Source organism: Diceros bicornis, chromosome 28 (assembly GCF_020826845.1).
Source record: "Diceros bicornis minor isolate mBicDic1 chromosome 28, mDicBic1.mat.cur, whole genome shotgun sequence".
Lineage (NCBI taxonomy): Eukaryota > Metazoa > Chordata > Mammalia > Perissodactyla > Rhinocerotidae > Diceros > Diceros bicornis.
Genome location: NC_080767.1, coordinates 6491409 through 6562956, shown reverse-complemented (window position 1 = coordinate 6562956; position 71548 = coordinate 6491409). Strand labels below are relative to the sequence as shown.

At 46.5% G+C, this 71548-nt stretch overlaps 2 protein-coding genes across 4 annotated transcripts; one reads left to right on the top strand and one right to left on the bottom strand.

Annotated features, from left to right (window-relative positions):
* Window positions 1-21458: 21458 nt before the first annotated feature.
* On the top strand, window positions 21459-31696 carry GRHPR (glyoxylate and hydroxypyruvate reductase). Its single transcript, XM_058523573.1, has 9 exons — window positions 21459-21586; window positions 23283-23413; window positions 23829-23901; window positions 24430-24546; window positions 25846-25934; window positions 27107-27211; window positions 27896-28031; window positions 29427-29557; window positions 31358-31696. Exons 1-9 carry the CDS (start codon window positions 21504-21506, stop codon window positions 31477-31479), a joined length of 987 nt encoding a protein of 328 aa, XP_058379556.1. The 5' UTR covers window positions 21459-21503; the 3' UTR covers window positions 31480-31696.
* Window positions 31697-32237: 541 nt separating this feature from the next.
* On the bottom strand, window positions 32238-62284 carry ZBTB5 (zinc finger and BTB domain containing 5). Of its 3 annotated transcripts, none has more exons than XM_058523569.1 (2): window positions 62202-62284; window positions 32238-37266 (listed from the first exon to the last, which is right to left on the bottom strand). In XM_058523569.1, exon 2 carries the CDS (start codon window positions 37260-37262, stop codon window positions 35229-35231), a length of 2034 nt encoding a protein of 677 aa, XP_058379552.1. In that variant the 5' UTR covers window positions 37263-37266; window positions 62202-62284; the 3' UTR covers window positions 32238-35228. The 3 variants fall into 3 exon arrangements, with proteins under 3 accessions (XP_058379552.1, XP_058379553.1, XP_058379554.1); XM_058523570.1 differs by lacking the exon at window positions 62202-62284 and adding an exon at window positions 61498-62096; XM_058523571.1 differs by lacking the exon at window positions 62202-62284 and adding an exon at window positions 60875-61491.
* Between the last annotated feature and the right edge of the window lie 9264 nt (window positions 62285-71548).

Below are 71548 nucleotides of genomic sequence, written 5' to 3'. Positions count from 1 at the left end.
TATAGTAAGTGTAAAAAGCAGATTGCAAATTGGTATATGTAGAGAATGACCCCATTTATGTAAGTAAACATGTGACTATAAGTGCATATTTGAAAGCATGTGCACCAAAATCCTATCAATGTTTATCTCTGGGAAGTAGAATGATGGGTGACTTTCTTTTTCTATTATTTGTATTTTACCACAATGGAAAAAAATTAATTTGAAGAGAAAATCTAGATGACCTTGGGTATGGTGATGCCGTCTCAGATACAACACCAAAGACAGGATCCATAAAAGAAATAATTGATAAGTTAGACTTCATTAAAATTAAAAACTTCTGCTCTGCAAAACACAATATCAAAAGAGTCAGAAGACCAGCCACAGATTGGGAGAAAATATTTGCAAAAGACACATCTGATAAAGGAGTGCTATCCAAAATATACAAAGAACTCTTCAAACGCAACAATAAGAAAGCAAACTACCCCGTTAAAAAATGGGCCAAAGACCTTAACAGACACCTCACCAAAGAAGATATACAGATGGCAAATAAGCATATGAAAAGATGCTCCACATCATATGTCATCAGGGAAATGCAAATTAAAACAACTATGTGATGCCACTACACACCTGTTAGAATGGCCAAAATCCAGAACACTGACAACTCCAAATGCTGGGGAGGATGCGGAGCAACAGGAACTCTCATTCACTGCTGGTGGGAATGCAAAATGGTACAGCCACTTTGGAAGACAGTTTGGCCGTTTCTTAGAAAACTATTTACCACAGGATCCAGTAATTGTGTTCCTTGGTATCAAAGGAGTTGAAAACTTATGTCCACACAAAAACCCACACATGGATGTTTATAGCAGCTTTATTCATAGTTGCCCAAACTTGGAAGCAACTAAGATGTCTTTCAGTAGGTGGATGGATAAACAAACTGTGGTCCATCCAGACAACGGATCATTATTCAGCACTAAGAAGAAATGAGCTATCAAGCCGTGAAAAGACATGGAGGAAGCTTTAATGCATATTACTAAGTTAAAGAAGCCAAGCTGAAAAGGCTCCATACTGTATGATCCCAACTATCTGACATTCTGGAAGAGGCAACACTATGGAGACAGTAAAAAGATCAGTGGTTGCAGAGCTGGGATGGCAAGAAGAGATGAATAGGTGGAGCACAGAGGATTTTTAGGGCAGTGAAAACACTTTGTGTGATGTTATAATGATGGATACATGTCATTACACAGTTGTCCAAACCCACAGAATGTATAACACCAAGAGTGAACCCTAAGGTTAACTATGGACTTTGGGTGATAATGATGTGTCAATATAGGTTCATCCTTGGGTAAAAATGTACCATACTGGTGAGTGATGTTGATAATGGGGGAGGCTATGCACGTGTGGGGGCAGGGGGTACATGGGAAATCTCTGTTCCCTCCTCTCAATTTCGTTGTAAACCTAAAACTGCTCTAAAAAAATAAAGTCTTAAGAAAATTAATTTGAAAAAGAAGTGAAAGTAAAGCTTGTTAAAGCACTACTCTTGCAAAAGGATACAGGTAGTTTTCAGGATGAATATTGACAAAGTTTCACGTAACAGTTAATTCCTATGTTATTTAATCTTTTCCAGAACTTATAAAAAAACTAAAATTTTTCCAATTAATTTTACATATTTAGAATCTAACTCCAATACCAAGACTTGGTTAAAAAAAAAAAAAAAAAAAAAGAGGGGCCGGCCCCGTGGCTTAGTGGTTAAGCGCTCGCGCTCCGCTACTGGCAGCCTGGGTTCGGATCCCGGGCAGGCACCGACCCACTGCTTCTCTGGTCATGCTGAGGCCGCATCCCACATACAGCAACTAGAAGGATGTGCAACTATGACGTACAACTATCTACTGGGGCTTTGGGGAAAAAAAGGAAAAAGGAGGAAGATTGGCAACAGATGTTAGCTCAGGGCCAATCTTCTTCTTCAAAAAAAAAAAAAGCATGGGATAAAGTATATTTATATTAAATCAAGAGCCAACATTTCATACTCAATGATAAAACGCTAAACTCTAGTCTAGGGGGATTCAGATTCGAGCGAGAATTAAGACAAGGCTATCGTTAGGTATGGGCAATGCTAGCTGCTATAATAAGCAAAACTCCAAATCTCAACGGCTCAGTAACAGTTTATCACCCATTCACCCAAAGAAGAGCGAGGATTCCCGCTCAGTAGGCACTTCCCACGTGACCATTCAGAGACCTCAGCTTCTGCCTCTGCCTCTGCCATCACCTAGACCCTCTGCTAGCTCCTCCAGCAGCAGACGGAAGGAAGAGAGGATAGGATCCTATGGGAGGTGTTATGGGCCCAGCAGGAAAGCCGCATACGTCACTTCCACCCGTAATCTAACGGCTAGAACTCAGTCATACGGCCACACCTAACTGCAAGGTGGGCTGGGAAGAGTGGTCCAGCTTTGCGCCCAGGAGCAGAAGGAAACAGGCGACAATATGGCATATCTTTGAGAGTGCTCTTCCGTTGTCGCCGAGACTTTTTTACAAGTCGCTGACACATCCTGCACATTTTGATGTGTGGACGCGGGTAATGACTGCCACCTGAGCACCAGTGATTACAAACACACCCCAAGTTCAGAGATTTAACATGTGAAAACTTAGACTCAACGGAATACTGTATATGAATACCAGATGAAATTATAAGAAATGCTGTATTTGTAGAAGCCCATGGACGAGTGAGGACTTTCCAGGCAGGATCCCACAGGCAAAAAGCATAAAAGATAGACTTAACTACATACGATGAAAAATCCCTTATATCAAAAAAGAAAATTAAAAGCAGAAGGACCCACGTGGGGGGAATATTTGTAACATGTGTGATAGACAAAAATTAGTAGGCTTACTATTTTAAGAACCCTTACAAATCAACAGTGAAAAAGTCGAACACCCAAAATAAAAATGGACAAAGAACTGTAACAGGAGATTAATCAAAGGAGAACAAAAAAATGGTTAAATATGTAAACTGTGTAAAATCTTTTGGTAGCCAAAGAAATGCAAATGAAAACCACAATATGATACCTTTTATTTTTAATCATCAAACTGGCAGAGATCTGAAAATTGATAATGATGTTTGCAAAGATGGGAAATTAGAGACGATGACATTTCTGGAAGAGGTGAGACTGGGCACCATTTACCCCTGTGGATAAGACCTTAAAAACATGCATGCCTGTTGACCCAGCAACCCCACTTCTGGAATTTGTCCTAAGGAAACAGATGAAGAGATAGTCAAGATATACATACGAGGCTGCTAATCACAGGGCTGTTTTAATTTTTATCAAAGTTATACAAGCACATAATTTTAAAAGTTGAAAAATTCTATATGGTTTATTATGAAAATCATCAATTCTCTGAAGTCCCACCTATTCACCCCCTCCACCTTACTCCTCTTTCTCAGTCCCAGAAATATTGCTTTCAATCCTTCCAGTATTTACCATATTTTCTCTAAATAACGTGCTTATTTTGCTACTTCTTGATTTTTCAGGTTTGGGCATTATCTAACGATTTCTCATCATGGGACGAGAGGATTTAACTCTCTCACCAACCCCTACTCCCCACAAAACACTTACACATACTCCACTCCCTCCCACTCCCACACACAAACATATGCCCCCTGGTCATCAGCCTCCCCATATAGTTATTTGTCATTCTGATTAGATCAATATTCATTATTTGCCTTATTTTGACTGTAAATCTATTGTCAAATGATCTGTGTAGGATACTATCATTTTCCTTTCCCGCACAATATTTTGTTTTCCCTGGAGTTAATAATTGTCTTGTTTTTATCATTGGCTTAGTTTGCTAATTTTTATCACCAATTTAACCACCAACTCTCTTTCAGAATTTTGAACACATTATGCCATTGTGTTCTGTCTTCCACTGATGCTATTTTAAAAATTCAATGCCATTCTAAGCCATGATCCTTTGTATACAATCAACTTTTTCTCTGCAAATTTGTAGGATCTTTTCTCTGTCCACTCCACCCCATATTAACCCTAATTCTGAGATACTTGGCAGCCTGGTTCCAGGGCCTCTTCATGGTTCTGCGGTATAACTTAGGCTTGATTTTCAAGTTTGGGATTTGGCTTTCTTAGGCCTATTAAGTCCATTTACTTTCCAACTTCCAAAATGCTGTTGCTGATGACTCCTCTGTTATTCTCCACCTTACGAGTTTTTCGTTTTTTAATCAGATCACTATAGTTTGGAGAGAAAGCAACATTGCACCAAGGTTAGGCCTTTGGAGTCCTGCTTCCTGTGGAGGGTCTCCATTAGACTCTCCCCCCATTGGGTCCTGGGCTTCCACATCTGTCCCCCTCATCCCACAGTTCTCTCAAAACAGCTGTTGTTCAGCTCAGTTCAGCTGGGAGGCAAATATCCTCAGGGCAAACTAATGACCTAAGTGTCCAATCTAAGAAATTTTGAAAAATATGCAATAAACCCCAAAACCATGTAAGGAAAGAGATGTCAAACACAAAATGGAAATAAATGAAATAGAAAACAAAAATGAAATGGAGAAAACCAAGAGTTGAGTCTTTGAAAAGACAAAAATAGGGCCGGCCCCGTGGCTTAGCAGTTGAGTGCATGCGCTCCGCTGCCGGCGGCCCGGGTTCGGATCACGGGCGCGCACCGACGTACTGCTTCTCCGGCCATGCTGAGGCCACGTCCCACATGCAGCAACTAGAAAGATGTGCAGCTATGACATACAACTATCTACAGGGGCTTTGGGGGAAAAATTTTTTTTAATTTTTAAAAAAATTAAAAAAAAAGACAAAAATAGACAAATCTCTGGGAAAATTGATTAAGGGGAAAAAAAAGAGAAAAGATACAAATATTTTACATCAGAAATGAAAAAAGTGACATAACCAGAATTAAAACTGAGGTTTAAAAGATAAGATGAAGACAGCCAAATATCTCAAGATTTTATCTTTTCATGTGGCTATATTTGCAAATAAAAGATTATTGAGAAAAAAAGATAATAAGAGAATGCTGTCAACAACTTTATGCCAACAAATTTGAAGTCTTAGTAAAAATAAATTCCTACCAAAACTGGAAAAAAAAGAAGATATTCTGAATAGTCCTAAGACTATTAAAGAAATTGAAGCAATAATTGAAAATTTTCCCACAAAGAAAACTCAAGGCCCCAATGGTTTTATAGGTGAATTCCACCAACGTTTCAAGAAATAGATAATCCCAATCTTATATAAATTCTCCCAGGAGATAGAAAAATCAGGACAACTCTCAAATTCATTCTTTGAGGCCAGTATAATTTTAATACAAAATTAGAAAAGTATAGCATGAGAAAGAAAATTACAAGCCCATTTAACGCATGAATCTAGATGTAATAATCCTGAGTAATGTGTTATTAAAATAATCCAACTGTGTGTAAAAAAGATAATGTACCATAACCAAGTTGAGTTTATCCCAGGAATACAAAGATGGCTTAATATTTAAAAATCTCTAAAGGTAATTTACCACACTAATAGACTTAACAAGAAAAACCATATGATCATCTAAGTAGATGGAGAAAAGGCATTTGATAAAAGTATATACTTATTGATGACAAACCTCTAAGCAGATTGGAAATAGAAGGGAATTTCCTTAACCTGATAAAGGGTATCTATAAAAAAAAAAAACTCTAAAGGAAATATTACTTGATATGTAAACAATAGAAACATTTCCTTTAAAATCAGGAAAAGGATGCCCACTATTACCGTTTTTATTCAACATTGTACTTTTGAATTTATTTTTCTTAAATAAATTAACACATTTAATGGCAGAAGTTCTCAAATAAATTAATAAAATAAAAAAATAAATTAATGGCATACATTTGAAAAGAAAGAGATAAACTGTCATTATTTGCAGATGATATGATTGTCTATTTAGAAAACCCACAGGAATCTACAGACCAATCAGTTAGCAAGTTTACTGGATATAAAATCACAGGCAAAAGGCAGTAAAATTCTTAGTCGTTAAAGAAAAAACACCAATGGTAAATAAACTTATGAAAATATGCTCAACCTTAGTAGTTATCCGGGAAATTCATCTTTAAACAAAGATATAGCATTTTATACTTATCAGATTAGCAAGTATTTTTAAAAATCTGACAGCACCAAGGGTTGGAGAAGAGCTGGACTAACTAGAACCCCCATACGCAGCTGGTGGGAGAGGCATTGGTGCGAGCCTCGGGGAGCCATTGGTACCATCCAGGTAAGTTTAAGCCAAAGATGCCCTGGGACCAGCAAATCTATACCAGGGTGCAAGCCCCAGAAAATCTCTTCTGAGTGTGCACAAAGAGACATTTACAAGGATGCTTATGACAATATTGTTTACAATGACCAAAAAAAAAGAAATCTTAAATGTTTATTGACAAGGGAATGAATAAAGATGATGCACTCATAAAAAAGAAAAATATAATATTGAGTAAATAAGCAAGATATAGAAGGATATAGTCCTACTTAAAATTGCATCATTCCACCCCCACCTCTCTGACTTTCTTTATTTTTCCCCTTTGACCACTCACATTCTAATATATTACATAATTCATTTATAATTCTTAAATTTTGCTTATTGCTTGACTCACCAATGGGAATGTACACACTACAAGAACATTGATCTTGTCTGTTTTGTTTATCGATGTTCCCAGGGGTTAGAATGGTGCCTGACATACAATAGGCACTCAATAAACATTTGTTGAATGAATTTGTTGAATGAATACAAGACAGTATGAAACCACGTATTGAAAGTTTAAAAGCATGCAAAACAATACTACTTCACGTTGATGGATGAACACCCCATTCGGGCTCCGGTTACCTCTGTGACAGCCGTGGGGCACAGCATCAGGAAGGGGCACCCAGGAGCCTTCAAGCGGCGGTGTAAGGTTTTATCTCCTAAGCTGGACAGTGGAGATTCGAGTGTTGTTATATTGTTACCAACAAGTTCTGCATGATGGAAAAATTTCACATTACAACTTTTTTTAACGATAGGAACAACATGCACCTGTGCAGCTATTGGAGTGTCTAAGGGTTTTCCCACACCATCTTGTGGGTCAAGTGTGCAGAAGGGGCTTCCTACAAGCTCAGCTCAGAGCAGGGTGGGGCTTGGGGCTGGGGGTTCTTCCAAATCTCCGGAGGGGGGATTCCCAGCCTGAGAGAGGAAGGGGCCCTCCAGGGCCACCCTCCTGGATGAGACGGGGACGGGGAGTGAGAAGGGGCTTGTCTTACACTGTCCTCCCCCATGAGCTGGGGGCTGCCCCAGCAAAGGGGGTCTCGCTTGCCCTCCCCCAGGCCCTGGTGAATGGGAGAAGAAAGAATGACCCTGTTTTGTCTATCGCAAAAGGCTGCCGTGAGGATCAAATGGGAGGGAAAAGTCGCCCTGATTGTGGAGACCAGAGTCGCAATGCAGTTTCACATTTTCTCCTTTGATGTGAAATGTTTGAACACAAACATAGTCCATGTTGTCACAGAGTCTTCAAAATGGTCGTTTTCACTCGCTGAAGAACAGCAATGATGTGAGCATAATTTACTAAATCACCCCATTGTTACAGATTGTGTTTGCCATTTTCCTCGACTATAAACAACACTGTAATTAACATCTTCATGTGCTTAAATTTGTCCTTTGCTTTTCTGAATTATTTCACTAGGATAAATTCCAGAGGAAACAACTGGTCACAGTATCTGAACGGCTCCCATGGCTCTCCATACGTTCTGTCAAACTGCTTTCTCTCAGAGGGCTGGCCCTGGTAACATCCGGGTGTGTGTAGCGTGCACTCCTGCACTCGAATCAGCAAAATTTGCCGAATTCAAGACTAATCCTGACAAAAGACAGGAGGAGATATTTAAGTTTTCACCAGTTTAAAAAACATCCTACTTGGTAACATTGTAGATCCATTTGACAGTTCACTTAACTGGACAGCTTTGAAATTATTTTTTTCTTGACATACACTTTAAAAGTTGGGAGAGGGTCCAGCCCAGTGGCGTAGTGGTTAAGTTCATGTGCTCCACTTCGGGAGCCCGGGTTCATGGGTTCCAATCCCAGACCCACACACAGCTCAAACCATGCTTGAGCCACATACAAAATACGGGAAGATGGGCACAGATGTTAGCTCAGCGACAACCTTCCTCCAGCAAAAAGAGGAGGCTTGGCAACAGATGTTGCCTCCCAGCCAATCTTCCTCACCAAAAAAAAAAAAAAAGTTGGGAGAATTCAGACAAAATGAGACTTTATTAATATTTAACATTTGATGAAATATTTATGTTGCATATTTTATTTTTTTATTTTTTCAATGTGTTTTTTTTGTGTGTGTGTGAGGAAGATCAGCCCTGAGCTAGCATCCGTGCTAATCCCCCTCTTTTTGCTGAGGAAGACCGGCCCTGAGCTAACATCTATTGCCAATCCTCCGCCTTTTTTTCCCACAAAGCCCCAGTAGATAGTTGTATGTCATAGTTGCACATTCTTCTAGTTGCTGTATGTGGGACGCGGCCTCAGCATGGCCGGAGAAGCGGTGCGGCGGTGCGCGCCCGGGATGCGAACCCCGGGCCGCCAGCAGCGGAGCCCGAGCACTTAACCGCTAAGCCACAGGGCCAGCCCTATGTTGCATATTCTAAATGTTCACAAAATGCTACCACACTGTGCTAGTTTCACCACACCATCTCCACTATTGGGCACTATTATTTTAATTGTTTTTTTCCCTACACAAACAGGTCTTCTTCTAACTACCGGGTTTGCAGCTCCCGGCCTGTGAACTCCATTTGTAAGGTGGGGAAGGAGGAGACAATGTAATATATGTGCCTCTCTTGGAACCAGCTAATAATTATAAGCTCCGTTTACTAAGGATTTACTTTCTGCCAGGCACTATCTCAGGCATTTTTCTTGTGGTCTCTCTTTAATCTTTGACTCTGTTAGACAGGTACAGTTTTCCCACTTTACAGATGAGGAAACTGAGGCACAGGTCCCAGGGGTATATCACTATGGATGTAGCAGGTAGAATCAGAGAACAAAGACAGCACTGACGTCCCGGCTCTGTCCCCATCTCTGGCTCATCATTCAACCCCTCCGGGCCTGTCTCTGCCCAGGGGAGGCTGAGGACCAGGGATGGGCACCGTCATGCAGGTGCTTCACACAGCAGGAGAGTCACGATCTGGGGGCTCAGCAGAGAACACACAGGCCACACCGGTCCCCCCAGCAGCGGGGTGGCACGTTCTGTGGTCACAGCATTTTCATCACGCACTCAGGAGCCCGGAACTCAGGCTGGTCTTTTCCTTCATTCTCCAAACACTGTTTGAGCACTGACTGAATGCAGCAGGGCTGGCCTTGGGGCCAAGAAGCCCTCTCCATCCACCCTGTGACACCAGCCGTGTCACTTCTGTGGCCTCTGACCGCAGTTTCCTCATCTGTAAGATGGGGATAATAATGACTGCCTCAGCGGGTTGTTGTGTGGCTCAAATAAGGAGAAAGGCGTGCTTGAGGCCCCTGAGAGGCCCTGTAAGCGTGAGCTGAAGCAGGCTCTCCAGGTGTCCTCCGGCTATGACTCAGGTGCCTGACAGGGAGCTCGGCCTGACGCGGAATCCCAAAACAGAACCGGAGGGGGAAAGTGTCAGGCTGGGAGGGGGTCGCAAGAAGGGTTGGGAAGGGTTCTGGGCGGGCTCCCTGGAAGAGGTGGTGTTTGCCCCAAAGGAAAACCAGTACTATTGAGTGGTCAGCTGCCGCCTGCAGCTGGAAAGGCCACTTAGACCCCGGACAGAAGACTTCCCGCAGGAGGTAACATCAGCTCACCCCACGCACCCACAGGCGGCGCCCAGAACATCTTGGGGAGCTCTGCCCACCTCCTGTCAGTGACAGACGCGTTCATTCACTCATTTGATAAGTGTGTATTGAGCGTCTGCTGTAGCCCAGGTGTTGCTCCCAGTGCTGGAGACGTGTCAGTGAACAAAACAAACCCCTGCTCTCGGAGCTCACATTCTGGGGGAGAATAGAGGAAAACTAGACAATAAACAAAAAACCAGGACATTTCAGGCTGGTGGTGAGTGCTAACGGGATAAATACAGCCACGTGAGAGGAGTAGAGAATGAGGGGGTGCAATCAGGGCGGTCCGTGAAGGGCTGACTTCTGGGTGAGAGCTGGAGGAAATGAGAAGAGTGTTCCAGGCAGAGGGAACAGCAGTGCAGGAGCCCTGAGTGCTAGGCAGAGTATAAGGCAGCAGGGACCCCAGGGAGGCAGGAGAAGGGAGAGAGTGGGGTCAGAGGGCATTGTGTGGGTGTGATGGGCCCTGATGGGACTCGGCGTTTCCCCTAGGGAGATGGGAGCCCTGTGAGAGCTTCTCAGGGAGCGAGGAGCATGGCTCTGGCTGTCTGTGAGAGGAGACGGGGGCAGGGCAGGGCGAAAAGAGGGAGACAGCCAGGAGGCCACTCAGAGGGCATGGTGCCTGGACCAGGGTGGCGGCGGTGGAGGGAGAGGAAGAGCCAGATTCTGGGTGTCATCAAGGTAGGGCCCAGAGGATGTCTCCATGAGCTACACTCTGCCCCAAGCCCTCCTGGGGCTGCAGGACCACACGGCTCCCTGTGTCCTCACCAGACACCACCTGGAGCCTCCTCGTTCTGCAGGTGACTGTGGAAATAAGACCTTAATAAAGAAAACCTCCTGAAATAAAACCAAATGGAGTCCCTGTAAGAAAGCTCCGCCCAGGGCGCTGCTCCCTCAGTGGAGGCAGGGATTAGAGAGATTTGCAGGGCTGCCTCAACTCCCAGTTCAGACGCTTTCCATAAATTAATTAGAGAGGCAAAGCCGGAGAGGGAGGCCCATGGGAAGCTCCTGGGGCAGCTCTTCCTTCTTCCCGGACAGCTGGGCTGCTGCCCACCATGCCCTGGGGCTCTGTGTAGCTGCTGGCCTCCTGATTTCTGCCTGAAGTTTGCTGCTCTCAGCCTGCAGGTTAAGCATCTTCATCACCAAGAGAGGACCTGGGAGAAAACCGGGGCTTTGGTCTTTCTCCTGCGGGCAATGGCGAGCCATGGAAGGTGGCAGGCAGGGAGGGGCAGGACCAGGTTTGCTTTTCGGAAGGACCTTCTGGCAACTCCAGGAGACTGGATTGCACAAGGTGAGGCTAGAGGCCAGGAGGTCCAGGCAGAGGCTCAAGGGAGGGGAGGAGAGTGAATTGTGGCTCCCAGACCCCATGCCCACCTCACCCAGGGCCCCGAGCTCCTGTTGGTGCAGCCTCTTGGGGCCCAGGTCAGGCCGCTGACTCATTTCTGTATGGTTTTAGCTGAATAAGCCAGTGGTACCTGTCACCTGAGCTGTTTGTCCCTCCTCATCACACTTCAGGGTTTTGGCCCCAAAGCTGCAGATGAGAAAGGGATTTCCGGAGGTGGTTTGTGGGACTTTTGCTGAAAGAGTTGAGTGAACTTCACCCATGGCCTGCAGGGTGCTGCCCCATCCCCTGAGCTCCATGCTCCTCCTTGGCCTGCTCTCTGTCAGGGCTGGGGCCCAGGCCCTCACCCAGGCAGGAATGGCAGCTCGGCCTTCCAGGAATGTGCCTGAGCTTCTCCCTCGGGCCGGCTCAAACCCTTTTCCTCAGCAGAACCTGCCCGTCTCACACGCAGGGCCACACCTCCTCCTCCAGGAAGCTGTGCTGGGCCCAGATCTCCCTGGAAGGTGCTGACTGACGGAGTGTGGGGAGGCCGGAAGCCCAGCTCCCTCGCCCGGCTCTGGACAACGCTGAGATGTGTCTACACTCCAGAGGCCCCCGCGGGTCAGGCTGGAGCCATCCTCCGCAGGACGTGGCCAGCAGTGGGCCGTTCATCTTCCTCCCCGCTCGTGCCTCCGCTCCTCTCCGGCTCGATCTGGGCGCACTTCCTGGGTAAATCGCCCGCACACGAGTCCTCGGCTAGGAGCCTGCTTCCGGGGAACCGACAGCACACAGCGGCAATGCTTTTGCTCCTGCTCCAGGAGGCCGTCCTCCCGGGCAGCTCCTCCCAGAGCCGAGCGCTCCTCCTGCAGGGAGCCCACCCCGCGGGAACGGCCCCGCCGCAGGCCCCGCGGCTCCCGGGAGGCGGCGCCCGGCCTCGGCCCCGGCCTGCTGCGCCCACGTCCAGTGTGCGCTCGGGCTTGCACTGCGCCGACCTCGCGGCCTCCCCGGGCCTGCGCGGGTCCATCTGCACAGCCGAGTGCGGGCTCCGGCCCGCGCGAGCGCTGCCGCTCTGCTCCCACCCCCGCCCCTCTGCCATAGCTGAGCTCGTCCAGAAAAGAGGGCCGGGCCGGTTTAAGATGAACAGTTGTTCCCCGCTCACGGAATCGAATATTCTGGCCCGCCGTTACGGCTCATTACTAAATCCCAGCCATGCCCTGAGAAAGATTAAGGAAGGGCTCTGTTAAAACTCCCCAGCAGAGAGAGCGCGCTCCCGCGCCAGGGAGCCCCGGCGATCTGACTCGGGTCATCCTCTCCGGCCTCTCCGCCCAAGCACATTCCGGGTGTTCGCACGCAAGAGGCCTGTGCAGGTCACTGCTCTGCCCGGAGTCTGCTGGTGAGCCGGGCAGGTCACTGTCCCCTCCTAACCCTCAGTTTTCCCATTTGAAAAATGGGGGGGGTGTCTGCCCTCGCAGGGCTCACTGACTCACAGAGAACATGTTCACTGAGTGTCCACCCCAGCTGGGTGCTGGGGCCTCACAAGAGGCCTGGACCCTACCCTGTCTTGCCCCGGGGGTGCTCCTGGTTCATGGGGAAGATGGGCAGGTAAGGGGAGTGGTGAGGGTCAGAGGGAGACATGGTGTGTGTATGGTAGGGCCACCTCAGCACAAACCCACAGGCTTGCAGTCAGCCTCCCAGCCCAGGCGGGGTGGCGGGTGGGTGGGGGTCCTGGGCGGAGGCAGATGCTCCAGCAGGTGCCTTGAGGCCGGTGGTGAATCAACACCTGGGGATGTGGCCTAACCAGCCAGTGGGGCCAGCTGGGCTTGGATCAGGGGCAGTCACCAGTGTTGTGGTCAAATGCTTTGGTGTCCCTCTGACCTGGGTTTGAGGCCTAGCTCAAACTTGGTGAATTTGGGCAAGTCCCCTGCCTCTCGGAGCTCAGTCTTCTCCAGGAATCCTAACAGCGCCTGCTCTCAGGACCGTGTGGTGGTGACGATCACAGAGTTTGAAGCCCAACATAGAGCTGGGCTCAGTCTGGGTGAAGGTGGCTCCCCCAGGCCCCCGAGTCCCCCGGACTGGGGCCCTCTGCTCCCCAGAAGAGCAGGCTGAGGGGCTGAGGACGGGGCAGGTGGCTTCCTCTGCCAGTGCAGGGCTGCAGTGGATCCGAGGCCATCCAGGTCTGCTGTCGAGCCGGGAGAGCTGGGTGGCCTCCCGTCCCTCCCTCTGCCTGGTGAGTCCAGCCTCCAGAAAGCCTGTGGGGCAGGTCCTGCTAAGCCTCCCTCCTTCCTTGCGGACGTCCTGGCCCCCCAGCCTATGGCTCCACACATTCCCCCCATCCCTGGGGACACACCTCACTGGGAACTGAAACTCAAACACATTTCCCAGGGGCCTGGGCTGGCCAAGGGGCCCAGCTGGGCCCTCTGCTACCGTCTGTGGGCAGGGCTCAGCACTCTGTGGGTAACATCAGCTTCCAGCTGTCAGATGGGAGCCCAGGCAGGGGCCAGGTGGAAAGCCACACTGAGCCTGGCTTGCTGTGCATCATCAGGGAAGTTCTTTCCCCTCTCTGGGCCTCAGTGTCCATATCTGTATAATGGCAAGTAAGAGATCTCTGAGGTCCCTTTATAAGTCTTTATAGCCATTGTACTCTGTGGCCCAGAGAGGTGAAGGGAGACCAGACTAGAACCCAGGGTCCTGCTGCCCAGGCCGGGCATGAGGGGGAGCAGAGGGAGGCACCCGGGTCACGTGCTGTCAGGCCCTGAGACAGTGAGGAGGAGCCAAGAGCTCAGGGCTCCGGTGTCCTGAACCCCAGACCCTAGCTTCCTGCATATGCCCCACCTCCAAGCACAAACCAGGGGCAGGAACTCCCATCAGGGAGGAGAAAATCAGTCAGATGATCTGGATTCAAATCCAGTTCTGCCTCTGACCAGCTGTGTGACCTTGGGCAAGTCACTTCACCCATCTGTGGCTGAGTTTCCTCATCTGTAAAATGGGGGTCCCAGAATCGACACCAGCCTTTGTGTGGATTAAACAAACTCCTGTGCGTGTGAAGGCACAGACAGACACCCACTAAGTGGGAGTTCCCCTTCCTTGGGACCGCCTCCCCTCCTCCTATGTCATTGGGGCCTCATGGTCCACTGCCCATCTCAGCTGCTTCTACTTCTCTTCCCTTTTAACGCATGCCCGTGCTTTCCAGCCTCTAGGCCTTTGCTCATGCTGTTCATTGTGTCAGGAATGCCTTTTCTCCCTCCCTCATTCCCACCATTCCTAATCTCATTGCCTTCATTGTTCAGCTCAAATGCCGCCTCCTCCAGGAAGGCTCTCCTCCAAGGAGCTCTGTGCCAGCAGACAGGAACACAGACCATAGGGGCACCAGAAGGAGCAGCTCCATGCGCGCAGGGGCCTCCTCTACCTTCTGCCTGGATCAGACTCAAAACGCATGTGGAGCATTTTTCTCCCCCACCCCGCAGTACACAACAGTGCCCACTAGGTGGTGACAGAATGATAGAGTCCTGGTGGAGCTCAGCACTAAGCGAGGTTGACCAGGCCCCACCTGCATCATGCATTCATTTCTGCAACAAGCATTTACTGAGCACCCGCCACGTGCCACGTGCAAGACTGCAGGACAACACTTGTCAACAAAGCAACAGGTCCCTGCTCTCAAGGAGCTTACGTCCTAGTGAGGAGTGGGGAGACGGGGGAGACACCAAAAACAAATAAGGAAATAAATAAAGCAAGAAAACCCTGGGACAGAGGGGAAGGCTGCACAGAAAATGCCGGGGCTCGCTTGCGCCCAGACCTCTGAGCGAGCGTTTCTTCAGGAAACAGCGGGATCAGTAATCAGAGTCACTTAGGATCTCAGAGACTGGAGGAGCTGGAAGACTCTGTGGCCCAGCAGCAGCAGCACCGCTGGGGAGCTGGCAGGAAAGGCAGATTCTCCCCCAAGTCTACTGAATCAGAATCTGCATCTTTGCAAGACCCCCAGGTAATTCGTGAGACGGTAAGCGAGATGCTGTGCTCCGATCCGGAGGTCTAGGGGTGACTCACCCCCAGGGGCCAAATCTAGCCACCTATTTTCGTGTGACTCCCAGGCTGAGAGTGAGTCTTGCCCAGGAAAAGAAATCTAAAGAGTAATATTTTATGACACATGAAAATTATATGTCCATTCACATTCCAGTGTCCATCGGTAAAGTCGTATTGGAACACAGCCACGCCCATCCGCCGCGTATTGTCTGTGGCTGCTTTTGCACTGTGATGGCAGGGGGAGGAGCTGCAACAGACAACACAGCCCGCAAAGCTCAACATATTGACTCTCTGGCCCTTTGCAGGAAAAGTCTGCCGATCCCTGCCCCAGTCCATCCTCCTCGAATGAGGAGTCAGGGCTCTGAGAGGGGCAGTGTCTTGTCAAGGCCTCACAAGAGGCCCTGCTTATATTTCTGTGTGCCACTCGGGCCCTGTGTTCACAGCCTCTGGTTTGAGCAGTTAAATTGGCTTTGCCTTTTTCTGTGTTTGGAGCAATAGCCTGTTTGAAAGGTTTGTGTCTAAGATTTATGGTGTAATCAAGACATTTCAACAAAATTTCTATTTCAGATGAAGCTAGTTTGGAGCCCAGAATGAGATGTGGGTACCTGCTAGAACTGAGTTCCTCTTACTAGAGTGAACATGACTGATATTTGGGCTTTTCCTGAGAAGGGGGGACCCTGGGCTCCTGAAGGGAGGAGAGGGCTTCAGGGGGTCAGTGCAGGGAGCAGGGAGGAGTCTTTCCTGCCCCTAGCCCCCACAAAGTGAGGAGTTCCTGCACCCTGGGGGTGCTCTGAGGCTCTGGGCTGGGCCAGCAGTTGAGCACCTATCTCAAGTCACCAAGTACCTCCCTGCTGTGCCTTCACTGGAGTTTGGAGGCCTTGGTGCTGGCAGGGGTGTGGGCACCGACAGAGGGCAGCAGAGAACACAGTGGTCAAGGCCTGGGCTCTGGCTGGGGATGCAGCTCAGAGCACCTCTCCCCTGCTAGGCCCCATCCATGGTACCACTGTCCTCATGCTTGAAAGCAAACTCCTCAGCCTGCCCCAGGCTGGCCCAGGCCTCCAGGCCCAGCCCCACCCCTACATGTGCCAGCTTCTCAGCCAAGCAGAACAGCTTGCAGCTCCCCATCTGGGCTGCTGCTTTCCACCCCAGGACCTTTGCTCCTGCTATAGCCAGCTGCTGACTACAGTGCTCTCCCTCTGCCTCCCGACTGCCTCTCCAAATCCTCCCCATGACTCCGGGCTCGGTTCAAGCCTGCTCCTACAGGAAGCCTTCTCTGGCCTCCACCGGTAGTTACTCGGGCTCCTCGCAGCACCTGAACCTGGAACCGTTCTCGGGATCAGGAACGCTGCTGCTCTCTCTTTCCCCCTGTTGGGCGGAGAGCAGAGGAGGCAGCACAACCACAGTTATTCGTGCTTGGATTTAAATATCTGCTCAGCCACTTAACTAGCTGTGAGACCTTGGGCAAGTTTCTTAACCTTTCTGAGCCTCAGTTTTCTCGTCTGCACCGTGGGGACGATAACAGCAGCCACCGCAGAGGGTTGGTGTAAGATTCCGTGAGATAACACCTGAAAGGGCAGCACAGACAGTGACACCCAGTGAGCGTTCGCCCTAACAGCACACTGGAATAATATTACTATTACTAACCATCTGTCGAATGCACAGCTGGGTAGCACACTATACTGAATCCAAGATTTGACCAGCATTTGTGGGCCCCTGCACTGTGCACAGTCCTGGTGCCCTCCCTGCCTCCCAGCCTGCAGCTGTCCTCTGGCTGTCTGATCTTCAAGTGTCTCTGGGCCACCCGCCCGGCTGAGTCACTCTATGCCTGAGCAGGTATGGGAGAGGGTAGGGTACAAGGTGAGTCCTGGGGCGCTGCAGTGTGACCCCACCCAGAGGACCAAGGCTGGACTCTAGCCAGGGCTGAGGGGACAGTGGTAAGGTGAGGGAGGCAGTCCCCCAGGATGGCTGCTCAGGGCTCAGGGGGGTTACTCGCTTGGCTCAGGCCCTCAAGGTTCCAGATTCCAGAAGTAGGAAGTGGGCACAAGTCTGAGAGATCCAGCAGAAGCCAGATGACCAGAACAGATGCCGGGCCGAGCAGACCCCTCAGCGAGGCCGACTTAGGCCAAGAGCCCTGAGCACTCGGCACCTCCCGACCAAGGGCAGGAGGGGTCCAGGGCCTGGGCCAGGGCCAGGGGCTGCAGGGCCAGTGCCACAGCTGTGGGAGTGAAGCCAGTGGGGACAGGGAGACGGGCAGTACCCGACATGGACATGGATGTGGCTTGGACCCATTTTCTCCCCTGGGCCAAAGGGGTGAGGATGAAAGTCCACGCCATCTGTCTACGTTCCCCCAAGTCCCCGCCCCAGGCTCAGCACACACTGACCACCAGGACGGCAAGCGGTTGCCCCCGTTCTGCGATTCGGAGACCCAGGATCAGACAGAAGAAGTGCTTTGCCCGATACCACCTGGCCAGCTGTGGCCGAGGCAGATCTTCCAAGCCAGGCTTGTTCTCACAAAGCCTCAGAAACGACACAAGCCATGGCACCTACTTCTCTGCTTCTTTATTTCTTTCTTTATTTTTTTTGTGAGGAAGATCAGCCCTGTGCTAACATCCACCAATCCTCCTCTTTTTTTGCTGAGGAAGACTGGGTCTGGGCTAACATCTGTGCCCATCTTCCTCCACTTTATATGGGACGCCGCCACAGCATGGCTTGCCAAGTGGTGTGTCGGTGCGCACCCGGGATCCGAACTGGCGAACCCCGGGCCGCCGCAGCAGAACGCGCGCACTTAACCGCTTGCGACACCTGGCCGGCCCCCTACTTCTCTGCTTCTGAAGGGCCCTCAGATGTGTCCTCACCTCTACTGATGTACCATCACTGCATGACAAGTGACCACAGACTTAGTGGCTTACAACAACACCCCTTTACTATCTCACATACGACTAGACAGCGCCACAGAACACGACAGAATATGAAGTTTAGAAACAGACCCTAGCAGACCCAGATTTAGTATATGAATGATAGGGATAGAATTTCAAATCAGTGGGAAAAAGATGGATTATTTCATAAAAGGTGTTGAACAACTTGCTAGTTCTCTGAAAAAAAAAATGTGGATTAAAATTTCAGTAAAAATTTAAACCATAAAAGTAGAAGGCCTAGAAAGCATGAGATATATATTTTTAAAAATTAAACCCAATGTGAAAAAGACCTTTTTCTGTGCGGCAATTTTAAAGCACGGCCCCCAAATTCTTTCATACTTTTCCCATCAAGAGGTGGGGTCTCCGTCCCCTCTTGGGCTCCGGACTCTGTGACTGTGTGACTGACAGAACATGGCAGCAGTGATGCAGTGCCACGGCCAGGCTCAGGCCTTAGCAGACGGAGAGCTTCCCCTCTCCGTCCCTTGGCACGGCTCAGGCTGTGAGGGAGTCCGGGCCACCTGCCGAGGTCCCGCGTAGACCGTCAGGCCAGCAGCCCAGCCCAGGGCCTGGATGCCAGTCAGCATCCACGACCAGACCCACGAGCAAGGAAGCCTTCTGCCGACTCCAGCACAGCCACTGTGTGACCCCACGGCGTGAAAGAGCCTGACCGAGGACGTCTAGCTGAGCCCAACCAACCTCAGAACCATCACAGGTGATGAGAAAATGATTGCTGTTGCCTTGAGCCACTGTGTTTGGGGATAATTCATTACGTGGCAATAGACACACTACGATACGCCGTGTGTGACAAACCTAGAGGCCATAAGAATAAAAAAATTCTGCATTAAAAATAATTAAGAAAATCATAAGACAATAAAGTGGGGGAAAGACCGTATTTGCAACTCATATTACAGACAAAGGGCTAATTTCCTTATTGTACAAACAGTTCCTACAAATCACTAAAACAAAAATACCATAGACTGGGTGGCTACCCCGTCTATGGTATTTTTGTCTTACCAGTCCAAAGGGACTAAGACACCCTCCCTACTCCCACGAGGCTTGCCTGGTGGTTAAGAGCTTGGGTCTGGAGGCAGGGTGCCAAGCTCTGCCCCTTAGTAGCTGTGTGACCTTAAGCAAACGACTTCGCCATCCGTGCCCTCAGCTTCCTCATCTGTGCAGTGGGGAGAGTAACAGCCCGTGCCTTCCAGGGTGTTGAGATGTTTAAATTAGTGAGTTGCCACGTACAGTGCTGAGGACAGTGCCTGGAACATGTAAAGAGCTCCATAAATCTTGGCTACTTGTTTGATGATTGGCTTTACCCAGTGAAACCCAGGCCAGGCCTCTGACCCCCAGTTGGGGTCCTTCCTCTCCCTCTCACTTCACTGGGTCCCTCCTCCTGGGCCCTCAGCTGGCTCCCCGCGCTGGCTCATGCCCACCACCCAGTAGCACTTACTGAGCGCTGGCTGGGTGCTCTGCCTTGGGGGAGGGGGCCCACTGATGTGTCATGCCCCCTCCGGCCCCTGGTGGACGGGCTTGCCCAGTGTCTTCTGTCCTGGTGTTAGAGAGGAGCTGGGCTCAAGTGTCACCACTGATTAACAGAGGATGGAACCACAGGGCCGTGCTGTCCCCAGAGGGCCTGGCCTGGGGACAGAAAAACACCTCATTGTGTCAATGTTTGAGGTATTTCAGAAATGTCCCTGAGGTGGCCTGGCAGTGCAGGTAACAGTCTGTGGGTAAGACACTTATGAATGTGTTACTTAGAGGGAGATGGCAGGGTGCAACACTGGCCAGGGATCCAGGTGACCTCAGGGGCCAGCTCTGGCCTTTCTGGCGACTTGCTGTGTGACCCCAAGCTGGAGATGTCACCTCTCTGTACCTGACCCTGTCTCCTATCTGGGCCCTGAGGGGGCAGAATGGATTCAGATAAAATCAGCCAAGAAGAGACCACCAGGCAGGATTTTTGCTCTCTGGGGGCTCCAAGGCCTGGGAGCAAGTACTTGAACAGCCTCAGGCAGAGATGAAGCCAGCAGAGCTGAGGGGCAGGCTGGGGCCCTACCACTCATCCTGAGTCTGGCTTCATCATCTGCCTCTCTGCCCGACTGCTGGCCCTGGGTACCGGAGTGTGGGTTTCCTGGGACGTGTTACTATTGGTCGAGCACCCATTCCATGTGTTACATGCTATAAGCACTATACAGAGTTCATCCTCTCAACAAGCCAGGAGGCAGGTTCTACTATTATCCCCATTTTACAGATGAGGAAACTGAGGCACACAGAAGTTTAATGACTTCTTGTTAGGTGGCGGAGCTAAGATGTAAACCCAGACAGCCTGGGTCCAGAGCCCAAGCCCCTCAGCCCTCTCCTTCACGGCCTGGGTGCTGGACGAACAGCTGACATGACCCACGGCCCAGGCAAATGTTGCTTGTTTAACAATCACAATAACCCTCAGAGGTAAGTGTTCAGAACCCCCTTTTGTGGCTGAAGACACTGAGGCTTAGGAAGATGTGAACTGGCCAAGACCACACAGCTTGTAAGCGGCAGAGCCCAGACTCAGACCCAGGTCCATCTGACTGCAAACCCGGGCTCTGCCATGACCCCCATGGCCCCAGCACCTTGGCCCTGGCCCTCTGCATCACCGGCCTCCGGTCAGTCAGCAGGTGTCCAGCAAGCTGGCTGGCTCACAACTAAATACCCCCCCACCCCCATAACTGTGAGCTTCGTGAGGGGAATTGCACCAAGTATTCAAGAGGTCGTTCCCAGATTCAGACTGTCCTGGTCCGGCCTCCTGATTGTGCACAATAGGCCAGGCCCAGAGCCCAGTCTGTGTGACCAAGGGCCCCCGTCTGGAACAGTGTGACCATGATGGAACAGACCTAGCAAAGATGATCAGGGCATTCACACCCTGGGAATGGGGATGGTCCTGACTGCACGCCCCCTCTCCCAACACAGACACACTCTGACAGCTGTAGGCACCCTGACAGACATCTACACACGCTCACACAGGAACCCCCACCCCAGGCCCCCTTCCCCTCCCCAACCCCAGACAGGTCTGCCAGTCTCAGAGCCTCTGGGGCAGTGGGTGCTCAGAGGGAGTCCCTGGGGGCCAAGGGCCAAGGCATGAGCCTGGCGGCATCACCCCCAGAACCAGTCTCAGTTCCATTAAGGCTTGATCACACACCCATAGCTGCACAAGGCGCTCAAACCCGGAGCCCCACGGTTACACCCCACACACAGACACACCGACACTGCCACTGTCGGAACACGCGCAGTCACCGCACAGCTACAACGCCACACGCCCCCATTCGAGGCCCACCCGCCCTCTCCAGCCCCGCCCCACCCGCCCCCGCCCCTCCGAGGCCACGCCCTTCCGAGGCCACGTCCCCACGTCGCGTCCCGCTTCCGGCCGGCAGGGTCCGGGTCAATGTCCTGCGGCTGCAGGTTGGATGAGACCAGTGCGACTCATGAAGGTGTTTGTCACCCGCAGGATCCCCCCGGAGGGCAGGGCCGCGCTCGCCCGGGCCGCAGAGTAAGAGCCTGGCGCCCCGCACCGCTGCGCGCGCCGAGTCCCCTCCGGGCGCGCGGCTTGGGGTGGTGTCAGGGAAGGGGCTGCGGAGCCCCCGGATCCCGGGCACCCCCGTACTCGGGGTGACTCAGCGTCTCCAGGCGCGCCTTTGGGGGCGCCTGGGGCTGTCTCCGGAGGCCCCAGCTATTTTCGGTGGGGAGGACGGGGCAGTCCCAGGGGCCAGAGAGCCGAGATCCTGCGCTCGGGCCTTGGCTGGACTTTCCAGCCCGTGCCCGGCCGGAACGGTCCTTGAGTTTTGGGGAAGCCTAGAGAAAGTTCTCTGGGGCCCAGCTTTCTCCAGGCCGGTTGCGGTGACGCTGGGACCTGCAACTCCCGTGGTACTTGCGGTGGGGGTGGGGGAGACGGCTGGAGCCCTTGCCGGTCGTGGGCCTGGGGAGACAGGAGACCGCCTATGACGCAAGGGCCAGACTGTTAATCCTTGACTCTCCTGAGGTCACTTTTGGCAGGGTCAGGGACCTTGGCAGCCATTGGCCTGGTCCCTTTGGACAGTTGGCAGGGGCGTTTCATGACCCTTATTAAGTTGAACCCTGCGTGCCAGCCTTGCCAGGTGCTTCATGTACATAAACTCTTTTTAATCCTTGCAACACTGTGAAGTCGGCACTATGGCTCCCATTTTACAGATGAGAAAACGGAGAGGTTACACAGCTTTGCCTGTGGCAGAGCTGGGATTTGAACTCAGCTCGTCTGACTGCAGTCTGAACCCTGCAGGTCTGCACAGCCAGTGTCAGGCAGGGAGAAGGTGGAACCTAGCGTCAGAGACCAGTGCCAGGGGAAAAGGAGATTTGTTTATTTCCTTCAATGGGACAAAACCTTTGCTGAGGACCTGTTGTGTACCAAGTGTTGAGGGGAGAGAGGGGAAGCAGAAACAAGGGCAGTAATGGCAGCAGCTCACACTGCTGTAGCACTCGGTGTGACGCTCACAGAAGGGAGGACTAAAGGTAGCCTGTGCCTGGGCTGTAGGCAGTGCTGCAGCAGGGTGTTCCCGGAGGTGCCAGCAGCCTCCCTGTGTCTTGCACGTGAAGATGCTCCATACGTGTTGGCTGCACTGAATGCAGTGGCAGTGGCAGGGGCTGGGAGGCTGGGCTGCACCACGGGGAGGCATGCCCAGGGCGCCCCAAAACTCCCCTGTGTTGAATGGCTTCGATCTTGTCCTTCCTGGCAAAGTCCAAGTACAAGAGTTTTCCGTTTCATGCAACAGGACATGGAATCCAAGCCCCATCTGATATGGGAACTGCCCCCCGCCCCCCCCACTGGCTTTCCTAACAGTTGGCCACCCCGAGCCAGGGAGCTCACCACCCGTGAGGCCTCCTATGAGGATGGGAAAGCTCTTCCTCGCATTGAGCTGAGAGTGTCCCTGTGCCTTTCTCCTTACAGTTAAAGCTCTTGTCAGCCCTTGTCGGCTCTCTGTGCTCTGTGACAGCCCTTCACCCTTCGGCCACCCACTCAGGACAGTTCTAAGGTCACCCATGCCTGACCCTGACTCCCCTCAGCCAGCCCCAGGCAGCCTGAGGCCAGAGCAAGCAGAAGGCACTGGTTCCCACTCTGGGAGAGGGCTGTGGATGTGGCCTGGAGGACTCTGGGGGCCCGCGGGCATCCGTGGGGCTCCCCTGCTTCTGAGTGGTCTTTCCTTTGCCTTCAGCTGTGAGGTAGAGGAGTGGGATTCGGACGAGCCTATCCCCGACAAGGAGCTGGAGCGAGGCATGACCGGGGCCCACGGCCTGCTGTGCCTCCTCTCTGACCGCGTGGACAAGAGGCTCCTGGACGCTGCAGGTATGTGCACTGGGCAGGTCCGGGGAGGATTCCGAGGGTGTCTGTGGGGCATGTCAGCCTGCTGCTGCTGGCTCCCCAAGCGGGTCTGCAGTGATCGCTCTGCGTTCTGAGGGTATTCGTTGCAGTACTAGGCCAGAGGGAGCAGTTGTGTGCAGCTCCATCTGGCACCCACACTGCCCCCCTCTCCTGGCTCTGAATCCCTGGAGAGAGGCCCTAAGAGGACAAAGACCAGGGCGTGGAGGCAGCCGAGTGCGGGGGAGAGCACCCGAGGCCCTGGACTTTTGTCCGGCCAGCCCTGCCGTAGCCTTGCTTTGTGACCTCGAGCAAGGCCCTGCCCCTCTGAGCCTGTCTGCAGCACGCGAGGGCTTTGGATCCCATGAGGAAAGATACAAACGATGCTTTTTCTGCACAACAGGAGCCAATCTCAAAGTCATCAGCACACTGTCTGTGGGCGTCGACCACTTGGCTTTGGATGAAATCAAGAAGCGGTAAGTGTAGCTTGGGCTCCAGAAGGGGGCCTGGAGTGAGTGGTGACCACCGGAGAGGGAGGAAGGGAGCTGAGTATTTATTTGTTTTCAGTTCATATCCCTCGACCATTCAGTGAAAATGCGAGGTGGCCGATGATAAAATCTGCCCATGTGTGCACTGGTCAGGAACAGTGGTAACACCTGTCCAGGTAGCAGCCTTTGACAGTCTGTATCTTTTTTGACCTCCACGGCAACCCCTTGAAGTGGAAAAGGCAAGTATTATTTCCCTCTTTAGATATGGAAATTCAGAAAGATTAAGTGGTTGCCCCGGTTTTTGGACCCTGATCTTCCATCTTAATATCCTTCCCAAAGGGGGAGGTAATCGAAATGGGAGTGAGGGCTGGCTGTTCCTAAGTGCTCATTCACGGCTCTGAGCTTCCTGGCAGGCAGTGCAAAGAGGGAGCCGAGCAGCCTCATGGAAATGTCCCAGCAGTAGAGATTGGTGAAGGTGCTTGAGGCCCATGTTTCCACCAGACGTTTGATTCGTAGCGGGATCCGTGTGGGCTACACCCCAGATGTCCTCACAGACGCCACGGCGGAACTCGCTGTCTCCCTGCTGCTCAGCACCTGTCGCCGGTTGCCAGAGGCCATCGAGGAAGTGAAGAAGTGAGTGAGTGAACACCTGGTGGGAAAGTCGGCTCTGCTCAGCAGCTGGTTCCTGAGCACCCAGTGTCACCCTGGCCCAGATGTGACCCCTGTCCCCAGATGTGCCCCATCTAGTGAGGGGGGACAGACAGCGAAAATACTACCGTACAAGGCAGAGCTGAAATAAACAGGGCCTGAAGGGGACTTGTGAGAGAAGAGGATAAGGGAGGGACACGGAGATTCGGCCTGTTGGTGAGGAGGTGGGGGGAGGAGTGTGAGGAGGGAGGGAGGAGGTAGCAGGTGGGCATCCTCTTGAGTCGTCAGAGGGCCAGGTCCACCATCCCTCACTCACCACGCGAAAATCCAAAAGCTCTGAAAACTGAAGGGCGTTTCATAAATCTTTTGGTAGCAAAACTTGACTGGAACTAACAAGAGGCTATTTATGGTTTTATTTCTCCCAGTCAGGGCGAGTATTTGTATGTTTTGCTGCAGATATACCATGTGTCTGGTATAGGGTGCCGCCCCCAACGCTGCTGAGGGTGTTATACAGAATACAGCATATGCGCCATCTTTCTAAAATCTGAACATTTTTAAAACCTGTCCTGAGGGTTTCACATCAGGGATTTGGGTCTGTGCATCCAGAGTTGGGGAGGGTATTCCGGGCGCAGGGACCGGCCTGAGTGAAGGCAAGGAGGCTTGTAAATGCAGCCCCTGGGAGGACATGGAGCAGGAGCATGGGCTCCGGGGCGGGAGTAGCAGGGTGGCAGCGGGGGGCTGTTAGACACAGTGCTGAATGTCTGCCCACCCTCCCGTCCAGGGAGTCGGCACCCTCGCTGGAGGTGGCTCAAGCCAGCCTCCCTTCCCTTGTACACCCAGGGCACTGGGGTGGTGTGGGGGTGGGGAAGTTGTGGCTTTACTTTTTGTTGCTTCTTTGGAGCACTGAGAACACTGGTTTTGGAATCTCAGATCCCAAGTTTGCAACCTGCTGCTCCCAACTCTGCCCTGGCTGCATGACCTCAGACAGGTCACTCTTTCTGGTCTCAGTTTCCCCATCTGTAAAATGGGATGAGAATGGCTAAGGCCCCTTCCAGCCATCAGATTCTGTGTCCTCAGTGGCTTTAAAGGAAGAGTCGTTCCTGCTGCTTATCCGTAGCGCCGTTGGCTGTGGGTGTGATTCAGGCCGCTCTCAGTCCTTTGACTTGGAGGGCAGGGTCTACCCCTCAGAACACAGCCCCTGCCTGGGGGTGCTGGCTTTGTGCAGTGGGCCCTTGTCATTGCCCACGGCCAGGACCTCTCACCCGCCGCTCTCCCTCCCCACAGCGGCGGCTGGACCTCATGGAATCCCATGTGGATGTGTGGCTACGGCCTCTCGCAGAGCACCGTTGGCATCATCGGGCTGGGGCGCATAGGTGAGGCGTCAGCTTCCTGCCTGCCACCCCAGCTCTCGTGGCTTGGTTCGAGTCTCCGGCACCACGTGTCTGGACACTGCCAATCCCTTGTGGAAAAGGTTGCCATAACTGCGTGTTATAGGTGCACTTTGTGTGCAGTGGGGAGATGCCTGACAAGAAGACACAGCTTCATAAAACACAGGCAAAAAGACCCCCAGGGTTCCCTAAGAACTCACTAGGTGACACAAGCAAGAGTAAGAGCTGGGGTTCCTTATGACTGCAGCTCCGTACAGAACAGATGAAAGCGATAGTGGCTGGGTCGGGGCCTTTAGGAGGGGTTTACTGTGGAGAGCCCACGCTCCCCCAGGCCTGGGTTCCAGAAGGCATTTGACTCATAAAGCCTTAATTCAGGAACCAGAGGGTCCAGTGGGCAGAACTTACCTGCGATTCTGCAGATGAGGCAGAGCTATTTTTTCCCAGCACCCCTCTTTGGAGAAGTCTGGCATAAAGGCTTGAGCTCAGCCAGGCGGCTGTCAGTGGCTGGCTGGCCTCCTGCCTGGTGGAGAAGTGAGGGTGAGGATGGAGAGTGTGGATGATTTGTCCGGCCAGCCAGCAGCCCTGTCTCTCACACTAGAGAGTTGCCTGCAGGAGCCCACCAGCTCTGGGGCATGTTCTGAGTCTGAAAACCCAAATGCCCAAGCCTGTCTCAGCAGCAGTAGCTGTGAAAAGGTCTTACAGATTTGGGGCAAGTTGGCAGTTTGGCAGTGCCACTAAGACGTCAAATGAAGTCAAGGGCTGCATTAACAGAAGCAGAGGATCCAGAAGGAGGGAGGGACTGTTTGGTCAGACGTCTCCTGGGATGCCAGGTCCAGTTCTCAGGGAAGTTTAGTGAATGGCCCTCAAGATGGCTGGGACCACATGAGGACAGCATAAGCCAGTCACAGCCACAGAGGAGCTGTAGTACTGCCTCCAGATCTCTGAAGGGCTGTTACATGGACCCCTGAGGTCAGTGTGGGTTGGCTGGTGGCTGGTTACACTGGGGCAGGACCGGTCAATGTCAGGACTGTGCTAATGAAAGGATCTGCTCACCCCGCACCCCCCACGAGGGGCCTCCTGTCCCTGGAGCTGGTGGGTGCCACCCTTGCCCTCTGAGAGGTTGGGAACAAGCCATGACTCTGACTCCTTGTCTCCAGGCCAGGCCATTGCTCGGCGTCTGAAACCATTCGGTGTCCAGAGATTTTTATACACAGGGCGCCAGCCCAGGCCTCAGGAAGCAGCAGAATTCCAGGCAGAGTTTGGTGAGTAAAACCTTGATTTCCAGAGGAGGCCCATGTGTGCTCAGTTCGAGGATTCTCCCTATTTTGTGTAATGGCAGCATTTGCAGGCAGAATGCAGGAACCCCAGGTGTGTCCAGGGCCTGCGGTGTCCCGTAGGTGTTATCTAATCTACCTGCTCCTGGACACAGAGGCCCACTCAGGGAGCACAGGGCAGAGCAGCGGGGATGGTGACAGATGTAAGGAATTGCTGGGGGCTTACACTCACAGTTTCCTCCATAAACTGGGAGCACTGCCCCCCGGCCTTGTGTCCAGGTGGATCCAGCCCCCTGGCAGGTGCGCAGCTTGGTGAGCAGAGGGCAGGCTGGGTTTCAGGCATTCCTCACCACCTTGGCACAATGGGCCCTGAAGTTGGTGAAAGCCAGAATGTCCCAGATCCCACTGTGTGACCTTGAACAAGCTCCTGCCCCTCTGGCCTCAATTTCTCCATCTGTTAGACCAGCGGGCTGGGCGGATGATGATACGCCAGGATCCCACGAGTAGCTGTCAACTTTGTACAATTATCGGAGTTGTCCAGGCAGAGATGAGGTCTTAAGGAAGCATTTTGGGAGTTTCCATTATGGGAGGGGGAAAGAAGGGTTTGGTCGCCTACACTCTTGCTGTCCCTAACCTGGGACTCAGCATCTGATGGAACCTGCCCTCCCCCAGTGTCCATGCCCCAGCTGGCCGTCGAGTCTGATTTCGTCGTTGTGTCCTGCTCCCTAACGCCAGCAACCAAGGGGCTCTGCAACAAGGACTTCTTCCAGCAGATGAAGACAACGGCCGTGTTTGTCAACATCAGCAGGTATCCTGGGGCCGCCCGACATCCTTGGGTCACCAGGCAAGCTTCGAGAGGGGCTGTCCCTGCTGCCGTGATCTGAGGTTTTTCTTCTCCATGGGTTGTCGATGAGACCTCAGGCTAAGCTTGCTACTCTCTGTAAACCAGTCAACCAGCCAACTCAGAAATTCAATAAAGGCCCCAGAGAGCCCCCCAGGCTGGGAGGAAGGAAGAGCTGCAGAGCAGGCCTGGCCTGTCTTGTTTCCCGCAGTACCCAGCCTTGCTTAGGGCCGGGCACATGGCAGCGTTGGTTCGGGGAGTGAAGGCCTGAGAGCAGCGAGTTACCGGCTCGCCTCAGGCAGCCGCGTTCCTCTATACCACAAGGGGTTGGACTTCGCGATCTTAACTGCCCTTAGGAGGCCAACCTTCTATTGTGCTGAGCCTGGGTCTGCCTGAGTCAGGAACAGCTTGAACCTTTGTGCTCCTGGAAAGACAGACCCAAAATCCAGTTGTCTTGGTTCATCAGAATGTCCTCAGGGTGCCTTCAGGCCACTGGGCGTGTTATGGGGGCAGACTTTCCTTCTCTGCCACTCCAGCCCCTTCCTAGCTGGTGCCCTTTTTCCTGCCTAAATCAGGTTGGAGGCCAGTAACGATGAGGGAAGGGGTTGGATGAGTTCACCCCTAGTGCTCTCCATCCCAGAGGTGCCTGAATTACTGATGTTTAGCTACAAAGGAGGTGCCCTGGAGGAGGAGTGAAACATGCAAGAGCCCAGGGCTCACGCTGACGGCCACAGCATCATAGCTTCCATTGGCTGAGCACCTGCATGCACCCAGGACTGTGCAGTGTTATTATGGCACGAGTAGTACTTAGTGTACAATATGAATTCTAGCACATCAGCTCTTTACTGCAATGGGTCAGTCACAGGCAGGAAGGCTGCTCATTCAGGTGGATGTAGTTAGTGCATCCTGTGTGGTTGGGCAGCTGCCTGATGGCATGCTGCAGTGGGTCTCAGCGGGTGATCTGGGGACACACCACATCAGAAACACCTGGATGGAGCCCTACAGACTTCTGGGCCCTGTTCATGTGGTAGTGCATGACAGTAAGCTTTAATCCTCCCAGCCCTCCTAGCAGCTAGGTGGTATTCTCTCTGTCTTACAGAGGAGGAGCTTGAGACAGAGAATTTGAGACACTTGCCCAAAGTCACACAGCTAGAAAGTGGCAGGGCTGGGTTTCTCTGATTATAAGACCTGTGTATTACTATACTTACTTACTATAAATAAGTATACGATAAGACTTACTACTTTAAAATTCAGTGGCAAGTGCTAAGTTGGTGGGAAAGTTCATTCTGTGGGTTGTTATGCCCTAAAGGCGGCCTGGGTGGAGGGAGCTTCGGGGTACCCACATCACTACTGTCGTTCCAGGGGAGACGTGGTAAACCAGGATGACCTGTACCAGGCCTTGGCCAGCGGTCGGATTGCAGCTGCTGGACTGGATGTGACGACCCCGGAACCACTGCCTACAGACCACCCTCTCCTGACCCTGAAGAACTGTGGTGAGAACTGTACTTTTCCAATGCAGAGTCACGTAGGACCACAGTGGTTAGAGGTGGTCTGGAGGGGCTGGGTATGAAGCTGCCATGAGCAGTCGCGAACACAAAGGGACACCCAGGGACCATAAATATTTGTGCTACTAGTGACACTGGTATGTAACACCGTGAGGGGGGGCCTCCTGAGCATGTCCCTAAAGGAGTGAATGTATTGTATTGTTTAAAGAGAGTGGGTTGACTGTGTGTCTTATATCCATAGCTAGTCATGGGTAAGACCCGTTATTATAAATTACCATTATCAGTTCAAGTGTGAGAAATTAGCAGTGTAATTACACCACCAAAATCTGTAACTTGTGCCAGTTATTAAGCACAAGTTGTTTCAGCTCCAAACCCACCCTCGTGTATTCTGCGTTGTGACACAGGGGCTGGGAGTCTGCACACCCCATTTCTGCTGGGCCTGTCAGCGTGATGCTGGAGGCAGCAGGCCCCAGCTCCCTGCTGCCTGTCTGTGCCTGTGAGCGGCACGCAGCTGCCCTTCTTCCCCGAGCAGCAGCAGTTCCTTTTGTAGCAGCTGGTGAAGCCAGTTTGCAGTTTTCGCAGCACGTGGTTCACCATCGTGCCTCCTCAGAGACACAGGCCATGGCCAGTCAGTGCCCCAGCCTCAGAGGTCTGAGCTGTAGTTCCGAAGGGGCCCTCCCTTTCATCTTCTAAGTTTTAACAATCCCCTCTTTTCCCTGGGTACCCCCAGCCCTAGGGAAGTAGATGTTGCTGGCAGTCACTGTCTCTGATACCTTAGTTCAGGGTTCTCAAACTTTCACGTTCATCAGTCACCTGGAGGGACTGGTCACACGCAGGATGCTGGCCGCCGAGGGCTTCTGCTTCAGGAGGTCTAGGTGGGGCCTGAGAGTGTGTGCTACCGTGCTCCCACGGCGATGCTGCCGGGCCTGGGACCACACTTGGAGAACCACAGCTTAGTCTTCTCTTTTTAGCCTCCTCAGTTACCTAGTTAACAGTTCTTTACATTACATTCTCTCTATGCAGGTAGCCGCTGTGGTTTGTCTTGACTGATACATAACTGTGAGTGCTAAGGGCCTTAGGTTGTCTGGGCCAGTCCATGTCCTTTATTTACATTCTGGAACGGAAACCCAAAGAGAAGGTCCCCAGCTGCCTTTCCCACCATGAACACTCCCATTATTGTAGCCCTGGGAAATGCTACTGCCCCCAGCCCCACTCCAGGCTGAAAGGAACATTGGCTGTGATGACAGCCAGGAGAACTGTCCCATCCCCCAAGCCCTGGGAGTTGAGCTCAGTGCCCCGGGTACTGCTTTCAAAAGGTGCTCTTTGGGGACAAGTGACCTCACTGGCCCTGCAGTGGGCCAGAGGCGGCTGTGCTGTCCAGCGTTTCGTCTGGTCATTCCTGTAGATCAGAAGCCCTGAGACATTGCTTTCAGGGTGCAGGGTATGGATGAGCAGTTCCATTGGCACCTGGTTTCACCCTCCAATAACTGAAGGGCTGGGTCTACACAGGCTCCAAGACCCCTTGTAGCCCGACATTGTGTTTAGGATGCATACTCCTTGTCACCCTTGCGTCTGGGTTTCAGTAGCCTGGAGTCCCTTTACTCTGTTACTCTGACCCTGAGCCCTGGAGGAGTGGAGTGTTTAGAGACAGTAGGAGGTAAGGCAAATCAAGGAATATTGAGGCTGGTTCTCTTTGTTCTTCTTACTGCTAACCCAAGCCATGAAGAAAGGGCCTGGTTGAAGGCTCTTGAACCACCTCTTAGCTGCCTTTCTTCGTATCCTTTCCAGTGATCCTACCCCACATTGGAAGTGCCACTCACAGAACCCGAAACACCATGTCCTTGTTGGCAGCTAACAACTTGCTGGCTGGCCTGAGAGGGGAGCCGATGCCCAGTGAACTCAAGCTGTAGCCAGATAGGAGACACCGAGGGCCAGGAGGCAAACAGTGCCCCAGGAACTGTCGGACATGCCCAGGCTTGGTCTGGACCCTCAGGATGGAGCCAAGGAAAAGTCTGATCTGTACTGATTCTGCGGAGGGAAGACTGGTGCTGATAGATGTGTTTGCCGCTTTGTGGTCGGAAACTTCTGAGCCAGAAGTGTGTAATTCTATTAAATAATTCTCTGAGAGATTGTCTCGATTCATAACTGAGAGAAGCTAATGACAAGAGCATCTGCTTACCTTTTCTAAATCAGGGCCCCTAGCAGATTCTGCTTCTCACCCCAGTCCTCATCCCCCAGCATTTTAATTACAGAACTTGTCCAAACCACCTGATCCTTCATCCTCTGCTCAGATCCCTTCACGTGTCCATCACTGAGGATGGGACAACCATAGCCCACTTGTGACCATGGCACTTGAATCTGTTACCTAGGTCATTGGGGCAAATTAAATATACACAACAAAGAGAACTAAGTAAGGTCAAGAATAATTGGAGGTAGGTGGGTTTCTTCATTTTTATCTTAAAATGAGTATCAGCACCTTCACACGTGGCTCCCTTTGTCCATCTGCTCTTCCATCCCCACCCCCGAGGGGGATGCCCTTTTTCTGGTCACCACCTCACTCACTCCTCCCCAAGGCCAGGCCACCAGCATTGCCAAAGCCCTGCTCCTGCCGGAGGAATCAGGTTCCAGCTCTTCCCCACCAGCCAAGCCAAGCTGGTGAGTGGAGTTTTCAACCTGGGAGGCAGGTAAGGGAGCAGCAGAAAGCACAAGATTAAGCAGACCCTCTAAGAGTAAAACTGGGTAGACTGAGAACAAAACTTGACACTTGTCCACGGCTCCAAGACAGACAGAGCAGGCAAGGCAGAGGGACTAAATTGAGGGGAACAACCAGTAATTGTTATTAATTGACAGCACTAGGACATCTTCTAGGAGGCTTGGTTAAAAAAATACTGGTCTTGGGGCCGGCCCAGTGGCTTAGTGATTAAGTTTGTGTGCTCCGCTTGGGCAGCCTGGGGTCCACAGGTTTGGATCCCAGGTGTAGACCTACACTGCTCATCAGCCATGCTGTGGCAGCAACCCACATACAAAATAGAGGAAGACTGGCACAGAGGTTAGCTCAGGGCGAATCTTCCTCACAAAAAAAAAAAAGGACTGGTCAAATCAGGGTTAGCAGAGAAAGCAATACTACTTCCTTTTTTTGTTTCAAACCTTAACAACCTAAGCAAAGAAAAAAACACGTTTAGATCGAGGTATGTATGTGACAAATTTTTTATTTCAAAATCTCAAATTTCGAGATGCTGATAGCACCACTGACATGGGTGCCTGATAGAACTTTATGATTTGATCACCAGAAATGATTATGCCAGGCTATAATTAAGGCTAACCAATCAAAATCCAGGTACTCAATAGCAGTTATAATTCAGGTAGAAACGATGGATCCTAGGAACCCTGGGACTGGTTTTCCAGGGAACCTCTGAATTACTTTTTAAGTGCTCCAGCATGTATGAGGACATTGGCCTGCAAGCTCGCTTCTCACATGTAGAAACTGATTGACTAAGAGGTAGATGAGAGATTCCAGATTCCATCTAGCAGTGGAGAGGCAGGGCTCCAGCCGCTGTGTCAGAGACAGGCCCCAGAACCAAGTCCATTCAAGCCCGAGCTGAGGTGAGGGGCAGCCCCCTGGCACCCTTCCTCCAGATGGAAGGGGAGGAGGGCTGCCACTGCTCTTCTTGGTGTCACTGGTTCCTCTCCCAGGCCCAGGCAGAGCCTCTCTTGTTCTCTGTGCTGACACACCTGCCTCCCAAGATTAACCTCCTCACAACACACTGGTGGTCACATCACGTAGAGGGATGGGTGCAGAGCTTCCTCGCATCAAGTCAGAACACGACTGCTGACAATGAGCCACACATACAACTGGACTTCCCAGGTGAGCCCATATCCTCCAACAGTCTCTTTCCTCGTCTGCTGGAAAGGAGGGGCATCACAGAGGTTTCCCTTTGGCTTTCCTCCCTGGGAATCAGTTCACAGGAGATGCTAAGCCCAACTATGAACATTATGAGTTTATCCACAGACAGATGTGTAACTGCACACACTAGGTTAAGAGAAAACACACACTAATGTTTATTTTAGGCTATACATACTTAGCTTTCTAAACACAAGAACTGAAGGACTTCTCTCAATTATGCACAATGGTTTGGTGTCTCTAAAAAAGCTGTATAAAAAATGAACTCATGTTCATGCATGAATTAAACTGACTTCATGAGCTCTGCAGAGACACATGAACCTGTGCTATTCCCCTGGAAGCACATCAGCCAGGGCTCAGCCTAACACAAGCACCACCAACAGCCCTGATGGCACAGGGTCAGAAGGCCGCAAGGCAGGAGGGGCTGAGGAAGTGAGGTGGTGGGGCCCAGAGAGGCCCTGGGCCATGACCCACATGTCTCCTGGAACAGTCTCAGATGCTACTTGGTGACTCCTGTGCTCTGGGCTGCCCAACCCTCTTACAGAGTCTGGAAAAGGTTTACCCACAAACACTGTGACATTTGGATTGCAAACAATTTCAAACGTTCAGTATTGGGTCGGGGCAACAACTACAAAAGTGCAGGGTCTATATTTTTAAACTATAGTATATACAGTAATAAAACCCATAGTGGACGGGCAGCTGACATCATTTTTGGTTAGTTTATAACTGAAAACAGTCATCTAGGCGTGGGAAAGAGGCCATATGGGGCATGAGAGTGTGAAGAAGCAAAGCAGAGAACAGGCCTGTCACCGGGTGGGGTGTGCCAGGCTGGACTGGCCCCTGAAGTCTGGATGGAGCAAAGGGTAAGTGCACCATGAAAGATCCCACAAAACAAGACTCCACGTCATCAGAACAAAGACAAACACTAGCTCTTTTCTGACTTCCAAACATGGAACTGTAACATGTAATCCAAGTTGGTTAAAATACTGCTAAAACAGCACATACAGAAACAATATCTTACTCATCACTCCCTACAAGAACATGTGCCATTTACAACTTTGTTTTTAAAACCAGGAAAAACTGTTAAAACATCTATCCAACAGTGATAGATATTTTCAAAAGTATATACACCTAATAGTCCAGAGAATGCTTGCTCTGGACCCAGTGTCAGCACCATCAAAGTGCAGTGTCTGTGACTGCAAATCAGACAAAAATAAAAAATACAGTACTTTCTGAGGCCTAGGACTACCTTGTGATACACTTTAAAGCATTTGTGGCAGACAGGCGTGTCCTCAAGGGCCTTCCTCTTAGACAGGCACAAAGTCGCCACTGGTTACACATAAGTGCATTTTGCATCACTGTACAGGTATACAATATTCCCGTCAAAGGGTAGAGGAAATGTAATTAAATGCTTCACAAAGTTTTAAAAAAACTGCTAAAAAAATTTTTCTGCACTTCCATGTTTAATTTTTAAATGTGCCACTTCTAACATCATCAATTACAAACTACTTTCTGACTGCATTGCTCAACCCTGGCAAGAACCTGACTTCAGGGATGGCATCCTCTGAAGTGTGCATTTCACTCAGAAACGCAGCAGCACAAGCGCTACACACACTAGTTCTCCACTTCTTATCATGGGAATCTGCAAAGAGCCACCGGGCAGCCTGAAGCTTCAAACTCAACTGCATTAACCACCAACCAAAAGAGATTTTAGTTATGGTCCTACACCTGGCGTTGGCCTTATCTCAAGAGGTCGAGTCAGAGCAAAGTGCTGGGAAGATTGCTGCTCTGCCAGCGCAGGCAGGTCGTCTTCGAGTGTTTGTACAGGTGGCTGGACTGACTGAACCTCTTGCCGCACTTGAGGCAGGCATAGGGTTTTTCACCTGTGTGAACACGGATGTGTTTCTTACAATCCGTCAAGGTCAGGAAAGTCTTGCAGCAGATTTTGCAGGCGTACTTGCGAGCTCCCTCCACAACCAAGACGTTGTGCTCTGACAAGGCCTTCTTACACTTTGACAGGACGTCAGCAGATGCCCTGGTCAACTGCGGAGGGCCAGGCTGGGAAGGATGGCCATTTTCAAATGAAGACGTGGCCCCATTCATCATTAGCTGGGAGCTGGCAGGGTTTTCTGGGATCTGTGAGCTCCTGACGGAAGTTACAACGGGCATTTTGGGAGCTATGCGGCGGTAGTATGGAAAGTTACTGCCTCCTCCTCTTGGGGAGCCCATCATTACCCTGGAGAAGGAGGAGTGGAGGCCCAAACCAGACCTGGAAAAATCCATCCCAAACTGTTCTCCTCCTTGGTAGCCTGAAGTCTGCACACATGGCAGGCCCATCACTTCCTGCATCGGCCTAACAAAGTGGGAGTCTGCAGGCTCACTAAATGGGTTCTCCACGTGAGAGCCAGGGGCCGAGGAGGGCCCGCCTGCAGGCCCAGCCTCTGGACTCAACAAATAAGGGGCCTCCCCCTCTAGCCGGCAGTCACTAGTGGTGTTTGGGATATTATCATCATTGTTCTGATTTGCATTAAAGTTACTTCCTCTGCTCTTGTTAAGAAAATTTGAAATGCTAAAAGTGGACTTATGTTCTAGATTATTTGTGACTTCCAAAATATGGATGTCACCTACCCTGTCAGTGCTAGACTGGGGATCTGAAAAACTCCGATCACTGCTTTCAGGGCTGAGATCTATCTTCTCGGCACTGACCACAACTCCTTCCACTTCCACAGATTCGCTGCCTTCTGCTTGTGAGGTCACATCGCTCACTTCATCCTGAGGCTCAGGAGAGCTCAGGGGCTCAGATTTAACCACCACTCTCATGTGCTCCTTCTCACCGAGGCCAACCTCAGGATTTTCACACTGAAAACCACTTTTCTCAGTTGCGGCCTCCTGCTCAAAACTAGTCTCAACCTGAGTTGCGCGAGAGGCCATGGACAACTGTGCCATGTTGCTGGCACTGTTGTCAGACTGGCTGGGCACCTGGGCATCTTCTTGAGCACCAAAAGACTGGTCAAACATGATGGCACTGTCTTCCTGGTTGTCGGTCATTCCATCGGCCTTAGGGTTATCCACAATTTTCAGAGAATCTGGTGAAAAGAACTCCTCCCGAGAATGAACCCCTGATGGCCCGTTCTCTGGCGTAACATCAGCAATGGCAGACTCATCCATGGCAGGTCGGAGGCGCTGTCTGGCCCGCTCCTCTGCAGACTGCTTGCGCTTATGAAGGCGTCTCATGGGGAAGGGCGTCCGCTGGTCCAGGTTCCCGCGCATTGATGAGCTCATGGGGGCTGGCTGCTCCTCACCGCTCTGGCTGGAATTGAGGGCTGAGCTCACGATGCTTAGTCCCAGCTGCTGCAGCATAAAGGAGCGCTGCATGCGGGCACTCTGCTCCTGAACACGCTCACTGGGGGGAGACATGGGCAGCGTCCTTGTCGTTAAGTAATGTTTACATGCCTTAACAACAGAGTTCAAATGCAGGTGAGAGGCTGCCAATAAGACATCCATAACATTGCTCTCCCCCAGCATGAGGGTGGAGGTATACATCATGTCAATCAGTGCAGCAAAGGCCTCTGCTGTCACTACCTCACTATCCAGCTGGATCATGTTCATGGTCTGATCTCCCTCTGCCACTGAGAACAGGGCTCGGAAATGCGTGCTGCATGCTGCCAGTACGGAGCGATGGGCTTTAAAATGCCTATTCCCCACTACAATGACACAATCACAGAGCTGGCCATGAAGTCTCTGGTAGTTCAGTTGCTGGAAGATCTGCTCAAAGTGTCCAGGAAAATCCATGATCCTATGGGAAAAATAAGGAAAGAAAGTGTTAAGACTCAGAAAAGCTTAAGTCGAAGTTGGAGCACAGAGGATGTGATGAAAAGAGAGGCATGTTTGGCGAAGCTTGGACCTTTTGAAGCTTGTGATGTCTCTGATGATGAGCACACAGACTAAAAACCTGTCAAATAAGGAGCAAATGCCAATTCAGCTAACAGCCCTGGAAGCATGCACACATGTGGGATCAGCTACTGGCTGTTTACAGCCTCCCCTTCACTCTTCATATGACCCACTTTTAACACTTAGGGCCTGTGTTACAAAAGACCAACATGTGTGTGGGTGATGGATATCTACCCGACAGAAGTTGGTTAAAGTTCTGCATTCCCTGAGGACAATGAATCAACTCCAAGAAATTCCAAACAGAGTCTTCTAGCAACCTTAAATAAGTGAAAAGGGCAAATCAATATTAGTGGGGAAGATTTTCAGTTACAGATGGTAGTAGATTGCACACATGCATTTACCCTCCACTCATGCCTGAAACCCCATTAAAAAGACACTAAATTTTTTGGTTTTGCTCTTGTTTTAAAGGTATAAACCCACAAGGAAAAAAAAAATGGGAAAGAAATATCAACAGCATTTTGGGAGCTGGTGAGCAGGTGAATGAATGAGTGCTAACTGACTTAGCATACTCAGAAAGTTAAATCCTAAACTGGCAGTGGATAAAACTACCTGACATATATAAGCCCCTCCAACTCATCCAAAGGCTCAGGAACTGGCTGCCAAGGGGCCAGGGAAAGGTGATGCCAAGAGAGGACTGGCTGGAAGTTTATTCAATAAAAAAATAATCTAATGGAAGCTCTGTGCCTGTGACACAGAAAAGGCAAATCTACAGAGACGGAAAGCAGATTAGTGGTTATCTGGGGCTGGGGGTGAGATCAGGGAAAGACTACAACTGGGAAGAGAGACTTTTTGGGGGGGTCACAAAATGTTTTAAAATTGGATTGTAGTGATGACTGTAAAACTCATAAATTTTCTAAAAATATTTGAATTGTACACTTAAAACAAGGACTTTTATGGTACATATATTATACCTCAATAAAGCTCAACAAATTATAATCAATAAAAAAAATAATGGGGAAAGAAAAACAGATGAACAAGCTCCAAAGCCATTTGTTCAGGGTCTATTTTGAACTGTAAGGCTTCTATAAAGCTAACTAAACTGCTTAGAATATCACATATATCTTTGATGAATTAAAGAATTATTATTTTCTTAGGTGTGATAATGGCATTCTGATTTTTTTAAAGAGTTTTTTTTTTTTTTTTGGTGAGGAAGATTAGCCCTGAGCTAACGTCTGTTGCCAATCCTCCTCTTTTTGCTGAGGAAGATTGGCCCTGGGCTAACATCTGTGCCCACGGTCCTCTGCTTTATGTGGGAAGCCTGCCTCAGCATGGCTCAATAAGTGGTGCATAGGTCCACACCCGGGATCCGAACCTGCAAACCCCAGGCCACCGAAGCAGTGCACGTGAATTTAACTGCTACGCCACCAGGCCAGCCCCTTTAAAGAGGATTTTTTAAAGAAATAACATCGAAATATTTACAGATGAAATGACATGTCTGACATTTGCTTCAAAAGTTTATTGTGTATATTTGAAAATTTTCATAAATGTTAAAATAAAAAAGGAAAAAAGAAGAACCCACATGGCCTACGGGTGGATCACTCTCCAATGCTGAGTTTGGAACCATTAAACATCTGTATATTTTCATCTCCTGGACTCATTAGAAACAAGATCTTGCTTATTCTCTTCTAAGCAACTGCTACACTTCCTAGGAACTATGTGACTGCTGATTCAAAGTCTCTGTATCCTTGACTACTGCTCATAACAGTCTCTCATTATGTGGTTAGAAAACAGGTCAATAACCCCAAAGTGGCACTCTCCAGTGCCCTCTACCCACACACTATAGAAGGTGAAGGAGCTGCAGAGTATAAAACCCTGTTTTATCCTCTCCAGAGAATGAACCTCTGGTCTTCTGGGATGGGGTGAGGCAGAATCTAATGGCTAAGGCCCAGGATACAAACACAAGCAGACTGAATGGGACTAGAGATAAAACGATCTCCAATCCCCGCCCTCAGCAGAAACAGACTAACCAACCGCTCCACTACAATACAGTCCTGTAAGTGCTATGGTAGGGAAGTTCAAGGCACCACAGGAGACAAAGAAGAGACACCTGCCTCTGATGGGTGGGGGAGGGATTGCGAAGGCCTCCTGGGGGAAGCCTGCAGTCCTCTACTGGGCTTGGGCAGCTTTGGGACACTAGGTGGGCACCTGAGGCTGGGATGAGCTGCTACACTGAAAACTGGAGCTTTAAGTCCAAGTGTGCACACAGGTGAGCCATCCTGTTCCCCTCCCCCAACTAGAAGACCAGCAGCCAGGCTCATATGTGTGGGGAGCCCCTCCAATAAAACACTCACTTGGGGGCCGGCCCCGTGGCTTAGCGGTTAAGTGCGTGTGCTCCGATGCAGGCAGCCCGGGTTCGGATCCCGGGCGCGCACAGACGCACTGCTTCTCTGGCCATGCTGAGGCCGCGTCCCACATAGAGCAACTAGAAGAATGTGCAACTATGACATACAACTATCTCCTGGGGCTTTGGGGGAAAAATAAATAAATAAATAAAATTATTAAAAAAAAAAAACAAAACACTCACTTGGGTCCCCACCTCATTTGCCTGTAGTGAAGCTCACTAGTCCTCAAGGCCCACCCATCCACTCAGCTTCCAATCAGTCAGTGCTTCAGTCTTCAACATGAGAGGTTAAAGAGCACCACAAACCGGAGGGAAAAAACCTCCAATAGGAAAGAAAGCCCTAAACAAACAAAAAAAGGCATCTGCAATAAACAGAAACAGTGCAGAGAAAAAAGAAAACTAAGGGAAAAAACACCTATAAGTAACATCCTCCGAGAGATAAGATACCATATCCATGAAGCAAGAAGACTCTCTCTATATATACATAAAAGGAATATTCAGAGAAATTTTAAAACTATTGGAAATTTAAAACAGCAAAAAAATTTTTAATTACTAGAAGAGTTGGAAGATAATGGTTGAGGAAATTTCACAGACAAGGCAAAGGAGAAATAAAAGTGAATGAATAAGAAAAAAAACATTAATAAATAAGGTCCAATATCCGACTACAGAAAAGACAGAAAATGGGAAAAATGATAAAAAAAAAAAACAATATAAGAAAAATTCCCAGCACTGAAGAAGTTGTTTATTCAGACTAAAAAGGTCCACCAATTGCTCAGCAATATGAATGAACAAACCCCTCCACCAGGCTCAGTAGGTGACATTTTAGAACACCTGAGATCAAGATCTTGAAAGTTTTGGGTGGGGGAGGGGTGACAGGTTACAAAGAATCAAGAATAAAACTGGCATTAGACTTTTCAAAAGCAATATTGAAAGCTAAGAAGTGATACAGTTCCTTCAAAATTCTCCAAGAAAATTATTTCCAACTTAGACCATACCCAGCCAAACTTTCCATCAATTATGAGAGTAGACCAAGGCATTTTCAGTCAAGCAAGAACCCAAAAGTCTACCTCTTACATATCCTTTCTCAGGAAGCTACTAGAGTTGCTTAAGGAAGCTGGGAATAAACCAAGAAAAGAAAGACAAAGAATGTAGGAAATTGGAGACTCACCATAAAAACTACGCAAAGAGAATTTTAAACATGACGATGAAGCCCCAGATGACAGCTAGGCAGCAGGGCTGGAGAGCAACCAGTTCAGACTGGAACAGTAAGAGAGAGGACTCCAAGAAGGAGTTCCCCAAGAAAAAAAAAAAGAATGGGCAGATCACACGATATGGTTGAGAGTGCTAAGAATTGAAGAGTTCCACGAAAGTGTGAAGATAGGTCATTAAAAAAAAAGAAAAAATTTTAAAGGTGCAATTATTAACTCTGGGAAAAATAAGAGGTTGTTTAGTTGTAGCACACTATGTGGTTTGTTTGTGGACAGTATTTACATAGCCATAATAATGTGAACACTGAACCAAATCTGAGATGTTGGAAGGGTGAGGGTAGGCCAATTTGCGTGGGAGGAGAGGCAGAGGAGAAGTGGTGTAAGAGAGTTAAATTCTCACCTTCCCTATTAGTCAAGAAATAGTCTGAAACACTATCTCAAGAAATAGTAATATAAGCATGTTATTTTAAAAATACAGAAGTCAACAGTGGAAGAAACACCTGAACTGAAAGTGGTTGCCTCTGAGGAGTGGGAATTTGGAGGGGAAAGAGGACTGCTGGTTTTTACCTCTAAGCCTTATGGAACGATATGGCTTTTAAAATATAAATATACACACATATTAACTTTTATAAAATGAAATTTTAAAAAACATGGTAGATCCTTGACATTCTAATGGTATATCCTCTTGAGATCTTCGCAAATCTCCACATTCACAAATACCACATGGCACGTCACAGGAACTGCGGCAAGCAGAAGGCAACCTGGGTGTCAAGCAGCGCAGCAGGCTCAACCCCCTGCTCTGGGGCCCCGGCCGTACATAACAGGCCAAAGTTACGGCTCAGCGAAATGACAAGTGACCACAGAACACCTTCAGGATCCCTGGGAAATAACAAAAATGGCAAACTCTAAGTCCACAAAAACCACGAGTTACGGTGCCAACTGAGTATTAAGCCACAGGCCTTTGCTGTACCTGCACAGTAAACAATCAGAACGGTAAAATGCCTCAAAGCACTGGCCACGTGTTGGCCCTATTCTTTTACCTCCTATGTTTGTTCTACCTTTGATGAGCTCCAATAACAAAATATATCACTAAATACATACTTTCCCACTGCTACATTCTTGCTTTATGAAGATTCCCTGCTAGGAGCAACGGGTCAACAATGGCAGGCACCAGCACATACACCCCTGATCCCCACCCAACTCACTCAGGGCCCCCAGAGCTCAAGGCTTTGGGGAGGTTAAACAACATGCAAATACTGCTTACAAGTCTATAGCCCCTGCCTTAGAAAGTAAACTCAGATACTAATAAGTGCCAGGTTCCAAGGACATGATTATTTTATAGCAGTAACAAGGTAGAAACATTCTGGTTCAAGAAGCAAAAGAAATTAAACTGAGTCGTCTCAGGAAGTAGTACCAGCCTCTGGGTCGCTCTAAGAACTAAGAGGCCACATAAACTCGGGCCTGTTAGGGAAGAGCAAGCAGCACCAGACACTGAGCTTACTGCTCTCTCTCCTACTGTGGAGACTGAGCCAATGTCATCGTAGAAGCTGTCACAGTGGTGACAGCAGTAGAGGTAGTGGTAGTAGTAATAATAAAATAAGAGTAAATACAGTTTGAGAGTATTCCATGTGCTAGTTATTGTGCTAAGTACTTTTAATTTACATTATCTCTAATCTTCAAAAAAATCCTGCCAGGTAGGACTCATTGTCCTGACTTAATAGATGAGGGGGAGATACAAGACTAACTTTCCAAATAAATGGTATGTCAACCCAGCGTACCAATTTAAAAGGATAATGATATTCTATCCAATGCCTTTCTTCTTCAACAAGCAGAAGTATGATTATCTGAGGAAAAATAGCCTTATTTTTTTCAAATGTCAGTTTTCTTGGGTATCAGAAGAAACCACCACTCTTTTCCACAAAAGGTCATTCACTAAAATGTCAAACTCTTAATGTTCAATTCCCACTTTCTGTAGAAAAGGCATAAGCAGCAAGGAAATTGCGGTCCCAGAATCACCATTTTGAGGAAATTCCAAGGGCCCAGAGACCTTTGAGAAGAGACTACTGAGGTAGCTAAACATGACCCCAATAAAGACAGAGGTTTAAATAATACTGGAAGATAGGTAGACAGTCCATACAATCTTTTAACTTCTCATCAGCCTAGAGATCATCAGCCCTAGACTAGATGCCCCAACACAGTCCTTGAGACCTTTCGGCTCTTCTCAAAAGACTTTAGGGATGCCTGGAATGTCCTGCTATGCCTTGTTGTCAGGCCATCTTCGGAGACTTCCCCAAAGGCTAAGGATTCCTTTTCTCTTAAGGGGCTCTGGAAGTTGTGACATTAGCAATAATCAAAACCTAGAGAAACAATGGTCCTCTAAGTTAGTAACTGTGTGCAATTATCCATTTAGAGATACTCCAAATTAATTTTTCCTTAATGGCAATATTCTTTCATCTCAATATCATGTAATTCGTTAATTTCTGATCATTTGGATTAGCAATGGAAATCAAATCCACTAAGATCAAAGCTAATCTTAGCCATAAAACTGGCCAATTAGATTATTCAACTGTCCTTTCCAATATCAAGAGTGTCAGAAGGCACCTCAGTATAAGTCAGAGTCCTTAACTGAATACAACAGAGTTCACTGATTTAAGGAGATTTAACACGATTAAAGGATGTTAGAGGGCCGGCCCCGTGGCTTAGCGGTTAAGTGCGCGAGCTCCGCTGCTGGTGGCCTGGGTTCGGATCCCGGGCGTGCACCGACGCACCGCTTCTCTGGCCATGCTGAGGCCGCGTCCCACATACAGCAACTAGAAGGATGTGCAACTATGCCATACAACTACCTACGGGGGCTTTGGGGGAAAAAATAAATTAATTAATTAAAAAAAAAAAAGGATGTTAGAAAGCTCACAAAACCTCCAGGAGGGTGGGAGAGCTATACTCGGATGCCTGCGAGTGCCCAACCACATCATGGACCATTCTAGAGAAATCATTACTGCCACTGCCACCTCTACCACCCACTGCTTTGCATGGATCCTGCTCTGAATTAGCTGCTCAGAAGAGTAGCTGCCATTGAACCTTCTAGATCAGCACTGTCCAACAGAACTTTCTACAATGATGGAAATCATCAGCATAGTTGCTATGCTGTTCACTTGTCACATGTAGCTACTGGGCACTTGAAATGTAGTTAGTGCAACTGAGGAACTGAACTTTTAATTTTATTTAATTTTAATGGCTACCATATTGGACAGAGTAGTTCTAAATGCTCATACTGTTCCATATTGCTCACGTCAGGATCCAAACCTCACTCAGGTACGTATGACCAAAGGATCCTAGTCTTTACATCTGCACTGTAACTATGACTCTACCTTGGGAAGATTCTACCTTGGAAAGCTACACTGGGAAAGTGGGACTCACAATTTGCAGGCTATCCAAATATAAAGGAGGGGGTGTTCAAAAGATTCTGGGCAGTAAATGACAAATGTCCACTACAACGTCCCTCTGACAATTAGAGCCCCTCCATGAGTATGTAACGTGTAGATGACTTTGGAAATGCATGGTTGTACTGGGTAAGAAGTGATCATCCTGGAAGTGAAAGGAAGAACCAAAACAGAAGGCGAGAAGAGCTGGTGTTACACTACACGTGTGCAGGCAGTGCAGACACCTTCAACTAGCATTTATTGAGCCCTGACTCCTCTTCCATGGGCTTTGATAAGGAACTCTGTTGTTATTAGTGGCATCAAGTGGATTCCGACTCCTAGCACCCCTGTGTACAGCAGAGTGGAACCCTGCCTGGTCTTTTTGCACCATCCTCTCACCTTCCGCTATATCAAACAATGTTCTGCTGCAATTCACAGGGTTTCATGCTCAATTTTTCAGAATCGGGTGGCTAGGTCCTTCTTCTAGTCTGTCTTAGTCTGGAAGCTTCAAAGAAACCTGTCCACCATGGATGACCCTGCTGGTATTTGAAATAGTCGTGGCATAGCTTTCAGCATCACAACAACAGGCAGCCGCCACCATATGACAACAGACAAACATGGTGTACCTTCCTGACCGAGAAACGAACCTGGGCCCCGGCAGTGAGAGCACCGAATCTTAACCACTAGACCACCAGGGCTGGCTGGTAAGGAACTACGGTAGACAAAAAAAGCTGTGGGGAACTTAAAACTGAGAAAATTTTAAAATATTGTTAATTTATTTTAAAATAATAAGAGACAATTACATGTTAACATAAGCAACTTTTATTGAAAAAAAAAACCTATATTTTCCCAAAAAAAGAATGAGAAGAGTGGTACTGTTTTACATTTTTGCATTAACAGAAGCTAGCTAGATTCTCATATTTGCTTCTGCATTCAGGCTTTTGCAATATAACGCATCACACGGCCTCTGGAAAACTCTACTGTACACTCATGAAAGAATGAGAGTGAAAAACGCAAATCAGTCTTTGTATTAGTATGAAAATAGTTTTGACCTCACAGACCCCTTGAAAAAGTCTCAGGAGCCTCTGTGAGTTCTTGGACTATACTTTGAAAACTGCTGATCTAATGAAAATTCTAACCATACTGGGGGGATGGAAGAATGAGGAGTGTGCATTGAAATGCAGAGAGCAAAACCAGTAGAATTATAAGAAGTGAAGAAATTCATAAAAAACAAAATTCTTATCTCTAACCAAGAGGAAGTCAATAGATAATGTCTAAACTGAAAAACGAAGAGGCTCCAAGCATGTCATTTAACATATGTATGTAAATATCATAAGAACTAGCTAAGAGTTGAAAGTGGTACTCTTGGGAAAGAGCAAATGGGAGCAGGGAGGCTAGGCCTTGGTGTTTGTCTTAAATCTTGTGGAATTATTTCATTCTTTAAGTGATGTGTACTTAACAAACTACATAAACCTTGGTAAAATTTTCTTAAAATTCTAAAAAGAAAGAGGGCCTGAACAGACCATAAACACACACACACACAATTAGAAAAAGTTGCCAAAGAATTACTGCCCCCCTGAAAAGGCTTCAGTACCAAAGAGTTTTATAGAAAATATATCTATCAAATGCTATGGAAAAGATAATTCCTCTATTATTTAAATCATTTTAGGACAGAAAGCTTCCTATGATGCAATATTAAAATAAATATATGCAATTAAATAGTCAATACCGACCAATCTTTATGAATGGATCGATAAGGATGAGTTCTGCACAGTGAAGGGCAACCTATTGCTGTGAGTGCACAGACTAACTTTTTCAGAGAAGCTATTTAATATCCAGTAACATATGCAGAACTCAACTGAGGTAAAAACGGAGCCATCAGTTAAACCAAACGAGAAATGCAGCTGATGCACTAGTATCATTTTTAATACGTTTTGGCCATCTCAAAGTTCCACAAGTCAACATTCTAAGAATGAGTTGGAAATAGCAGGGCATTACTATGATGCCCAAAAGTGATTCCAAACACTATGAATAGGAAGAAGGCTTAGATTCATACTGTCTTAGGTGGGGTTTCCCAGAAGCAGACCATGAGAGAAGAATTCAAGTGCAAGTAATTATCAAGGAGGCGCTCCCAGGAGAAACTGGGAGTGGGGAGCAGGAGAGGGAAGCAGCAGCAGCCAAGCAAGGGTGCGACCTGGGGCAAAATCCCAGCCTTAGCCTGGTCTAGCATGGGAGCTCTGGAGTATGAATAACCAAGTTTGAGCCACCTCAAGGCAAGGGAACTGGTCTTTCACAGCCCTGCACTAGTCAGTCAACAGCTAAGACGCTCTCCAGGGGGATGCAAACTGCTAGGCCCTTGCAGCTGTCTGGGACCATGCACAAAGTAATGCCAGTCACCTAAAAACAGTCCTCAAAAGAGTCACAAACGCAAGCCATTAGAAGCAAAAGCACACAGAAACTGCAAGACAGATGCACAGAACCAGTAAAACAGATCAAGGGGATCTGGTCAGAGCGCAGACAGTATCTGCTACACACACCCGGTGATACTAAAGAATAAGGTGATGTGTAACCATATGGATAAATAAATGCTACTGTCTGTTAGGGTAAAGGATATTTTGTATATATACTTGTGTTTCATTCCCAATCCCCCACTGTTGCCCCCAAACCATTATTAAGTCAATGAGAAATCTCAATTCCTTTCTTTGATTCTAAGATGCCACTTAGCATTGAGGCCCCATTGTAGTAAAAGTTAGTAAACACTGTTTTAATAGAAGTCATTAACAAGATAATTTACCATAACATACTTTCTCAATTGAGCTTTCTGGCATAACTTAAAGAAATCTAATTAATTTGGGTATTAAAATATAGCTAGCTATGGTTATGACGGTCTGCCAGTTAAGGCTTTGTACTTACCACCAAGAGAACCCAACTCTGGCTTACTTGAGTGAAAGATATCTGAGTATCTGAGAGCTCAAAGACTTGGGAGGCTGAAGAACCAGACAGCAATCAAAGGAGCTTTGAAGGGCTAGGAAGCCAAATCCACAGTCCCACTAGTACGGGAAGTAGAGTATCCTTGGGCTACTCCCCCTGAGGTAAATCGCCTCCAATGGTTCCTTCAGTATGGACATCACGTTCTCAAGATTCAAAGTTCCAAGGAGAGCTCCTACATGCTGAGGGTAGCAACCCATCCACTCCATCCTTTATTATGCTGGGGAAGCAAAGAGGAAGGGTTTTTCTGTTTTTACTTCTGTAGTGGAAGGCTGTTGCTGATGTATCCATCTAACTATTTAAACATAAAGGGTGTCAAAAATAATTTACAGATAGGAAATCAGTGCTATTAGGAAGGGAGAAAGAATGCCAGAGAGTTTTTTAGTGATATGACATGATACATTAGGCAACAAAGTGATCTGGCCAATATAAAGCCAATCCAAGAACTGACATAGCCTAGTTTTGTTCTTTATAAAAACTAGTCACTTGAAATAAGGTAATGTGTATAGCAGATTGCATTTTCCAGGATGGCTGGCCACATTAAGATGTCCCATCCTGCATTCTTTCCTACAGTGTGACACTGGACATTCCTCTCATCAATAGATGGGGTTTATGTTCACTCCCCTTGAAGCCAGGCAAGTCTATTACTACGGCAAAAGTTACACTACGTGACTTGTGAGCTAGGTCACCAAAGGCAACACAGCTTTCACCGGGTCTTTTTGGCTTGCTCTTGGAACCCAGCCACCATGCTGTAAGGAAGCCCAGCAAAAGTCTAGCTGACAGTCAGCCCCCACCTCCAGACATGAGTATGCCTTCAAGATGACCTCAGCCCCAGTCATGGTCTGACTACAACCCCATGACAGATCCCAAGACAGAATCATCTAGCTGAGCCCAGTCAACCCCTAGAACTGTTCAAGATAATAATAAAATGATTTTTGTTGTTTTAAACTATGTAGTTTTCCAGTTATTTGTAACAAATAACATTTGTTACAAATAACAAATAACTGGAACAATGTAAAACTTATTAATATCGCCCCACAAATCAACATTCAAATTCTATCTCCAAGGGATACTTTTTTTTATTTTTTTATTGTGAAATTTTTGTTGTACATTATTGTTTGTCAGTTACCATATAAATGAATCCTTCCACCCCTTGAGCCCACCCACCACCCCTCTTGCCCCTGGTAACCACGAAACAGTTCCATCTGTCCATGTGTTAATTTATCTTCCACATATGAGTGAAATCATGCAGTGTTTGTCTTTCTCTGTCTGGCTTATTTCGCTTAACGTAATACCCTCCAGGTCCATCCATGTTGTTGCAAATGGGATGATTTTGTCTTTTTTTATGGCTGAGTAGTATTCCATGGTGTATATATATATATATCACATCTTCTTTATCCAATCATCAGTCGAGGGACACTTGGGTTGCTTCCATGTCTTGGCTATAGCAAATAATGCTGGGATGAACACAGGGGTGCATAAGCCTCTTTGGATTGTTGATTTCAGGTTTGTTGGGTAGATACCCAGTGATGGGATAGCTGGATCATAACATATTTCTATTTTTAATTCTTTGAGGAATCTCCATACTGTTTTCCATAGAGGCTGTGCCAGTTTGCATCTCCACCAGCTCAGTGAATTAGAGTTCCCGTTTCTCTACAGCCTCTCCAGCATTTGTTGTTTTTTGTCTTGGCGATTATAGCCATTCTAACAGGTGAAAGATGGTTTTGATTTGCTTTTCCCTGATGATTAATGATGTTGAGGATCTTTTCATGTGCCTATTGGCCATCTGTATATCTTCTTTGGAGAAGTGTCTGTTCATTTCCTCTGCCCATTTAATTGGGTTGTTTTGTTGTTGTTCAGTTGCGTGAGTTCTTTATATATTATGGAGATTAATCTCTTGTCAGATATATGGTTTGCAAATATTTTTTTCCAGCTGGTGGGTTGCCTATTCATTTTGATCCTGGACTCATTTGCCTTGTAGAAGCTCTTTTTTTTTTTTTTTTAATTTATTTTCCCCCCCAAAGCCCCAGTAGATAGTTGTATGTCATAGATGCACATCCTTCTAGTTGCTGTACATGGGACGCGACCTCAGCATCGCCGGAGAAGCGGTATGTCGGTGCGCGCCTGGGATCCGAACCAGGGCCGCCAGCAGCAGAGCGCTCGCACTTAACCACCAAGCCACGGGGCCGGCCCTGTAGAAGCTCTTTAATCTGATGAAGTCTCACTTGTTTATTTTTTCTTTTGTTTCCCTTGTCTGAGTAGACGTGGAATTCAAAAAGATCCTTCATGGCCAATGACGAATAGTGTACTGCCTATATTTTCCTCCAAGAGTTTTACAGTTTCAGGTCTCACCTTCAGGTCTTTGATCCATTTTGAGTTAAGCTTTGTGTATGGCGAAAGAAGATGGTCTATTTTCATTCTTTTGCAAGTGGCTGTCCAGTTTCCCAGCACCGTTTATTGAAAGACTTTCCCTTCTCCATTGTATGTTCTTAGCTCCTTTGTCAAAGATTAGCTGCCCATCGATGTGAGGTTTTATCTCTGGGCTTTCAATTCCATTCCATTGATCTGCGAGTTTGTTTTTGTACCAGTACCATGCTGCTTTAATTACTATTGCTTTGTAGTATGTTTTGAAGTCACAGATTGTGATGCCTCCAGTTTTGTTCTTTTTTCTCAGGATTGCTTTAGCTATTCAGGGTCTCTTGTTGCCTCATATGAATTTTAGTATTCTTTGTTCTATTTCCGTGAAGAATGTCCTTGGGATTCTGATTGAGATTGCACTGAATCTGTAGATTGCTTTAGGTAGTATGGACATTTTAACTATGTTTATTCTTCCAATCCAAGTACATGGAATATTTTTCCATTTCTTTATGCCATCATTGATTTCACTCAATAATGTCTTATAGTTTTCATTGTATAGGTCTTTCACCTCCTTGGTTAAATTTATTCCTAGATATTTTATTCTTTTTGTTGCAACTGTAAATGGGATTATCTTCTTGAGTTCTCTTTCTGTTAGTTTGTTGTTGGTATACAGAAATGCAACTGATTTCTGTAAGTTGATTTTGTACCCTGCAATTCTGCTGTAGTTGTTGATTATTTCTAATAGTTTTCCAATGGATTCTTTAGGGTTTTCTATATATAAGATCATGTCATCTGCAAACGGCAAGAGTTGCACTTCTTCATTGCCTCTTCTTACTCCCTTTATTCCTTTTTCTTGCCTAATTGCTCTGGCCAGAACCTCCAGTACTGTGTTGAATAAGAATGGTGAGAGTGGGCACCCTTGTCTTGTTCCTGTTTTCAGAGGGATGGCTTTCAGTTTTTCCCCATTGAGTATGATGTTGGCTGTGGGTTTGTCATATAGGGTCTTTATTATGTTAAGGTACTTTCCTTCTATACTCATTTTGTTGACAGTTTTTATCATAAATGGATGTTGGACCCTGTCAAATACCTTCTCTGCATCTATTGAGATGATCATATGGTTTTTATTCCTTGTTTTGTCAATGTGTTGTATCACATTGATTGATTTGCGGATGTTGAACCATCCCCGTGTCCAAGGGATACTTTCTTTTGTCTATCTACTATGTCTTTGGGGGAAATCACTTTTCACCCATTCTAAGTACATGTGGTACAGATCAGACTGTCCCGAACCTCTGAGTTCCAGGAATGGAGAGATGATCTAGGGAGGCCTGGCCAATTTGGTACCCACTCCCCTTGATTACAGTGATTATTTCAGAGAGGGGTATGTGACCCAAGCCATGCCAATTAGAGTCTGCCTTGGGGATTTCTGCTGGTACCATCAACAAAGAGATATTCTCTTCACCCAGATTGCAAGCTATGAGAGAGATGTTAAGTCTAGCACTGACGGTGGCTATTTTTGCCTGAGAATGAAGCCAACACAGAAAAAAGCAGTAACAAAGACAAGTTCTGATGACATCAAGATCCTGGGATCCAGCCACAACTATAGTTAGCATTACCCTAAGACTTCCTATTTCATGAGCCAATGAATTCCCCTTTTATCTTAACCTGGTTTATGCTGGACCTCTGCCACACAGCAAGGTTCAAATCATAATCTCAGAAAAATCTAAATAACAACAGTTATCTTGAAACCTTTTTGGACCTAGAAGGGGATATTTTAAAAATTCAGTTAGTTTGGGAGATATAAAATTCATTACACTCTGCTTTGATGGAAAGGAATCATGAATCAAGATCATGGTTACTCAAAACTCTCAAGGAACTCTAGCAAACTCAGAGGTCCAGTATAAAAGCTATAAAAGAGCTCACGCTGAGAAGATAAGTGTTTTACCAAAAGCTGCCTTTCTGAGGCCTCCAAACCAAGTACAAAAGCTTCAGGTCTCTTTAAAAGATTTCAAAATGTGACTACATGAGTCTACATAGCTGGAGGAGATACGGTAGGTAACCTACCAATTGTAACTGTGTCTGACCCAAAGTAAGTGTTTATTATCTGCAAGAACAGATTTTTAGTAATTCCCAAACTAAACATAATTAAGAAACTATACCACTGCCCATTACGTTAACATGAATAATCACGAGTTGACTGTTTTCTCAATACATTTACTTTCCTAATAACGCTTTACTTAGACCAATAAAAAAAGTTCATTTGTGTTCTAGGAGAATAAGCCAGTTAATAGCACATTTTAAACTATGTGATTTATATATTGACCTACCCACATGCTTTTCAATAATATACTGAGTTCATAAAGAAAAGTACACCCATACTCAAACATCACTACCACCATACTAAGTGAGTTGCTGCCTCTCTGCTAGGCAGGACCTGCAAAGTTGCCACCTGCAGAAAGCATCTTAAAATTCTATGGAACTCTTAACATTCAATATTCCTAATCAAGACAAAACCCTAGCAGAAAAATAACTAAACAGAACTTTTCTCCACTTTTAGAGATGATATGGACAAAAATAAGTGTAAGAAAACAAAACCAGGCAAGGTCCCAGTCAAGCAGGCTAGGATTTTTGACAGGGCTCCAAGTCCTGGAATCCTGGAACATTCATCCATTGTTATGATTTGTCAGCTAAGTGGGAGTAGGGAAAGGCTAGGACTAGGTGCACACAAAGGTGCCCAAGGTTAACCCCAGATACCAGATCTGTCAGCATGACTAATTTCACAATATCTCTGGTTCTACTCTGTCAGCGCTGGTTCAGAAACTGGACAGATTAAGTCTATTAAAAAGGGAATCCATCAATGACCAAACATGAGCATGACTGGGAAAGTCAAGCTAATGCCAGATGCCCTTACCATCTCACCCTACTCTCCAACTCTCCCCACTTTGCCACTTTGTTTTCCACTGCAGAATTCCTGGGGATTAGCTGACCTAGAACTTCACAACTCAGTTTGAATAAGAAAGGGTATTGTGCCCTACTTACATTGCCAGTGCAAACTCAAAATGTTCTTTCTACTAAATACCTTGTTGAGGCCATGGACTGTATTTTTGCTCTCGCTTCCAAAGTGCCCGATACACAGCTCAGTAAACTATTTGTTGAATGAACTTCGACTGTTATATAAATGAAATATAACACCATATTACCCAACAGTGATTCTTCTGAGAGTCCCAACTATCTCTAAAATCAGCCAAAAACCAGAAAGAAAAAGTCTCAGAATATCCAAAATAAAGATCAAAGCCTATGTATGAGAGATTTCCTCATAGGAAATTCTCTCAAGCCTTCACACAGTCTTTTGTTTTGAACAAACAAAATTCAAGTTTTTCTAGTTTCCTAACTGACTGAAGATGAGCAATAGCAATTTTAGAATGAGGGTAAGAGGCAGCTGCATGCTGACAACTGCAGAGACAGCTGACCCACTAACGGAGAAAAAGGCACGGGAGCTTGGAGCCATGGACTAGAGCAGCTATACAGCCCTAGAGATCTCAACAGCCATGAAGGTACTTGTGTATTTCATATAAAAATTCATTCATCCAATGTTTTGAAGTGCTTACACTTCACTCAAGGTTAAGTGCTGTGGAACAGAGATTTGTATGGCCATAGCCCTAACTGTCATAAGTGCTTAGTGGAAACAAGACATACACAAATAACCGTATTACAAAGTAGAAAACATTAAGTGCCACATAAGAGATGAAGTGCACTCGATGGCTCAAAGAAGGCAAAGGTTATTTCCAGCTTCATGGTGGCACTGACAACAGAGCTAGGTATTGGTTTGGATTTGGATAAACGGAGATGTAAAGTACATTCTAGACAGAGGTAAAGGGGGGGAGAGGTTTGAAGTGGGGGAAGCAATGTATGCATCCTGGTTGAAAAGCAGCTAAAGCTAGAAAGGTAGGTATTGGATAGTGAATGCTCATAACTGATGTTAATGATTACTGCAAGTCATCAGGAAAGTTAACCATGAAGCACATAATTTTGCACTAAAGACTTTCATCACTTTTCAGATAATTTTTATAAAAAATATTCTACTTTTTAAAGTTTAAGCACAGTATCAGTAAGGGTTCTTGGCTACAGCAACAGCAACGGATTCTAGCTAACTTAAGTATAAAAGTAAGTTGCTGAAAAGTTATTGGTTTGCTCACAGAATTGATGGGAAGTCTGGACATCTGAGCTTGAACTGGGCAGCAAGAACGATCTAGCCAGAATGCTGTCTCAGTCTGTGCTGGACACAGCCACTACTCAAGAATCCTGACTCCACAGGAAATCTAATCTCCTCTTGTCTTTATTATTGTTATTTAGTCTTGATTCCTAAATACATGTCTTTTTTTAATATTATGTGAGATGAAATGGGAAGTACACTTGAAGTAATTGTGCTGCATACTAAAATACAATGTTGTCTCAAGGAAAAATACTCGTGCAACACTTTTTGAGTTGTAAGCTGAACTAATTGTTTTCATGGAACACCACTATAACTTAAAAGAAAAAAACGACAGACAAACCATGGTTGTTCAGATTTGAGTATTTGCCAGACATTTTCTTGAAAATGAATGAAATGAGCTTCTCATTTTTCAAGGAAAACAACTTACAGTATTTGTTGCCTATGATAAAATTCAAGCTTTCAGGTGAAAAGTAGAATTTCTGAAAATGTGTATCTGTCACTGTGAGCTCAATAGCTTCCCAATGCTCAAAACCTTCTGATGAGATCATTGGTGATATTAATGAAATGTGATTTTTTTTAAGATTGTATAATAAATGTGTCAACATTTGGAAGATCTGCATAACTCAGTGAATCAATATTTTCCAAATGACCAATGTTGTAACCATATTACAAAATAAGATATGGGTAAAAAAATTCATTTAAAGTGCAAGATATAGGGCCGGCTCCGTGGTTTAGCGGTTAAGTGCGCGCGCTCTGCTACTGGCAGCCTGGGTTCGGATGCCAGGCGTGCACCAACGCACCGCTTCTCTAGCCATGCTGAGGCCGCGTCCCACACATAGCAACTAGAAGGATGTGCAACTATGATGTACAACTATCTACTGGGGCTTTGGGGAAGGAAAAAAAAAAGGAGGAGGATTGCCAATAGATGTTAGCTCAGAGCCGGTCTTCCTCAGCAAAAAGAGGAGGATTAGCATGGATATTAGCTCATGGCTGATCTTCCTCACAAAATAAATAAATAAATAAATAAAGTGCAAGATATAAACTAATGTATTTTTTTTTTTGGTGAGGAAGATTAGCCCTGAGCGAACATCAGTTGCCAATCGTCCTCTTTTTGCTGAGGAAGATTGGCCCTGGGCCAACATCCACGGCCATCTTCCTCTACTTTATATGTGGGACACCTGCCACAGCACAGCTTGACAAGCGGTGCGTAGGTCCACGCCAGGGATCCGAACCAGAGCGGAGAGTGTGAACTTAACCACTATGTCACCGGGCCAGCCCCTACACTAATATATTTTAATATAACTGAATATGAAAAGTTCATTGATATGGTTTCAGATTCCACATTGCAACTAAAAAGCAATAAACTTAAGAAAACACCATTTGCCAAGTCTTGTTATAGTATCAGAAAAGCATATCCAAAATTATCTGAAAAAGCTACTAAAATACTCCTCTCTTTTCCAACTACATATTTTCATGATGATGGACTTTTCTTGATATACTTTAACCAAGAGTACATCACACTAAATTGAATACAGAAGCAGGTATGAGAATTCGCCTGCCTTCTATTAAACTAGACATTAAAGAGATTTGCAAAAAATGTAAAACAAGGTCACTCTGAGCATTCCTGGTGTCCAGATCTTGGTTTAAAATACCATTCTCTGATAAAAGGAACCAGCGCTCCTTGGAGAAATGGCTGATTCTAGGACTCAGGCAGGAAATATACAAGATAAGCCTGCAGCATCTTACAGCGCCAGAAAGTAAGAAAGTGCTTAAAACAAACAAACAAACGTGACAATGGGAGTATGTGCATGGGATATAAGACCCAACAGGAGAAAGTGCTCCCAAAAGCCAAAGCTAGAAGAATTTCAGCAATAAGATAAATAAAATAGTATTAGATTATAACCCAAAGCATAAGCTACATATCCATAGGTCCATACATTTATATAATGATTGATATATAAATGATTGATTGAATAAATGGGAGAGAAGAGATAAATCTCCTGTGCACAAGAATTCCAAAAAATTTATGTAGACACTCTGCCCTCAAGGAGATGGAGCATAACTCCCCACTCCTTAAGTGTGGGCTGTGAAGAGTGACTTTCTTCCAGAGTACAGTATAGAAAACAGAGGGGAAAAGAGTAACTTTACACTGGAGAAATCTGACAAACTCTATCTCAGCTAGGTGACCAAGGGCAACATCAACAGTGATGAGTCATGTTGACAGTATACATCTCATTTTGATGTGATGAGGATGGCACTTTACCTCTGTGGTCCTCCCCCCAAAAAATCCATAACCCAGTCCAACCATGAGAAAAATATCAGACAAATCCCAATGGAGGGACCTTCTACAAAATACCTGACCAGTACTCCTCAAAACTATCAAAGTCACCACAAACAAGGAAAATAGGAGAAACGGTCACAGCCAAGAGGAGCCTAAGGAGACAAGATGACCAAATGTAATGTGCTATCCTCAATCAGGTCTTGGAACAGAAAAAGAACCAGACGTAAAAACTACAGAAACCTGAATAAAGAATGGACTTCAGTTAATAAAAATGTATCAACAGGGGCTGGCCCGGTGGCGTAGTGGTTAAGTTCAGCGCACTCCACTTCGGCGGCCTGGGGTTCACAGGTTCAGCTCCTTGGTGCGGACCTACACCACTCATCAAACCACGCTGTGGTGGCGACCCATATACAAAAAATAGAGGAAGACTGCCATAGATGTTAGCTCAGGGCCAGTCTTCTTCAAGCAAAAAGCAGAGGATTGGCAACAGATGTTAGCTCAGGGCCAATCTTCCTCAACAACAACAACAAAAATGTGTCAATAATGGTTCATTAGTTATAACTAATGTACCAAACTAATGTAAGCTGTTAATAATGGGGAAACTGGGTGTGGGTATACAGAAACTCTCTGTACTATCTTCACATTCTATAAATCAAAAACTGTTCTAAAAAATAGGTTTTTTTTAAATGCTACTCTTTTCACTAAATATTTGTTTTGGAAAATAGTTATTTTTCATAAAAATGTTATTTATGTTAACACAATGGGTTTATTATTTCTGATGAATATTTAAATTTTTTTCTCAATTTTAATTTCTAACATGTTAAATACTGATAGCTATAACTCACAAAAAAGCTCTTTGGAGTCATCAATAATTTTTAAATGTGTAAAGGAATCCTGAAGTGAAAAAAAAAAAATCCTGCCCAAGACAGTCACTTACATGACAAAGTCTGAAAACATTTAAACTTCAAAACTTCAAACTGAAGTAGATAAGTTTCACATATATGGAAAATGCATGCATGTGGAATCTCAGTCTTCAAAAATATAGAATAAATGAGACTTTAGTGTAAAGGCAGTCTTCAATTTATACATATATTGTGCTATTCAAGTTAGTAAAACACATTGCCTAGCATTTTCTCAGCAAAAAAAGTGATCTTCCAGGATCACTTACAAAGTATGCCTTTAACCTGTTACTATGGTAGCAAATGGTCAAAGCAGTGTAAGTAACACTGTACCACACTTAGCACTATAGCTGGGTGGGGAAGGGCTAGTTGAGTGGCATGAAAGGGTTGGATGCCTACTAAGAGCCAGGTTCTGTAGCTACCTTCCATGCATTATCTCCTATGGATGACTGTCAAGCAGTGACTGTCACCCCATGTCTAGGACCAACACCACCCAACCAGTACAGTAAGCGAAGGTGAGGAGATATGAACCTAGGTACAACTACGAAACCTCACTTTGCAGTAATGGGAGCAGCCACCAGTAAGTCATGAGCCAGGTGGCTAACGAGAGGATACTCAGCCGAGAGACAGTATGTAGTTAAGAGGGTTAGCAAAGACTAGGAATAAGGATTACGTGACTGGGGGGAGTTTAAGGGCATGAAGCGGAACAGCAGGGTCAGGGTCAAGGACTGGAGGTGAGAGGGAAAAGACAGGTGTGTAAAATAACAGCTAAGGGAGTGAAAATTGAAGCAAAGGTTCCGGAAGAGGTGGCAGGGAGGGCTTTTCTTCTCCTCTTCTCTTACGTTAAATCCTCCCTTGCTGCCAATGCCACATGCCACCACCACAGACCACACTGCCAAGCCTTCACCACTGCCAACAGAGCCTGGTTTGGAAGGTCAGGAGATGCCTCTCCTCCCACTGGCCCCTGCCACTGGCGCCTCCCCAACCCCACCTTCCATGAGGCTGGTGCCTAACAAGAATCAGGGATCAGAAATTTGGGGAGGAGGGGAGGGCGACAGAATACATTCCTGGCAGCAGGGTCACCTGTTAAACAGAGAAAATCTCAGTCCACCCAACCCTGTTAGGGAGGTGGTCTGTCAGGGTGGTGGCCCAACAGCAGAGTGCTGTCTGAAAGATGGGCATGCCCAAGACAGCCACTTATATGACAGAGTCTGAAAACATTTAAACTTCAAAATAATTTACGACAAATTTCACTGCTTTATCCTGTTTAGAATTTTACACTTGCACTGTAACTGGCCTAGAAATTTCCCTTTCTGGGGTACTACATTTTCTGAAACTTAAAATGAATTTTAAAAATTAAATTAAAAATTTTTAAAACATTAAAAAAGAATAAAATGAAGAGTCAGCTAGTTGATTATCTGATAAAAGAACATCTGCAGCCAGTTAACACTCTAAAGATCGCACAAACTTCATAAAGACATACAAAAATCTATAGAAACCATCCATCAATGGCTTCTTTTAGCTCCTTATAAATCTGAGACTACATCTATTTTAACATCTGTTTAAGAAGTCTAAATATATTTTCCCTCTATTATTTAGAAAACATTGCCTGCCACCCATCTCAGTTGCCCCCCACATACAACCTTTTCAGCAATTTTAAAAAATAGCTTTCATTGCCTTTTATCCCTGACAGATCAAGAAACATATTTCTTAATTAAAAAAACTAAGCTTTTATAAGAAGAAAGCCATGCCAAAGCATTGGAGACGCTATTATTGATGGTGTCTTTCCAGCAGAGAAGATGAAAAATGGATTTAATTCATTTCTTATACCTAGTTTATTTTCAAAGCAGTGTATTCCTTCACTTCTGAATCATTCATCAAATCAAGTGTTCAGCAAGCGACTAATAGTTTACCTGTTGAGTTGCTTTTGAGGTAAAGAACATAATGTATGTTACTAAATGTGTTTAAATTTTTGTGCCACCTGTGGGTTCCTCTCACAACTGAACCTCAAAACAATAGGTTTTCTTCTCCCTGTCCTCCTTCCTCAAATCTTCTCTGCAGTAGAGACTAAAATAGCCTAAAAAATTGAAGGTCTTGCATTTTTAGAGAAAGATGGCTGAGTGGATTTTAAATTATAATTGACTAATTAAGATGTACTGAAAAATCAATTACACCAAGTTAACAATATCACATACAAAAGAAAAGGGGGAGCAATCCACCCTAATCATTTTAAACTTAAGAAGGGGGAAATAAAGCATTTGTAAACTTGTTATCAAGTACACAAAGTAACAGACTACCAAGTAAAATTTCCAAAGAGCAGACTCACCACCCAATCATCCTTTAAAGTTTAAGGAAACAAAACACTATATTTGTTAATTTCCATTTATATAAGGAAAAAATTTCACTTCTGATAGGATTCCTTTCTATAACAAACTTTCTTCCGAGTACAAAGGCAAATTTGGAAAATTAATTAGTTAAAATTACAATGAATTAATTGGGTACAAAAGTCTCTCAAGTGTATCAAGTTTCATTAAATCTAAGATGCCAATGATTATAAAATGCAATATTATTTCACGTAACATTAGGAAAGAAAAAAAGTTGCTAATTAAGCTGGGGCATAATGCTAATTTATGGCATCCTGTCTTCAAGATTAAAATGTGAACAAAATGTGGTTTAGAATCCAGGAAATACTGGAACCTTAAACACTTTCAAATATGTTAGAAGATCAGAAGGAAAATTACCTACAGATAAAATAATCTTGGATACTAAGACAGTAATCTGTTTATGCCTACTATACTACAATAAAGTCATACTCCAACACAATTCCTAATCTGTTTGAGCTGTCAGAAATATAAATCAAAGCTTTCAGCAAATGTACGTAGAATTAATCAAATGAAAGTCACCCCCCAAAATTGAATGCTCAGAGTAAAGCCACTACTCAGTGATGAAAACAACTGTAAAGAGCAATAGTTCACTCAGAAACAGCTGGTCTTTCAGATATGAGAAGTTCACACTTAGACAAAACCTGCAGTGTAGTGTTACATTCCACTCCACCTGCTACACTAACACAAACTGGCTTTACTAGACAACATCTATATTTGAGAAGTGTTAAGTACAGTAAAAGAGAAATCATACACTTAAAACTGACAGAGGGGAAAAGTATTTGTTTACAACAAATTTACATTTAAAAAAAAATTGAAAGTTAACATGGAATCAATACCTTGGGTTTTTCTTTTCCCTTTCCAAGAAGAAATTGAGGCAGATTCAAGATTCTGTGCCAGCACTACAGCATGCTCTGTCATATCTCACTGTACACAAGATATTTTAAAGTCTTACCCACAATCAAGAACTCCAGTTCAATATAATTCATGCTAAGTACTTTAAATACTAAAACACTACATGCATTTTGTAGCCAAGTGATCTTTTTAAATACTTCAACTAGTGATGATCTTGTGCCAAAGTCTCTTTTGACAGCACTGATCCCTAAATTTAGAAAAACACCCCACTATAAGATGCTCTTCTTCCAAATTTCATCACTTTCAGAATTTTCCTAGAGACATCTCAATTATCCAGAATACAGCTTGCCAGTATCCCCAACCAACTATACTATGTTTTGATACAATTTTTAGGAGAAAAAAAAGCAAATCAAAAAATAAGTCGACTTCAGGACTCTTTAAAAAAAAAGTCCTGGCTCATTCATTCAGCAAAACCCAAGGGCCCAGAACAGGTCCCCAACCAGTGAGCCTTACCTGGCAGGTTACCAAGCTAGCTGCGGTGGCCAGGCCAGTCTTCCCAAGTTTGCTGGGATTTCCAGAGCGGGTTAAAGCAATCGTGGTAGGCCTGCCCTTGGTTTAGGGGCGTTTCTCTAAAATTCTCTTTCTCCTCCCCCGACCTGGTCTCTTCCCTCCGCCTCGGCTCTTGTAGCTTATTGCCAACCACCCTCACCACGGAAATCGCAATACTTCAGCAAATGAAAAGGAAACGAAGAGGAACCCAGCCCACCTTTTTTAAAGATCTAAGACACAAGGGCCCATACAAGGATGACAAACCATCAAAGACGACTAAGGCACAGCACTCTCTTCAACCTCTAAAGAAAGATCCCAATGTATGTAATATCTTCTACTTACTACAATTGAAAAGTATATTAACATATTTTGAAAAATTTTTGTTTCAGTTCTTGAAGGTGAAGGGTTTCTTCTATTCATTCTAATTATCCAGAACCCGAGCATACCACTTGGTCATCAAGACTTTACCTCAAAATTTTTCTCCCAATGAAATATTTAGGTGTGTCTCCTATTCAGAAATCAGCTTCTACAGTGCCCTCCACTACGCCAGAATTACCAATAACCTCTTTGGGAAGGAAGGAACTAACCTTCAACCCCCGGTACTCCACTGCCTTATGTACCGATGCACAACCCTGCCCGGCCTCCACACAAGGGACGGGCGGGAATGGCTGCGCCTCACCCCTGCACCCCCACGGCTCCCCGCCCGAGGCCCGTCGGTAGCGGGCAGTCAATAAACGCCCATCAACACTTCAGTCCTCGGACAAGTCCGGGCATTCCAAAACCCTGGCGCCACCCCTCCGCGGCGGCCACCGGTTCCCGATGCCTGGCTGCCTCGGCCTCACTCTGGTGATGAAACCTCGTCGCTCAAGGAGACCCAGGCTGGGGGCATGGGAGCCACCCGCCCCCATCCCGCAGCGGGACAGAGCCTCTCTTCACCGCGACAGGCTGCTGGTCCGCAGGCCTTTCCACCCCATCCCAGGAACCAACATCGCCCGCCCGCGGACCCGAGGGGGCCGAAGCCCCCGCCCCAGCCGGCAGGCAGACAGCCTGGCGTCGGGTCACGGGGGACGCCTGCGCAGAAGAACCCGCCGGGCCCCTCCGCCACGAAGGGTAACAATACCCCTCGTTAAGACAGGCAGGGCAGGCTGCGGACGACACCGGCACGCGTCCGCGCGCGACCCGAAACGTGACCCTGCCCCCGCCGCCCGCCCCGAGGCCCCGGAGCGCGACCGTCTCCACAGGAGCGCGCCCGCGCGCGCCACCGCCGCTCGCGCTGACAGACTCGCCTCACCTGAGCCGGGCTCCACCCCCCTTCTCGCTGGAGGAGGTGGTGACCCTTCTCCGACCCGACCCGACAGTGTCGGGAGCGGGGACGTCCAGGCTGGCGTCTCCGTGATGGGATTTCCTCCCCCTTCCGCCCACCTCCCCCCCCGCCCCCGGCCACCCCGCCTCTGTCCCCCAGCTCCTTCAGCCCGCTCGCCGCCGCACTCCGAGAACACCGCGGCAGCGGCCGACAGTAAACGGAAGTGACGCAACGCGAGATCGCCTACTCCTCCATTCCTCCGCCCCTCCGGCCGAGCTGCAACCAATCAGCAAGGGAGGGGGCGTGGCCGGGGCAGAAACGCAGCCAGCCGGCGCTCGGAATCCGGGGGTATTTGCTCGGCCCCCGGAACACTGACCAATCCACGGTCCCAGGAGCCTCCCTGTGTTTACTACCGACCGAATCCGCGAGCGCTGTGACCAATCACCGTTTGCCGTACAACACAAAACTGTCATCGAACGCCTCTTAAGGCGGGATTTATCACACCGGGTTTGGACTATACACGAGCGACTGTGTGCCGCCACCGATCAAACCCCGTTCTGGCTGAGGCAAGCGGGTTTTCCGCCTAAGTCCCCCAATCAGAATCACGGCTGCCTGAGGTCTGCGCGAGCCTGGAGGCGGGCCCCAGAGCAGTGCGTCCCACCAGTGGCTGGACCTGGAGGGTTTCCCCACCGTCGGCGCCCGGCCCTGCGGTGACCCCCGGCTCCCGGTCCCAGCGAGCTTTCTTCGGGGAGCCGGCACACGCACTCGGGTAGAGGTTCTGTTGCGACCTCGTAGACTTTGGAAAAAATTAAGTAAAATTCCAAGACGCTGTTTGTGTTGAATTAAGCCAAAATCCAGGCTACAAAAGGTGAACCCAAAACGCCGTCCGTCTGACGGCAGTTGGGTCCGCTCCGCCGCGCTTCCAGTCCCAGTGGCGGCGTCCCGAGGCGCCGGCGCCTGAGGAGTCTGACGGGCGGGCCCCGGCTCCCAGGCGGCGCGTCACTCCGCGTTCGGCGCCGCGGGTCTAACGAGCCTGCAGGCTCGAGAACCAAGCCTCCAAGACCACGTTGGAAACGTGGGGGGGTCGCGGACCTCGGTGGGACGCCGGCGAAAAGAGCAGGCTCCGCGGCGGCTCTGGCTCCCGGGTGCACGCTCCGTGGGAGAGCATGAGCCCTGAGGGGGGCGCCGGCGGGGCTCCGAGGGCGCCGGCCCCGAGGCGGGGAGGAGCCCCCCCTCCGGTGCGGAGGAGAGAGGACAGGCCGCAAGGGGCCTTCCTGGCGGGAGCCGCCGGGCGCTCGGCGCGGCCCCGGAGACAGGCAGGCCGGGGAACTGGGAACCCGCTGGGTTGGCGGGGTGGGGAGTAGAGGGACACTATTTTGCAAATGGAGCATCTCTCTTCTTCAGAACCTGACGCCCAAATATCAGTACAGTTGGTCCAGCCCTTCAGACGTTACAGGTTGGGAATGTTGCCCTTGGGTTTATTGCTTTAAGGCCTCAGTGAAGTCTGATGGTAAATTATGTTCATTAAGATTCCCTGAGATTTCATAGCCCTTACACGTATTTTACTGCCAGATTAGCCGGCAAAATAAATAAAATATGAAATGCTGACAGTAAGCCAGGCAATGTGAGAGGTCCTTTCATGTATGTGACCCTTACAAACATACTGTGAGATAGATATCTCAAATTTAGAGACTCGCGAAAATTAAAAAGACTTGTATGTTCAGTACTTAGAATAGTGTGTGAAAAGGCTCCGTCCTATATTGTTGGTGGGAGTACCATTGCCGCTGTCTTGGAAAATAACTTGGTAGTATCTAGCAAAATTGCATTGGTCCCTTCTAGCTGGCAACTCCTTTCTAGAAATGTATGTATTCTACTGAAATACACAAATGTGGAAAAATATATGAGGCTGTTGATCACAGCTTTGTTAGTGGAAGGCAAAAAAGAAACAATCTGATATGCATGTACAGAGAATTACAAAACATTGATATATACATATTATGGCTCCTTCATCGCTAATGATCCCATATATATACAAAACAAAACCGGTAAAAACCTGTGTAGAGGTACAGGTAAAAGTTTGTAAATGTATGGCCAAGTATGAAAGGATACTATCAAACTGGTAACAAAAGTTACTTCAGTGAAGGGGAGTTGGGGGGGGGGGTGGTAAGGAAATGTTTTAAGAGGGCCTCCTTAATTGTTAGTCTTTATATACTTCTGTATTAATTTAATTTTTATAGCAAGCTTTGTTGGTTTGGGTAGTATTTATGAAAGCCAGGAATTTTAGGATATTCGGGTTTTCAAATCATTGACAAAATTCTTCCTAAGTTAAGCTATAAATTTCCCAGTAAAAGTACCAATAAGATACTTTTTGAAACTAGACACACTGATTCTGAGATTGATAAGGAAGGATAATATTGCAAGAATAGCCAGGAAAATTCTGGGAAAAATTAACAAGGCAGCCATTGCCTTAACAATTACAAATATATTTCATAATGCTTTATTATCTAAAAAAAAAAAAAAATGGAAGCGAGGATTCTGGGAAGACAGCAGAGTAGGAAGCACTGAGAATCTGTCTCCACACCTGGGCAACAATTGCACTCTCGGAATCTGCTTTAACTATTTTGGAACTCTGGAGTCTGTTGAAAGCTTGCAACCTCTAGGGGAAGGCTTGGATGGTAAATTGCAGTTAGTTTTGGTCAATTTCAGCTCTCAGCACTGTAAAAGCTACCTATCCCACACCCCTAAGCCACCCGGCGGGCAGCTGTGCACAGGTTCCTGGCAGCAGCTTGCACTAGGTTCTGGGAGCCAGGATAGGCAAAAAGGACCCTGTCCTCCAAATCAGGGATTGCTGATTGCTGCTTTTGATCACAGAGGTGCAGATGAAGAGGCAGGCAGCCAGTGTTGTAGCTGCTGCTCCTCATTGTTGCAAGCCCTTCCCTCTCCAGCTGAAGTGACTTCCTGGGGGTTTTGAAGCAAAAACTGACAGAATTGAAGGGATAAATAGACAGTTCTACACTAATAGTTGGAGACTTTAATACCCCATTCTCAGTAATAGATAGAACAACCAGACAGAAGATAAATAAGTAGAAGAGGACTTAACATAAGTAACCAACTAGATCTAATAGCCATATATAGAACACTACCCAACAAAAATGGCATACACATTCTTCTCAAGTGCACCTGGGACATTTTCCAGGGTAGAATATATGTTAGGCTACAAATTAAGTCTCAGTAGATTTTAAAGGATACATGTTATACAACATATCTTTTCTGACCACAATAGGATGAACCTAGAAATCAATAACAGAAGTATAACTGAAAAATTCACAAATTTGTGGAAATTAAACACCACACTCTTAAATAACCAGTGGATAAAATTAGAAATTACAGAAGAAATTAGAACATACTTAGAGATGAATGAAAATGAAAACACAACAAACCAAAGCTTACAGGACACAGCAAAAGCAGTGCTAAGGGGGAAATTTATAGCTATAAATGCTTATATTAAGAAACAAGAAAGAGAGCCAGCCTTGATGGCCTAGTGGTTAAAGTTCGAGGCTGTCACTACTTCGGCTGCCTGGGTTTGTTTCCTGGTCGTGGAACCACACCATCCGTCTGTCAGTTGCCATGCTGTGGCGGCAGCTCACACGGAAGAACTAGAAGGACTTACGACTAGGATATACAACCATGCACTGGGGCTTTGGGGAGGTAAAAAAAAAAGCAAGAAAGATCTCAAATCAACAAACTAACTTTACAACTTAAGAACTAGGAAAAAAAAGAATAAACTAAACTGAAAGCTGCAAAAGGAAAGAAATAATAAAGATTAGAGCAGAGATAAATGAAATAGAGAATAGAAAAACAAATAGAAACTAAAAGTTAGTTCTTTGAAAAGATCAACAAAATTGACAAATCTTCAGCTGATGGACTAAGCAAAAAGGAGAGAAGACTAATATTACTAAAATCAGAAATGAAAATGAGGACATTACTACCAATTCTGCAGAAATAAAAAGGATTATAAGAGTACTAGGAACAATTGTGTGCCAACAAATTGGATAACCTAGATGAAATGGACAAATTCCTTGAAACACAAAACCTATCCAGACTAAATCACAAAGAAATAGAAAATCTGAGTAGACCTATAACTAGTAAGGAGATTGAATCAGTAATCAAAAATCTTCTGACAAATAAAAACCCTGGACCTGATGGCCTCACTGGTAAATTCAACCAAATATTTAAAGAACTAATACCAGTCCTTCTCAAACTTTTCCAAAAATTGAAGAGGTGGGAGCACTTCTTAACTCATTCTAAGAAGTCAGCATTACTGTGATACCAAAGCCAGACAAAGACACTACAAGAAAAGAAAACTACAGACACATATCCCTTATGAACAGTGATGCAAAAATTCTCAACAGAATACTAGCAAACTGAATTCAGCAGCATCTTAAAAGGATTATACACCATGACCAAGTAGGATTTATTCCTGGAATGCAAGGATAGTTCAATATATGAAAATTGATCAGTGTAATACACCACATTAAAAGGATGAAAGAAAAAAAAAACACATAATCATTTCAATTGATGAGACAAAGCTTTGATGAAATTCAACACCCTTTCAAAAACACTCAAAAAACTAGGAATAGAAGGAAACTACCTCAACATAATAAAAACCATATATGAAAAACCACAGCAAACATCATACTCAGTGGTAAAAGACTTAAAGCCTTTTCTTTAAGAGAAGGAGCAAGACAAGGATGCCCACTTTCACACCTTCTATTCAACATAATACTAGAATTTATAGTTAGAGCAATTAGGCAAGAAAAAGAAATAAAAGGCAGGGCTGGCCCGGTGGCTTAGCGGTTAAGTGCGAGCACTCTGCTACTGGTGGCCCAGGTTCGGATCCCGAGCGCGCACCAACGCACCGCTTCTTCAGCCATGCTGAGGCCGCACCCCACATCCAGCAACTAGAAGGATGTGCAACTATGACATACAACTATCTACTGGGGCTTTGGGGGAAAAAAAGGAGGAGGATTGGCAATAGATGTTAGCTCAGAGCCAGTCTTCCTCAGCAAAAAGAGGAGGATTAGCACAGATGTTAGCTCAGGGCTGATCTCCCTCACAAAAAAAAAAAAAAAAAGAAAAAAGAAAACGCATCCAAATTGGAAAGGAAGAAGTAGTATTATCTCTGTTTACACATGATATGATCTTATATTTAGATAACTCTAAAGATTCCACACAAAAAAACTGTTAGAGCCAATAAATGAATTCAGCAAAGTACCAGGATACAAAGTCAACACCCCAAAATCAGTTGCATTTCTATACACTAACAATGAACAATATCAAAAGGAAATTATGAAAACAATTCCGTTTACAATAGCATCTAAAAGAATAAAATACTTAGGAATTAACTTAACGAAGGAAGTGAACGACTTGTGCAATGAAAACTACAAAACTTTACTGAAAGAAATTAAAGACAAATAAATGGAAACACATTCCATGTTCATGGATTAGAAGACTTAGGGCCGGCCCCGTGGCTTAGCGGTTAAGTGCACGTGCTCCGCTGCTGGCAGCCCGGGTTCGGATCCCGGGCGCGCACCGACGCACCACTTCTCCAGCCATGCTGAGGCCACGTCCCACATACAGCAACTAGAAGGATGTGCAGCTATGACATACAACTATCTACTGGGGCTTTGAGGAAAAAAATAAATAAATAAATAGAAGACTTAATATTGTTAAGATGTCAATACTACACAAAGTAATCTACAGATTCAATGCAATCAGTATCAAAAATACCAATGATTGGGCCAGCCCCAGTGGCCTAGTGTTTAAGTTTGGTGTGCTCCACTTAGGCAGCCTGGGTTCAGTTCCCAGATGTGGACCTACACCAGTCATCAGTGGCCATGCTGTGACAGCAGCTCATATACAAAATAGAGTAAGATTGGCAACAGATGTTAGCTCAGGGAAAATCTTCCTCAGCAAAAAGAGGAAGATTGGCAACAGATGTTAGCTCAGGGAGACTCTTCCTCAGCAAAAAAAAAGAAAAAAAAAAAAAAACTCCAATGATGTTTTTTTGCCAAAGTAGAAAAACCAATCCTAAAATTCATATCTCAAGGGACCTTTAGTAGACAAAACTATCTTGAAAAAGAAGAACAAAGCTAGAGGACTCACATTTCCTGATTTCAAAACTTACTATAAAGCCACAATAATCAAAACAGTGTGGTAGTGGCATAAAGACAAACATATAGACCAAGGGAATGGAATAGAGAGTCCAGAAATAAACCCTTGTATATATAGTCAAATGATTTTTGACAAGAGTGCTAAGACCATTCAATGGGAAAAAAGACAGTCTTTTCAACACACGGTACTGGGAAGCCTGGATATCCACATGCAAAATAATGAAATTGGACTCTTAGTTAACACCATACACAAAAAGTAACTCAAAATGGATCAAAGACCTAGATGTAAAACCTAAAACTATAAAACTCTTAGAAGAAAACATAGGACGAAAGCTTCATGACATTGGATTTGGCAATGATTCTTGGCTATGACAGGAAAGGCACAGACAACAAAAGAAAAAACAGACAAATTGGACTTGATGAAAATTTCAAAATGTTATGCATCAAAAGACAAAATCAACAGAGTAGAAAGGCAACCCACAGGATGGGAAAAAATATTTGCAAATCATATATCTGGCAAAGGATTAGTGTTCAGAATATACAGAGAACTAAAACTCAACAAACAAAAAACAAAAAACATAGCCCCAAAATGGGCAAAAGATTTGAATAGACATTTCTCCAAAGAAGATACACAAATGGCCAATAAGCACATAAAAAAGATACTCAACATCTCTGATCATTAGGGAAACGCAAATCAAAACTACAATGAGATACCATCTCACACCCATGAGGATGGCTACTATCCAAAAAATAAAAAATAAGAAGTGTTGGCAAGGATGTGGAGAAATTGGAACCATTGTGTGCTATTGGTAGGAATGTAAAATGGTACAGCCACTATGGAGAACAGTATGGCAGTTCCCCAAAGATTTTAAAATAGAATTACCATATGATCCAGCAATTTTACTTCTGGGAATATACCCCAAAGAATTTAAAGCAAGGTCTCAAGGAGATATTTGTACACCCACGTTCATAGGAGCATTATTCATAATAGCTAAAACAAGGGAGCAACCCAAGTGTCTATTGATGGGTAAACGGATAGGCAAAATGTGGTAAAAGGGAGGAAATGCTGACACATGCTACAGCATGAAAGAACCTTGAAAACATTCTGCTAAGTGAAATAGGCCAGTCACAAGAAGACAAATACTGTATGATTCCACTTATATGAGGCACTTAGAATAGTCAGAATCAGAGAGACAGAAGGTAGAATGGTAGTTGCCAGAGGCTTGGGTGAGGTGGGAATGGAGTGATTGTTTGATAGGTACAGAGTTGCAGTTTTACAAGATGAAAAGACTTCTGGAGATGGATGGTGGTGGTGGTTGCACAACACTATGAATGTATTTAATACCGTGGAACTGTATACTTAAAAATGGTTAAGATGGTAAATTTTATGTGTATTTTACCAAAATAAAAAAAAACAGTTTGGGGGCCAGCCCGGTGGCATATTGGTTAAATTTGCGCCTTCCGCTTCAGCAGACCGGCGTTCACAGGTTCAGATGCTGGGTGCGGACATATGCACTTATCAAACTATGCTGTGGCAGTGTCCCATATAAAGTAGAGGAAGATGGGCACCGATGTTAGCCCGGGGCCAATCTTCCTCAGCAAAAAAAAAGAGGAGGATTGGCAACAGACGTTAGCTAAGTGATAATCTTCCTCACAAAAAAAAAAAACCAATTTGGTACCGGTATATGAATAGACAGACAAATCAATGGATCAAAACAGAGGATCCAGAATAGACATAAATGTATAAGAAAATTTAATGTTTGAAAAAGTTGGCATTTCAAATCAGTGGAAGAAATATAGATTAATTTTTAAAAGAGATAGTGAAACTGGAAAGTCTTTTGGGAAAAAAATATGTTGGATATCTATTGACTTTTTACAACAAATTTATTATCAAATGAATCAAATATTAAAATATTTTAAAAACTAGACTATAAAAGAAGAAGAAAACATGGCACATGCTGTCCATAAGAAACCTGTATTAAATATAAAAACACAAATAGGTTTAGAGTAAAAAAGGTAGAGAAAGATTTATCATGCAAGCACCAGTCATAAGAAAACTGAATGACCATATTGTCAGCTAACATGGAATCCAGGACAAGGTATGTTATGAAAGATAGAGAAGGACAATTCTAGGCCAGCCCCTGTGGCCTAGTGGTTAAGTTTGGCGCCCTCCGCTTTGGCCGCACAGACCTACACCACTCGTCTGTCAGTGGCCATACTGTGGTGGCAGCTCACATGCAAAAAAGAGGAAGATTGGCAGTGGATGTTAGCTCAGGGTAAATCTTCCTCGGGGGGACAAAAAAGAATGTAAAAAGAAGGACAATTCTAATAATAAAAGGGGTAATTCATCAAGAAGAGATAATAAGCCTGAATGAGTATGATCCTAGTAACAAAGCTTCAAAACAAATACAGCCAATAAACCAGACAGAACTGAAAAGAGAAATTCTAAAGACATAACAGTACCACTCTTGAGTGTGCTTTTTTCCATTTTTGCATTCCTCCCAGGAAGTTAATTCCTGAGGGCAAAGATCATGTATTTTCCTTCTTACATCTTCAAAAGTGCCTTGGATAGTGTTAGATGACAGAACAAGGATTTTTAAGAGATCTGAAATTTTTTTGCAGAGAAATTTGACAGTGGGTATTAAGAATCTTTTTTAAATGTTCATTTTCTTTGACTCATTAATTCAAGTCTTAGGACTCCCTCCAAAGGAATCCTTCCAAAAAAGACAGTTTTATGCTTAAACAGTTCACTGAGGGGCTGGTCTGGTGGCGTAGTGGTTGGGTTTGCACACTCTGCTTCAGCACCCCAGGATTCATGGGTACAGATCCCGAGCACGGACCTACACACAGCTTATCAAGCCATGCTGCGGTGGCATCCCATACATAAAGTGGAGGAAGATTGGCACAGATGTTAGCTCAGCAACAGTCTTCCTCAAGCAAAAAGAGGAGGATTGGCAATAGATGTTAGCTCAGGGCCAATCTTCCTCACCAAAGAAAAAAAAAAGTTCACTGAAATGTTGCATGTAGCAGTGAAAAAATTAGGAATAGCCTGAGTGTTCACCTAGAGGATTGGATGTATAAACTGTCTGGTAACATGCAATAAACTAACATGAGATTTGAGAAAATGTTTACAAGATAATGTTAAAATTTTTTAAAAGGAGG

Coding starts and splice junctions, on each gene's coding strand:
- GRHPR (XM_058523573.1), top strand. CDS start 21,504: ATGAGACCAGTGCGACTCATGAAGGTGTTTGTCACCCGCAGGATCCCC. Junction 21,587..23,282: donor GCGCTCGCCCGGGCCGCAGA/GTAAGAGCCTGG, acceptor CTTTGCCTTCAG/CTGTGAGGTAGAGGAGTGGG. Junction 28,032..29,426: donor GTGTTTGTCAACATCAGCAG/GTATCCTGGGGC, acceptor CTGTCGTTCCAG/GGGAGACGTGGTAAACCAGG.
- ZBTB5 (XM_058523569.1), bottom strand. CDS start 37,262: ATGGATTTTCCTGGACACTTTGAGCAGATCTTCCAGCAACTGAACTAC.